Here is a 71,183-nt window from a genome sequence, read left to right as displayed (position 1 = left end):
AATGGCATTATCCATCAAACATCATGTGCCTATACCCCTCAACAAAATGGTGTAGTAGAACGGAAGAACCATCATCTTCTGGAGGTAGCACGTAGTTTACTGTATACCATGAAAGACCCATACTTTTATTGGTTGTATGCCATCCTTACCGAATGATGTCTTATAATATAGGCTACCATCTTTCGTTCTTGGTCATAAATCCCCATACTCCTTTTATTACCACATGATGATCCTTTTTTCGTTTCCCTTAAAAGTCTTCGGGTGTACATGCTTTGTTCATATTACCTCCCCACAACACAGTAAACGTGATCCAAAATCTGTCAAATGTATCTTCTTAGGATACTCTCGCACACAGAAGGGTTATATTTGCTATAATCCCACTCTCTGAAGGTTACTTGTGTCCTAGGATGTACCTTTTTTTGAAGATTCTTCATACTACTCTGACAATGCTCCTCCAGGTCTATCTTCAGTATCAACCTGGCCTCGATTGGTTATGCCCTGTGCCACAGAAATTGTTCAACCCCCAGACACACTAGCTGACACCACACCTGCAGAGTTTATGGATCCCACCGAGGTAAGTCCATCTTCTCCTATTGTCTTTAACCCACAATATGATACTCGTCCCATTGCCTTAAGAAAAGAACCCAGAACGTGCACTAGGCCATCTACTTCTCACCCCATATCTAATTTTGTGTCTCACCATCGTTTATCCCCTTCATGTTGTCAATTTATTTCATCTATCTCCTCCATATTAGTCTCACAGTCCTATTACGAGGCTCTGAAACATCTAGGGTGGAAGGTGGCAATGGACTAAGAAATGCAGGCACTCTATGAAAATCAGGAATGGGCTCTAGTTCCTCTTCCATCAGATAAGAAACCTATTAGTTGTAAGTTGGTTTTTACTGTGAAACATAATCCAGATGGGTCCATTGCTCTCCTTAAGGCTTGCCCTGTTGTTAAGGGCTATACACAGTGTTATGGGATCAATTATGAGGAAACATTCTCTCTAGTGGCCAAAATAACTCAGTATGTATTTTATTTTCTCTTTCTGCTAATTCTTCCTAATAGGTCTATCAGCTTGATGTGAAAAATGTTTTTCTCAATGGGGATATCAAGGAAGAAATTTATATGCAACAACCACTTGGATTTGTGGTTGAGGGGGAGTCAATATGTCAATTGAAGAAATCCCTCTATGGTCTGAAACAGTCTCCTCGTGCATGGTTTGATAAATTTAACCAAGCACTCATACATGCCGGATTTCACAGATGTTGTGTAGATCACTCCATATTTATTAAAGACACACCTAAAGGCAAAGTGATTTTGGCAGTATATGTTGATGATATTGTCTTAACCGGTAATGATCCCAAGGGCATTCAGGAAACCAAGGAAAAGATACGTGCAGAATTCAAGACAAAAGATCTTGAACTACTTAAAAATATTTTCTAGGTATTGAAGTACTACGGTCCAAAGATGGGATTTTACTATCTCAAAGGAAGTATGTCCTTGATCTACTAGGAGACGGAAATTATGGGGTGTAGACCAGCAAAAACTCCTATGGATTCAAATACAAAATTGTCTACAGGTACTAGAGAAGATGTGGATATTGGAAAATATCAAAGACTTATGGGAAAACTCATTTATCTTTGTGTAACAAGGCCAGATATATCATATGCAGTAAGTGTGGTAAGTCAATACATGCACAAACCACAACTCAGTCACTGGCAAGCACTAGAAAGAATATTGCATTATTTGAAAGGAGCTCCAGGAAGAGGGCTTCTCTATAAGAACCATGGTCACTTCAACATAGAAGAATTCTCAGATGCAGATTGGGTCAGATCCTTGGATGACAGAAAATCTACTTTGGGATATTGTACAATGGTTGGAGGGAACTTAGTTACATGGAGAAGCAAGAAGTAGAATCTAGTTGCAAGGTCCAGTGCAGAAGCAGAATACAGGGTCATGGCAGACACAGTTAGTGAGCTTCTATAGATCAGATCCATTCTCATTAAATTGGGATTCTATAAAGAAACTCTTATGGATCTACATTGTGATAAGTAGGCAACAATATATGTCACATAAAATCCAGTCTTCCATGAGAAAACAAAGCACATTGAAGTAAATTGCCATTTCATACGAGAAAAATTCCAAACCAACATATTATCTCTCAAAATATATCTTCACAAAGCCAGGTTGCAGACATTCTCCCCAAACCAGTCACTCATAAGATCTTGTCCACCATCTATAGCAAGCTAGGCGTTTACGATATTTTCTCACCCCCCACTTGAGGGGGAGTGTTACAAAGTGGGACCTACCATGGTTGTAAGAGTTGGTGGGACCACCATGAGAACGTGAGATGGCGTGATGGGTCATCGCATGAGCTGGCAGGAGTTGGAAGATTTGAAGATCAAGTAGGACCCACAATGATTACCACGAGCTAGTATCTTTATCACATGAGTTGGAAGATAAAGTGGGACCCATCATGATAACCACGAGCTGGCATCCTTATCATATGATCACATGCCTCATAGAAGAGTTCTAGTTTGAGTTATATTAGTCTTCTAATTATGTTGAGTTATTTAATTATGATAGACTTATCTTTAAGAGTTATAGTTTGGGTGTAATTAGGAGAATGGTAGTTTAATTGTATTTGGATTTTACTACTTTCCACTACTATAAATAGAGGTGCTTGTACTCAAATTAAAATAAGAAAGTTAAGTAGTTCTCCATTTCTCATCTCGTGAAGTCTTCCTCTCTAGCCTAAACTCTTCTTTCTTTTTTCTCTTCTCTCCTCTCTACTTGAGAGCTCTCTCTCTCTCATTCTTTTTCTTTCTCCCTCTCTCATCTTGCTCGAGATTTTAGTAAAGGGGTTCTAAATTCAACAAGGAAGAAAGAGAGAAGGAAAGGAGAGGCAAGAAGAGACTAGGGGATGAGTTGACAGAGGAAGATGATTAAAGATTGGAGTGAACTCGTGAATGAGTCTCCTCCCCTCTCTTTCTTATTTATATAAGTGAGACAAGGATGCTCTACAATATATGAAAGGAAAAAAATACTTAATCTCTAACTTAATTTCACCTTATGCAACCAACTCTCATAATCATAGAGAATACCCTTTATTCTTCTTCGACACTCCCCCTAGCTTACAACATGTATCTATGAGTGGTCCTACAATAATGGCCTTCATAAAGATATCAACTAATTGACTCTTGGAAGGTACATATTGCATGAATATAATCCTAGCTTGATGGTTTTCTCCAATGACATGGCAGTCTATCTCAATATGCTTGGTTCTTTCATGGAATATCGGATTTGTTGTAATGATGATAGTTGCCTGATTATCACACTGAAGTTGAATGGGCTTGATTGTCTTGAACATAAGTTCAGTCATGAAGGATCTTAGCCATAATAATTCGCTCACTACAAGTGCTATAGCACGGTATTCATCTTCAACATTTGATTAGACCACAACATTCTATTTCTTACTTCTCCAGGTGACTAAATAGCCCCTAACCATTGTACAATTATTGGAAGTGGAATTTCTATCATTAGGGGAGCCTGCCCAGTCTATATTAGCAAAGCCTTCAATATCAATGTGCCCATGATATTTTTACAATAATCCTTGACATGGATTCTACTTTAAGTGCTAGAGAATTCTTTTCAGTGCTACCCAATGAGGTTGTTGTCGTTGTTGTATATATTGGCTGATAACACTTAATGAATATGATATATCCGGTCCTGTGACTATGGGATAAATCAATTTTCCAACAAACCATTGGAAGCAATCAACATCAACATCATTGTCAGTTCCAACACATAGCTTGACATTATATCCCATTGGTGTATCAGTTGGTTTACATCCGAGCATTCCAGTTTCCTTTAGGAGATCAAATACATACTTCCTTTGTGATAGAATGATGTCATGTCTAGATTGAAGAACTTCAATGCTGAGGAAGTATTTGAAAGTTCAAGATCTTTTGTTTGAAGTTCCTTATTTAGGTCCTTCTTAACTTGTTGAATACCTCTATAATCATTGCCGGTAATAGCAATCATCAACATAGACAACCATAAGAATGTTTCCTTCAGTAGTAGTTTTTGTAAAAATAAAGTGATCACTCTAATACCTTTTGAACCAAAGCCGGTTAACCACGGTAGTGAATTACCAAACCAAGCTCGAGGGGATTGCTTTAGCCCATAGATTGCCTTGTGTAATCAACATATTGTATCCCCCTCAACCACATCACTGAGTGTTTGACTCATCTAGACCTCTTTAGAGAGTTCACTATTTAAGAAGGCATTCTTCACATCTAATTAATGTAAATCCCACTGCCACTGAGGTTACAAAGGAACAAAGAAAAAAAAGGTTAGACATCCCCAATGTAATGGAAAAGAAGAAAGGCCAAAAGCACCACTAATTCTTGATTATATTAGATTTTGAGATCCTCCGGGGGATTTTGAAGGAATTAATTTGGAAGGTTGAGAGGCATGGGGCCTCTAATGCCATGAGTTAAATCAAGATTTTATGAACTCTAGACAATGGATAACCACTAGGGTAGCAAAAACAATCCACATGGTAATGAGGAAAATGAAGAATAAAAAGAAGTAAATGAGAAAACAAAAGAAAAAGAAGAAGAATGAGCTCAAGTAGGAGAGAAGGAAGATGACGAAGATAGAGAGGATGACCAAGATAGAGAGGATGGCTCAGAGTTTAATCCTCCCATGAGTAGCCCTTAGGTGGATGATGAGGACATGATGCCTAGAGATGAGTTAGAAGGTAGAAAACATGAGAAACAAATTGAAAAAGGAGTTGGACCAGAAGTTGAACAAGAGAAGGAAGGAGGAGTTGGACTAGAAGTTGAGCAAGAGAAGGAATGCGGAGTTGGAAGAGAGTGAGAAAGGTGGGGCAACAGATGAAGTGATTGAAATAGAAAGAGACAAATACGAAAGGTTAGAGATTGAATCATAAAAGGATTAGAGGAAGAAATTGGAAAGGTATATGAAGTAGGAGAAGGATTTGTTGCAAGAAGCATGGAAGAGAATGAAACTGGAAAAGAAATTGAAAATAAAAGTGAGAAAGAAAATAGAGAGAAAGTAGAAATGGAAAAGGAGAAATCACAAGATCAAGTCGTAGACATGGATATAGTGTTAAATTTATGGAAAATAAAAATACTTCACTAACTTGTTGGAATATGAGTGCAATGAGGGTTTAGTGAATGCTTGTTGGACATGTGGGTCTTCTACTTGGATGTGCGGGTTTTCCTTAGTGTGGGCTTGAGCCTATTAGGAATTAGATGCCCTAATTCCAAACTAGCGAGAGCAATAATAATAAATGTGGAAGAAGGGAAAAAACAAACACGAAATAGCACAACAAGATTTATACAGGTTTGCCTCAAGGTGAGACTATGTCCTATCTTCTGCCATTGTAGTAATCCACTATGAAGATGAAATACTTTACAAGAGAAATCGCACACTTACAAGTGTTTCTCTCTAACCTCTCGAGATGCTCCTCAGTATAAGATGATAAAACCCTAATAGCGGCACCCTTCAATTATAAAGAGAAAATTAGGGCAACCGCATTACAAGAGTAGGGCATTAATTAGGCTCCACAAATTAACATAGCCCATTTTTCAACAGATCTCAGGGCAATTAAATGTATCTTTTTGGGCTACTCTCGTACTCAGAAAGAATATCTATGTTACAGTCCTTCTCTCAAGAAGATACTTGTTTCTAGTGATGTAACATTCTTTGAAGAACAACCCTTTTATTCATCCACCAATTTTCCACTTGGTTTCTCCATAGCCAATGTGTTTCCTAAGCTTATTGTGTTGCTTGATGACTCAACAGTTCATGGTCGTGATGATGTGCCTGCTTTGCTCGATATTACACCTGTGGAGCCTCCAAACCCCTCTAAGGTAAGTTCTCCTTCCCGACCTCCTATTTTTGGTCTTCTATTTGATACTCAGTCAATTGCTCTTGAGAAGGAGCCTAGGGCATGTACACGACCATCTAACTCTCACCCCATTGCTAATTTTTTATCCACCCATCAGTTATACCCATCTTGCTGTCAGTTTCTTGCCTCTATTTATTCTGTTGCTATTCTTTAGTCATATTATGAGGCCCTATAGCATCCAGGATGGAAAGTAGTCATGGATGAAGAAATGGCAATCGTTTATGAGAATCAAACGTGGTGACTTGTTCCTATATTATTTGGAAAAAAGTCGATGGGTTATAAATGGGTATTCACTATCAAAGATAATCTGGATGGCTTTGTGGCCTGACTTAAAGCCCAACTTGTGGCTAAAGGCTATACTCAGTGTTATAGGATTGATTATGAGGAAATTTTTTCTCTCGTTTCCAAGCTCAAATTGATACGTTTTTTATTATCTCTTGTTGCTAACTCTCGATGACCTGTTTTTAGCTAGATGTGAAGAATGTCTTCCTCGATGACAATATTAAGGAGGAAATTTATATGCAGCAACCACATAGATATGTGGTTGAGGGGAAGATGGTATGCCGCCTAAAAAATTCCTTATATGGTCTAAAGCAATCTTTGCAAGCATTGTTTAACAAGTTTAGTCAAGTTATGCGTCGATTCAGGTTCACTAGGTGATCTATGGACCATTCCGTATTTGTCAAGCATACTGAGAAAGGTGTGGTACTACTTGATGTGTTTTCGTGGATGACATTATTTTGACAGGGAGTCAAACACAAGATATGCAATGAATTCAAGACAAAAGACTAGGGACTCCTGAAGTACTTCCTTGGTATTGAGGTTCTTTAGTCCAGACATGGTATTATCTTATCACAGAGAAAAAATGTACTTGACTTGCTTAAAGAAATAAGAATGGTGGGATGTCGTCCTACTGACACTCTTATGGAGACAAATACAAAATTATGTGTTGGCTCGAAATAATTAGTTGATGTTAGCAAGGACCAGAGGCTAGTTGGGAAGCTTATTTACCTCATTGTGACCAAACCAAATATTTATTTTGTAGTTATTGTGGCCATTCAGTATATGCATAAACTTTGGATGTCTCATTGGTAGGTGTTGGAGAGGATTCTCAGGTAATTGAAAAAAGGCACCGGGACAAGGACTTCTATATATGTGTCATAGTCATTTAAATGTTGAAAGTTTTGTCAATGAGGATTGGGTTGTATCACTTGATGATAGAAAATCTACTTCATGATATTGTGCTCTAGTTGGAGGCAATCTTGTTACATGAAGGAGTAGAAATCAAAATGTAGTTTCGGGATCCAGTGCAGAACTAGAATATAGAGCCATGACACATATGATAAGTGAGTTTCTATGGATTAAATCTCTTCCGGCAGAGTTGGGATTCCACAAAAAAGACTTGATGGAACTCCATTGTGGCAATCAAGCTGCAATTCACATTGCCTCCAACCTAGTTTTTCATGAGAGAACTAAGCATATCGAGGTGGACTAGCACTTCATGAGAGAAAAGTTGCAAGTAGGAGTTATACGTCTTAAACATGTCTCAACTCATAGACAACTTATTGATATATTCACAAAGTCAGTTAACTCCAAGGTTCTCTCCACTGCATGTACCAAGTTGGGGATATATGATGTCTTTTCACCACTAACTAGAGGGGAAGTGTTAGAAGATATAGGCAAATTTGGGTTTGATGTAATTATCTTGTGATCTTTGTCCCTTATTCTCTCCTCTTTTCTCATTTACTTAAAAGTTTCTCTTCTCTTCTCTTTAGTTTTCTTCTTCTCCTCTCTCTACTCGAGAGTTCTCTCTTCCCTCGTCTCTTTTTAGCTTCTCTCCCCTTGCTTGAATTATTATTCATAGGGTCCTAAATTTAATATTAATTTTTTTTCCATTTTCTTCGTATATCCAAGAGAAATTTCATTCTCTCCCATTTTCTTTTTTATTTTCCATAAATATGTAAACAAAAGAAAATAAACTTCTTTTCTTTTTATGTTCTTGTTCTCTCCACTTCATCCTAAGGTTTCTTTCGGCGAAGTGCAATGCCACCATGGATGCCGTATTTATCACATGCCTTCGCCTTGAGACATCATGGCACCGACCAAAGGAAGCGTAATGCAGGGGTCCACCATCCGTTGCCAACAAATGAAACCCAATCACCTACTCTCACTCTATAATTAATTTTAGATCATGATGAAAAAAAGTGGATTCGGAACCGCTTTCTTTGAACCTTAGAAAGAAATGCACGGCAGATTCATGTGCCAAAAAGTCGTGGCGTATATTATCACCTTCTTAATGGGCCCGGCCCGTCAGCAAACTGTAAATATAGTCGGAAATGATTTTTTTCCTGGATTATAACAAGCGCCCACCTTCCTTCTCTCCATTTTCGCCATGGCCAACGTGCAAACGCCGCCGCAGAGGATCTACCCGTCCGCACCTCATCCCACGCCCATTGCTACCGCCAAAGGTAAACGCACGGCGGTCGTCGACGATGAGATGTTCTCGGATTACCTCTCCAAACATCTAAGCGTCCCTGATCTCTCCCTCCCGAAGATAAGACGGCCGAGACCCACCCCCCACTTATCTCGCCGAAATCTTTCCGCCGTTGATCTCTTGTCTCTTTCATCCTCGCACCATATAGAAGACGTTGCCCGTATAATTCGGGCAGCGATCGCAGGTGTTGGAGCGTTTCAGATTGTCAACCATGGTCTATCGCCAGACTTGATTGGGTTGGCGCGCGCGATGGATCAGGAGTTCCACCGGAACAGCCTTGGTTTGTGTCACAACAGTGGGCTGCCTGAACGCTGTTCTGGGCACACAGAAGAGAACCGTTATCGGTACCAGCTGCGGAGGCGGAAAATAGGGGCGGAGACTGAACGAATTCCCTTGAGGTGCTTTGTCCATTCCAGTTTTCCTGGTCTTCTTGTCTAAGTAATGAAATTACTAAGATACTGGGGTCATCGGTGCTTGTCATGCCGAACCGCCTGATCCTGATCATCCTCTCCGCTTACCGCTGTCATACCGTGTTCAGTGTTTGCAACCGGATAATTAAATACAGGATTATATGGCATAAATGCTTGTAGGATATTATGGAACTGTTCACAGTAGGATTGTTTTTTAGGTCCGAGCTCATGAACAGCTAACTTATGAATTTTTTCTACTGCTTCAAAATTTCAGTGACAAAATGGAATCTGTCTACCTCGAATTGGAGAAAATTGCCCGAGCTTTAAGCCTGGTTTTCAAGAAGATATATACCGGAAGAAGACATGAGAAGAGAATGACGGAGATAGAACCGGTTCTGTGGCTACGCAGATACAAAAACCAGTGCGTCGATGAAGAAGAAGAAGAAGAAGAGAATCCGCACGAAGATCAAAACCAGAATTATGCTTTCACTCTCCATCTCATCCTAGGCAGTTCGGAATTGCATTTTCCATCCCATAACGGCGTCGATAGTTTCAGCACAAAACCCGGATCCCTTGTTGTCACCGCAGGCAATCAGCTACAGGTAATTCCAAAGTTCCTACTGCCTAGTTTCACCTTCTCTCCTGTTTGGCAAATTTACCCTAAACATCTGCACTGGAAAGTCCAAGAAAAGAATGAACAAAACCATTAATTATGCAGTTCCTTGTCGTGGAATCAGGAATGGATCGAAGGTGAATTGATCAGAACTTCCATAGGGGAACCGTTTGTCTATCCAGGTACAGATGGGAGCCCTTGCTTGTCATTAGAATTGGTCTGGTCGCTTTCATCTCTTAGTCAAGAACCTGCCCGACTCAGTACAACAATATCGATATTCGATCAGATCCTGTTCGTTCTTGCCATCGCCCTCGCATACGATTTACTTAAAATTTATCTTCAAAAACCATAAAAAGAATGGCAGATTCGTATAATTCTACTGCAAGTGCTTGGAGAAGTGTGGTGGTGAATGGATTTGTTACGTGATTGTAATTCAGTTTTGCGTTATTTACAGAGGTTGTTTGCTGTTTTCATACTTGATGTAAATTGTTGGTATACATGACTACATGTATAGAAGATTTTGAAGCCCAAAAAAATGTTAAATTTTTTGAAGAGTTCTGTCTGTAATGGGATATGTACCCAAGTGTGTGATTCATGGTATAGTAATATGAGCATTCATCAGCATTTGCTACTTAAAATTAGTAATAAAAATTTAACATCTTACAAAATGATTTCAACCTTACTGAAAATGAATGTACATACTTAGTCGAAAAAATATTTCAATTTTCTCTCATATTTTTCATTAACACCGTCGGCTTAAATAGCCATTTTACAGACTATACATGGAAGAATTGCGAGTGATTACGGGGATTACAGAGTTTAAAAAATTTTGGGATTTATGGAATATTTACAGGATTTCTTCTTAAGGTAAGAAATTTTAAAGGAAATCTCAACATTCCCCCTCAAGTTGGTGCATAGATATCACTCATGCCCAACTTGTCAAGACAATTGTTAGAGGCTTGGTAAGACACTGCCTTGGTCAACACATCGACAAGTTGATCCTATGACCGAACATGAGGGACTTCAATGATTCTCGCTTCTAATTTTTCCTTAATAAAGTGTTTATCAACTTCAACATGTTTAGTTCTATCATGCTGGACTAGGTTGTGGGCAATATCACATGCTGCCTTACTGTCACAATATAATTTCATAGGTCTTGTCTGTTCAATATGTAGTTCTTGTATCAGATTTTTTATCCATAATAATTCACATATTGCCTTTACTATTCCCCTGTATTCGGCTTCAGCTGACGATCTAGCATCGACCTCTTGTTTCTTACTTCTCCAAGTGACCAAATTTCCACCTACAAATGTAAAGTATCCATATGTAGATCGTCGATCCTCTATTCACCCAGCCCAATCAGCATCTGTATAACCTTCAATTTTTAAGTCGCCTCCTTTTTTAAATAAAATTCCTTTCCTTGGAGATGATTTCAAGTAGCGCTGGATACGGTTGACAACATTCATATGTTCTTCACTTGGAGAGTGCATAAATTGACTAACCACACTTAGTACATAAGCTAAATCTGGTCTGGTATGTGCAAGATACATTAACCTCCCGACTATTCTCTGATAACGTTCCTTGTTAGCAGGAACTTGATTTGAATGTGTTCCCAGTTTTAGATTTTCTTCCATGGGAGTACTAACTGGACTACAAGTTGTCATACTAGTTTTCTTCAACAAGTCCAAAGCATATTTTCGTTGTCATACTATTTTCGTTGAGATAGAAAAATTCATTCCTTTGATCTTGACACTTCAATATCAAGAAAATATTTTAAGTAACTAAGATCTTTCATTTCAAACTCTCTGGTAAGATGACTTTGCAATGCCTTCTTTTCCTCTGGATCATTCCCAGTTACTATCATATCATCAAATTACTATCATATCATCAATATATACAATAAGAGCAACGATTGTCTCCTTGTTAGATTTCAGGAAGATAGTGTGATCTAAGTTGTTTTGCTTGTATTTGATAGATTTCATAAAATTTGTGAACCTTCCAAACCACGCCCTCAGGGACTGCTTCAAACCATATAGGGATTTTCTCAGTTTACATACTAGTTTGCATACTTTAGTTTGCATAATACATCTAGGAGGTAATTCCATATATACTTCTTCTTGGAGATCTCCGTGTAAAAATGCATTTTTAACATCAAATTGATATAAGGGCCAGTCAAGATTCACAGCCAGAGATAGTAGAATCCGAACAATATTGATTTTGGCCATTGGTGCAAATGTCTCCATGTAATCGATCCCATAGGTTTTGAGTATATCCTTTGGCAACAAGCCTTGCTTTGAACCTTACAATACTGCCATCAGTTTTATATTTGATAGTAAATACCCATCTGCATCCAACTGGTTTCTTTCGTATAGGTAGATCAACCACTTCCCATGTTGAATTATTTTGGAGGGACCTCATTTATTTATTTATAATTTCTTTTCACTTAGGATCTTTTAAGGCTTCCTGCACACTATTAGGAATAGATATAACAGATAATTGATTCACAAATACTTCATTTTCCTTTGACAATCTATGATAAGACACAAAATTATGCGTGGGATATTGAGATTTAGAGGTGAGAAGATATTCATAATTGACTCTAGGTTTTCCTCTTGTGGTTCGATGAGGTAGCACTCTTAGTTGAGTTTCGGAACTTACCTGAGGCTCAGACATGGCCTCGGACTCAGAAAGCAATTGATCCACTGGTATACTATGAAGGGGGAAGATGTCGGCTAAGACTTTGATTCCATCACTTCCATCTGGTCTTGTCTGTCTCCATCCTGTGAATCATGCTCATTTGTATCATTTTGATGTTTACTGTTGTAATCTGAATACTCACCACTTGTAGTATCCAAAGTGTCCAAATGATGATTAAGGGTCTTCAATTCAATCCTGTTCTCCCCCTGTATTGAAGACTCGAGAGTAGAATAATACATGTTATCTTCGTGAAATACCACATCAAGAGTGACATACAATTTGCGAGAGGGAGGATGATAACAACAATAACCTTTCTTATGTTGAACATTACCAACAAAAACACACTTGAGAACTCGAGGTTCCAATTTATTTCTCAATGGCTTATGGAGGTGAACAAAGGCTACACACCCAAAAACTCTAGGTGGCAGATTCGGCACAGCACGTGAACTTATGGTTTTATGAAGAACACTCAAGGGAGTTTGAAATTGTAACACACTCGAGGGTATTCAATTGATAAGATAAGCTATAGTTGTGATGAATTCACCCCAGTAACTAGCCGACATATGAGCTTCAAACAAGGAAGCACGAACAACCTCAAGAAGGTGGCAGTTCTTTCGCTCTGCAACCCCATTTTGTTGAGGGGTGTACAAACAAGTAGTTTGATGAGTAATACTATGAACATCTAGATATTCTTTCAAACTTTGATTCACAAATTCTTCACCATTGTCACATCGAAGAGTTTGTATTGTAAAATGATACTGAGTGACTATCATTATGTGAAATTGTTTGAACAACGAACTAACTTCACTTTTTGACTTCATTAAGCAAATCCAAGTCATACGGGTGTGATCATCAATAAAATAAACAAACCACCATTTATCAGTAAGAGAGGATATACTTGTTGAACCCCATACATCAGAGTGAATAATCATAAAGGGTGTTGGACTCCTATTCATGCTTATTTGGAATGGAACACGATGACTTTTCGCCAATTCATATACATCGTAAACCCTAAACCCTAAACTTAAAATCTTAAACAGATAATTTTTCAAAGAATTTAGGAAACAATTTCTTTAAATAACCAAAGGACGAGTGACCCAACTGTTTATGCCATAACCAAATTTCAGAATCTATAGATTTATTCTTCATGGAGAATGCTTGGGCTAACTGATGAGAACTCTCTGATTGCAGATCAAGGCAATAGAGTTTCCCCCTTCTAGTACCATAACCAATTGTCTTCTGAGTTCAAATGTCCTTAAAAACACAAATGTTAGGCCAAAAAATCACAATACAATGCAGAGTACGAGTTATTTGAGCAACTGATAATAGATTATGATTGAGGGTTGGAACAACTAATACAGAATCAAGACTCAGATTTTTAGTGAGGGTGGTGGAACCTTCTCCAGGTGATAGGGAGTATCATTAGTTGTATATATGATATATTCTTTAGATGGTTTCATACTTTTAAAATGATGATTATCAAAGGTCATATGATGAGTAGCACCAAAATCAATTATCCATTCACTATTTTTACTAGGAGCAGAAGTATTAAGAACCTTACTAGATGTAGCAATTAAAACTGATGCGTCCTTAGTTGTGTGAGAGGTGGAAGGTTCTGCTACTGCAACAGAAGCATGAATATTTGGTTTGGAGTTTTGTTTGCGAGGCACTTTGGTAGGATCCCACCATTCTGGATACCCGATAAGTTCATAACATTGTGACTTTGTGTGCCCAGTCTCACCATAGTGAATAAAAATGTGCTTTGGTTTTGTTGTTCCAACCTCATAGCTAGGATTCTGAGATCCTGATGTTCGATTTTGATCATTGGTAGGACCAATTGGTCGAGTTGTTTTAGGCCTTGCTCGACATGCTACCATTGCAGATGACTCAACACGATCAACTTCACTATTTAAAGTGGTTCTGCGAACAGAGTCATGACGTACGTAAGCATAGGCTTCTTCAAGATCCAATATCGGGTCTTTTCTGAGAATTTCGCAACGAATTTGTTCGAATTTTTCATCCAATCTGTTTAAGAAAATGTGAACACACAATCTTTCAACGAATTTTCTATAAACGATAACATCATTAGGATCTTTCATTATAATCCTGTCACGTTGATCAAGTTCTTGAAAATTTTCCACAAGATCACCATAATACGTTGGCAGAGGCCGACCAGTCTCTTTGGTGGAGAAAACTCTCTGATTCAATGAAAATAATTGTGATTCATCTGACCCATCATAGAAAACTTTTGCCAGAACATTCCATATTTCACGTGTGGTGCGCAGCCGAATATAGCGCTTCATAATATTTGGTGACATAGAGGTTAGCAACCACCCCTTAACCTTTTGATTTTCAGCATACCACTTCGCATAGGAGGCATCCGTTTTTTGTGGGAGTGGTGTTTTTTCCATAATATATTTGAGCTTCTCACGTCCTGCAATTTGCATCTCCATGATCTGGGACCATACATCGTAGTTTACTTCTGTAAGAATGACATTGGTTATAAAACCAGAGTTTTCAGATTGCACATGAATAATCAGTGTTGATTCCTTCGACATGATGAAAGAAGATCTACGGTGATCAGAATAAAAAATCACCCAAAAATATTGGTTTGGTCCGATTACTGGTCTGGTCCATTTTCTGTTCATTGGGTCGACCACGTTTGGGTTTCTGTTTCCGATCTGGTCTGGTCATTGAACTGATCTGGTTCACTTTCTCTTGCTGGGTTGATCTTGGTCCGGTTCGAAACCAGGTCGCTCGACAAAAATAATAACAACCACAGGACTTAAGTTCAAGCAAACAAAAATTCATGTACCTCATCTTCTTCATCGAGACGGTGCATCTCTTCGTCTTCGCCGGTGTCGATTGGGTTGGTGGTTTGCTGGAAGGCCGAGCAGTGGTTCAGCTACCGTCGTCAGTGATGTCCAGAAGGTACGCCGGAGTAGGTTCATCTTCATCGAGACGCACGCTGGTGAGGCTCTTCGTTGTCGGTCGGCGACACTTTTTGATGGAAGGCCGAGTGTGGCTCGGTTGTGGTTGTCGTTAGCCGATGGAACTTTCGAACAACGTTGTTCAAGGCGAAACAGAACAAACTTGCTCTGGTTTCTCCGGTGACTAAAATTACGGGACAGAGTTTTCGCTATATTCTTCGGTGACGAGAAGGAGAAGGAGAAGGATTCTCCTGCTCCGATACTAGGTAAAAAAAATACTTCAATTTTCTCTCACATTTTTCATTAACACTGTCAGCTTAAATAACCATTTTACAAACTATACATGGTAGAATTGCGAGTGATTATGGGCTTGAAGTATTTGTAAACACCCACCCCCACCCCCGCTACACACACACACAACATTGTTAATTATGAAAATGTCAAGCGACATTAAGTCTAGTCACATAGAATTAATGACATCAATAATTATAATTAATCATGGAGATATAATAATTTAACCCCACTGGATAATTGTTATATTTAAGTGATTAATTAGGATAAGATAGTTGCCCACAAGCCTAGAAAATTCTTTTAGAGAAAGTTATGGTCCCATTATAAAAAAATATGAATCAGTTATGTGTTATGATCTAAGCCCACAGGAAGGATTAATGAGATGTTGATTTATTTGTTTGAATTAATTTATATGAGTAAATATTCAATATTTGGCGTCATTGCATGTTTTAGTAAGCATTATTATATTTTGCAGTTGTTCAAACTTTATCTATTCCGAATTTTGATTCCTCCAATATTGTTTCTCTAAATGGTGATGATTATGCTGATTGGAAGGAGAAAATCTTCCTTGCATTAGGGTGCACTGACCTTAATTTGGCACTTCAAGTGAATAACCCCCAAGGCCCATGGAATCAAACACCCAAGTTGAGAAAACATCGTATGATCTTTGGGAGCCATCCAATCGCTTGAGTTTGATGTTTAGCAGGTCTCACAGTTAGAAAAGTGTCCATGGATCAATCCTTGATTGTGCTAAAGAGAAAGAATATCTCCAAGCTATTCAAGATCATTTTGAGACTTCTGACAAGGCATTGGTAAACATACTGATGACGGAAATGTGTTCCATGAAATTTAATAATACCAAAGGTGTGCATGAGCACATCATACAAATGCGATACATAGTTTCTAGACTAAAACATTGGAGTAATTTCTGGTTCACTTTATCCTTGACTCGTTCTCATCTGAATATGGACCCTCAAAGATACACACATAAGGAAAAAAATAGTCAATTAATGAACTTTTGACTATGTGTGTACAAGAAGAAGGGAAGTCGAATCAAGAGAGGATTGAAAGTGCACATTTGACGACTATGACAAAAAATCATTTTAGAAATGGAAGAAAAACTTTTCTTAATCAAGTTAGTAAGGGTGCTGTCAAATGCTCCTTTTGCAAGAAGAAATGATATGTAAAGAAGACAGATCCCAAATTCAAGCAATGACTTGAAAAGAAAGGTAATTTCCAATCTTTAGTGTGTTTTGAATCTAATATGGTTCATGTTTCTTATAACACTTGGTGAATTGGTTCTTGTACTACCCTCCATGTTGCCAACACTATAAAGGGTTTCTTAAACCAAAAAAAAAAAAATCAACAAAAATGAATGTTCCATCGATTCTAGAAAAAAGATGCATTTGCATGTAGAGGTGGTTGAGACTTATAGACTTGTCCTTAGTTTTGATTTTATTTTAGACCTTGAAAGACTTTTTATGTTTCATCTTTTTCAACAAAATTCATGTGGTGAAGCTTGAAGGATTTAAATCGTATTAAAGGTCAAAATGTATAGAGGATTTTTAAAGTTGGTGTTGTTAATAATGGCATATTTATTACGATAGGATATACAAAAAATTTTAACTTTTTGTTTTTATAATTCTATTTTGAATACGATATTTACTTCAACGTGTTATATTTGATTATGTAAAATTTATTTTAAAATATTTATATACATTTCAATGGCCTCTTAGAAGATGATATTGGCAAAGAAAATAATAAATTGTGTGTATTTAATTTTTTTTTATGTTATTTTATACTTACATATATAATCATTCTATTTTATCAAATATAACTAAATAAAATATTCTTAAAAGAAGAAGAAAAAAATGAAGACGAGGAAACAATAAAAAACAAGCATACCTTTGGATAACAAGTGTCAATCATGTAGGAAAAAAAACACACTATCGCCACTTGAGAAATCCCACTGATTGCACCGGTGAACCCAGTCCGCTCACCTCGGAGCCCGTTCGGGTGTACAGTAGACACACCACCCCGCCGGTGTTTAAAGTTCGCTTTTATCAGCCGATGAGCCGTGCGTAACAAAAAACACGACCTTATCATCCAACATGTGCCGATGGCGTCTCAAGATCCGTATCAGATAAACCGATTTGGCTTTCAACCGGTGGCTGTCCAAAATCACTCGCTCTCGCACTCCGGCCTAGGAATTTATTCACTGCTGAGTGCTGACAGATCAAGAGGCGTTTCGGCCGCTTCAGGTTTTTGGTCTCTCTCTAATCTCCTTTTTTTTTTCTTTCTGTTGAAACCTTGTAACTCATCTTCTTTAACAAACTGATGGTGTGCCCCACTTTGATACTAATGGGCTAAACATCCGTTTGCACATGTGCCTAGCTGAGAAAAAGAATATTAAGCCTCTTTGTAGAACCTGAACCTGAACCTGGGGAAGATAGCCATTCCGTTTGATCTTTCGTGACCGTGGTGTTGTTTTTTTGGTGTTTTCTCTGGTTAGGTTCAGGTGCGGAAAAGGTTGAATGACAAAGGTTTTCAAATGAACCTGTGAGAGAAATTGCAGCATGTCCAAGAAGTTGGTTTTTGTCTACAGCTCGAGGCATTAATATTTTAGATATTGACTTTGATGAGTGATTTGGAGATACCCAGTTGGCTGCAGAGGCTGCCTCTGGCACCTGAATATCACCCTACTGAAACCGAATTTGCTGACCCGATTGCATACATATCCAAAATTGAAAAGGAAGCATGCTCTTTTGGTATTTGCAAGGTGGTCCCGCCATTGCCCAAACCTTCAAAAAAATATGTTTTGTCAAACATAAATATGTCACTATTAAAATGCCCAGATTTCAGGTCCAACTCAGACACGTGCAGTATTTCTATACCTTCTCAAATAGGTTCAGGTGATAAAGGAAATGATGGAATGATTCGGGCTGTGTTCACCACGAGACATCAAGAGCTTGGTCATAGCTCAAAAAGACCTAGAGGGCCCATGTTGGCTAGGCAACCAGATGTTTATAAGCAAGTCTGGCAAAGTGGGGAGTTTTATACATTAGATCAGTTTGAATCAAAATCAAAAGCTTTTGCACGAAGTCTGATGAGTAGCATGAAGGAAGTGTCTCCATTAACTGTGGAGGCTCAGTTTTGGAAGGCTGCTTCTGATAAACCTATTTATATTGAGTATGCAAATGATTTGCCAGGCTCAGGTTTTGGTGAGCCTGAAGAACCATCTCAATATTTCCTTAAGCAAAAGAGAAAGCGGAAATCCAATGGGGAAAGTGTTACTTATGAAAAAGATAAGTTGGAAAATGTTGAAGAATCTCAAGCTAAGACTGAAGAAGTTTCTTCCTCTAAGGCCTTCTGTATTGTTGATAGAGAAGGTACTTCAGGTTGGAAGCTTTCAAATAGCCCTTGGAATTTGCAAGTAATTGCAAGATCTGCAGGTTCACTTACTCGCTTTATGCCTGATGAAGTACCTGGAGTTACCTCTCCCATGGTTTATATTGGAATGTTGTTTAGTTGGTTTGCTTGGCATGTGGAAGACCATGAGCTTCATAGTTTGAATTTCCTCCATATGGGTTCTCCGAAGACTTGGTATGGAGTTCCTGGTGATTTTGCTTTTGCATTGGAAGAAGTCATTAGACTGCACGGTTATGGTGGAAATCTTGATCGATTAGGTAAGTTCCTATAATTTCTCATGTACATAGGATTCTGGAATGCTTTTGCATTTATATCTTTAATTTGATTTAGTTCTATTCTTAACAACACATTGCCAGCTGCTCTCACTCTCCTGGGTGAGAAAACAACTTTGATGTCACCTGAGATCATTGTTGCGTCAGGAATTCCTTGTTGCAGGTAAGCTTACTTGCAGACTTTACTTGTTAACTATCAGCATTTCAGGCCTTTCAACCTTTGAGAGTGCCACTATCATACTGAACTAGAATTTGGAGTTTTATGCTAAATGAAATAATTGCCATGAAATAATATGCTTCAAGGAGACATAATTAAACATGAAAATAATCAGTATTGCATTGTAATTATTGTGATTCTGTTTTTTTTCAGGTTGGTACAAAATCCTGGTGAATTTGTTGTGACATTTCCAAGGGCATATCATGTAGGGTTCAGCCATGGTAATAGTCTTGTATATATTTTCTATCTTTTAGTTCTCTCCTTTTGTTAACATAGTTGCTATAATTGTATGAATGGCTTTGAAAGTTTGCATGTTTTGAATTCCTTCCATTTTCTAAACTTTCTTCGATGTTTATTGGATCTTTTGGTTCAAAGATCAAACTTTGAAGAACTACAGAACTGTTCCTGTCCTTATTTTTGTGTTTTTTTTTTTTTTTTGGCCCATCTTTATGTTTACAGGGTTTAATTGTGGGGAGGCTGCTAATTTTGCCACTCCAAAGTGGCTTAAAGTAGCAAAGGAGGCTGCAGTACGTAGAGCTGCAATGAATTATTTGCCGATGCTGTCCCATCAGCAACTTCTGTACTTGCTGTCGGTGTCCTTTGTTTCAAGGTTAGCTAATCTTATACACTTTCTTTTTTGATTTTTAGGTATAATACCTATGGCCAAAAGTCAACGTGCAATTATTTTGCTGATTGGAAGACATGCCCTTAATATACTTTTTTATTTAGTTCTATATTTTTTTCTTTTTGAGAATGAGATGATTTTATTGAAGACCCAAGGCCAAAGGGAGCACGAAACAATGTCTATAATGGAGGCTAACATTCTAAATGGTGTAATTGTGAATGCACCTTGCAAATACCCTCGTTGTACCTTCCAGTTGAGCTGTTTAAAGTATGTGTCTACTATTCCAACTTTGTTCTAGAGGTAACTGTACTAATAACAGAATTCTCCAGTTGGAGACTGTTTTTTAGGTTGTGTATGGACATGTCTAGAAAAACAATTGTAGACACCTCAACTCGTTGATCTATGTCACCATGCTGCATGATTGTCAATTATGTATCATCCAACTGTTTACTAGTGTGCAAATGTTTACACTAGAATATTTTCTTTCTTTTCTCATTAATCAATGTAGTTATCACATAAAGTTTTGGTTCTTATTTTGGTCCGGAGATGTAATGGAGGTTGTTCAAGTGACTCCAAAGATTCAAAAGTTTTGCAATGTTATTTATGTGGAAGAGTAGCCAATTCTTGGTTTTTTAAATTTACATCTTTTTCTTTTTTCTTTTTACTTAGTTCCTCGTTTTTTTTGTCCATATATATTTGAACACACATTTTTGGTGTCCATGCCTATATGAAATGGGCACCTAATTATCATCTTGTTCTCCAGTTTGAATCTGCTGGAAATTCTTTTAATGCCAGAATACCTAAAGCCTTACTTCCAGGCATACGAAGTTCTCGCCTCAGTGATCGTAAGAAAGAAGAAAAAGAAAATATTGTAAAGAAAGCATTTCTAGATGATATTGTAAGAGAAAATTGTCTGTTAAATGTTTTCCTTGAAAAGAAGGTGGTTGAAGGTGCGGTGCTCTGGGACCCTGAAATGCTGCCTTCCGCAAGTACTGGTTCATCAGGTTTATTGGTTGACAAAAAAGAGAAAATTGATGGTCAATTAACTCCTTCAGTTAATACAGAGAACTATGGGGTTGTGGATGGAGTCAATTGTCCAAGTTCCCACTTGGAGCAATTGAAGAATGTATATTATAATGAGGATGATTTGCCATGTGGCTTGCATATGGACTCAGGGGCACTGGCTTGTGTGGCTTGTGGACTTCTTGGATTTCCATTTATGTCTGTAGTTCAACCTTCAGATGAAGCTCTAGAAGACATGTTGTCTAGAGAGGGTGAAGTACGCAGAGAACAAATGAAGAGCAATATTTATTCTAATGAGACACTCAAGGCTGCCGATTCAGGTGCTATATCTTGAACCTCTTTTTTTTAATTTTCAATTTTTTTTAGCTCAGTCAAACCATGAATTACTAGCAGCATAAAGTCATCCTTAGTTTTGGAATCTCCAAAGCACTCAGTATGTTGTTTCTTGTAGCTATACATTTCTAATTCTATTGTGCATACAGTAACCATGAGCCATCCTAATCTTCTTGGCCTTTTTATGATTTTGACAGAAATTATATGTACAAAACTTGAGACTTGTTCGGGATGTTTTCCCACTCTACTGATTGAAACAAACTTGCAACTTTTTTGCATGACATCTGATGTTATATCAAAGATTTCTAGCAGTAGTAAATAAAAATTGTGAAGTTGGGTCCAAGGCCCCTCCCAAAATGACTAGCCAACTTAGGAAACCTCTTTCCCAACTAATAAACTCAAGATCTTTGTACTCACTAATTCATGTGGGACTTTTTCTTATCACTCCCCCTCACGTGTAGGCCCTCTTTTGTGGCTCTACAAGTGGATAATTTTAAGTGTATGCCCTCTTTTGTGGCTCTACAAGTGGATAATTTTAGGTGTATGCCCCATTGTCTATGTGATAGGGTTTTTAGAATGAGGTCTTTGCTCAAGTCTCACCATGGATGTTGAGTATGGTGTTCATGTGTAATCAACATTCAAAAAAAAAAATCTTTCCTAGTGTTGCTGCAAATGGGGTTCAATATGCTCACCTGTATGACTATCCTCATCTGTTAATGTTGATTTTTCATTTGTCACCATTAGCAACTTGATCCACAAACAGGGCCTGAAAGTGCATAGCTCATGTTGTCATTGGTTTCCTATGCTTACTAATTTGAGGTGCTGATTTATGTGTCTGATCATAGATTCAAAGATTACATGTTCATTTCACATCAGGTTCTCACCATCCCTATATCCAAGAAGAAAAGATTTAATGGTCAGAGGGAAAAGTTCCTTATTTTCATTCTCAGTTTTAAAATAAAGAATAGCTTATATGTTAAGTTCAGATCTTGACAAAGTGATTACCTTTTACCTTTGGGTGCTTCCAGAAAAATAAATGTATTTTTTACAGCAGTGCATCTTGCTGCTTTCTATTCAATGTGTATCACTGCCATTGACTTTAGCTGCATATGTGGAAAGTTGGGGAGTGCCTCAGAATGATTTTTCCTGCTGTCATTTGTGGGCCTCATTTGAGTGATGATAAGGCACAAGAACCTCTTATTGTATCTTTTGATGTTAAAAGACCTCCAATTGCAGTCATATCTTTTTATTCCTCTATAACTGATCTACTGATACAACGATCTAATTCTAGATGGATTTCAATTTCTTGAAACAGGAGCTGCACATGAGGACCGAACAGATAACTGCTATCAGAATGCCGAAATGACTATTCTGACAATTGACAAGAATATGGTCTTAACTAATACTAATGAGTGTCAGAATTTGACAGTAGGTGATGTAGATTTTCACAATTTAAATGGGATTGACATCTGTAGTCACTCTTTTTCTGGTTCGGAGGCATGTCTTCGTGGCACAGAGGGGTGTCTTAAACCTCTCAGGAATAATAGGTTCAAGAAGGTTAGAAAGCCATGGAATACAAGTAGTAGGATTTTAAAGCCACGGATCTTCTGCCTGGAGCATGCACTTGAGGTTGAGAAACTGTTGGACAGCAAGGGTGGTGCAAATATTTTAATTATTTGCCATTCAGGTAAAAGGTGGCGTTTTAATCACAATGTTTATACTACATCATGTGTATTATGGTTACACGCTTTTCACATTTCTTGTTTTAGCTTTACATTCATTTTTGAAACTTCTACTCAGCTGTTCCTTTTCCTCTACTGTTTGGAGGTGCCTTTTATACCTCAATTTTTCCCCCACTTCATATTTCTGATTCTTGTGGAATAATCATGTGGTAATCTTTAAAAAATTTAATGTAAAGTGTGGAAGTGCATGAATACCTGCTTGGGTTGCACTACATAAATATCATTGTGTTGGAAAGTTTTTGAAGTGGTGAGAACCTGCAATCTCTTCTTACCTGTATACTCTTGGAATTGCCATTTCATCTGCTCATTAGGCTTTCACAAACATTTGGAGTCTTCCCTATCTTTCCCTGTTTGAGAACCCTATTGCCTTTTCAACCAGACTGTCCAGAGTCTCTCTTACTTCTTCAAAGAAAAAAAGTAAATAAAAGTGGAAGCATATTTTTGCTGACAATTTTTGTACTAAAAATTCTGGTGTATTAAGTCAAAAGATGTTTTTTTTAGAAGAAAAAATTTCTTGCTTCCAAATTGAAAGTGGAAGAGTTAAAAGTCTGTCCACCTGGGCCCTTAGTTTTCTGCAGTGATCATCAATGTGGTTATTAGACAACCAAGATGCTCAAATAATGACTGTATTTAGAGTATGAGATGATTTAAGTTGTTTTGGTCAGTGCAAGAATGCTAATATGTAGTTGACGAGATACTTAGTATAGGACAGTTAATGTTTATGTAGTTCCTTTTGATGTTGAAGCCAATCATAATCCTATAAAACCAAAGATGAGTGAAAGACGGAGAAGAGCGGAAGACAGGAAAGAGGAAAGGGAAGAAGACAAGCGTTAAAAGAGAGGACTTGGAATAGGAATTGTGAGTCCCTAAGTTGGGTCAACTTAGGAGAAAATGGGTTTCCACTCCTTATAGAATGTGTAATGAGAGTAATGATAAGATTCCCCCTTAGGTCTACATGCATAGAGAAAAAATATATTAAAACAATACAAATTTCACCCGTCCTATGAAGCTAGACTTTCTCACACTCCCCCTTCAACTGGAGAATATGCATCATATTTTTTTTAATGAAGCGATAATTTATTAGAAATAGAAAAAAAACAAAACAACCAGAAATTAGAGGAGCTCTCCCCCTACAACATGGGATTGGAGGGAGGCTCCATTTTTAGCAAGAGAATCAGCAAATATGTTTGCTGATCTCGGGGTGTGAGTGCAATAACATTGAAGGGGGGAAATAAGTTAAAATTTTTTTGTGAAGAGCACTCCAATGACACCAAAGAGGGACTGAGGCAGTAGAACACCAGTTGATGACAACCAACGAGTCACCTTCGATAATGAGGGGTCCACTGGGATGATGTCGGAAGAGGAGGCCTTGATAAAGAGCAAAGACCTTAGCTTCAGTGGAGTCAGCAATCCCCATTGGTCCCGAGTAAGCGAGGAGGGATTGACCATCAACGTCACAGATGATACTGTTGAAACCAGCAATGCCTGGGCTCCCTCGGGTGTTGCCATCAAAATTTAGCTTAAGGAATCAGGAGGGAGGAGGGGACTAGGCTTTGTTGATGGGTGGACGTTGATGGCAGGTCATATTAGCAATAATCGACGAATTGAGACGAAGGGGGGAGTTTGTAGATCTGAATTATTTTTTTGTATGAAGCCAAGCTGAAACATGACCAATAATCTTGCTGACTACCATCTCAGGACAGCAGGCCTTGAAGTTGAATCACCTATTGTTACATTCTTTCCAGATGGCCCAAGGAATATGGCCAACAACTGAGGAGATCAGAATTTTACCCTAGAATGGGAAGATGGGATCTTGAAGCGATCTTAAGGGTAGTGAGGAAGTTGCTGGGCAGACATAATTGAAGTCCGATGTGGTTGAAGATGTCGGACCAAACAAACCAGGCGAAATGGCAGTGGAGGAGGAGATGGTTGGTCGTCTCCTTGATTGCATTGCAAAAAGCAAAAAGTACACAGTAGGGAAGGGGAGGTGTTACCCCGTTTGTGAAGGTTGGAGGCTGAAAATTTTGTCCTTGACGACACACCAGAGGAAGAATTTTGCCTTGAGAGAGGCAACCAACTTCCAGATGCAGCAAATGTCAAAAGGACCCGTCGAGGGGGGGGGGGGGGGGGGGGGGGGTGCGCGCAACCATTGATGAGATGGTAGGTGGAAGAAACAGAGAAAACGCCATCTCGTTCGAGGTGCCACAAGATCTTATCCTTTGCATTTGGACATATATTAATGTTCTGAAGTAGCTTGAGAAGGGAGGAGGCCAAGGTGGCTTCCACATAGTTGAGATCTCGGCGAAGGAACAGATTCCAATCATCAGGTGGGGACCAGGATGAGGCAACAATAGCACTGGGCTGATAGTTGATTGGCAGGAGGGAGGCAAATGAGTTGCAGAGAGGACTAGAATCACACCACCAATCGATCTAGAAATTCAGTTTCTCACCATTTCCGACAAAGAAATGGATTTCTTTCTCAAAGAGGCCAAGGAGAGGGAAAAAAGTTCGCCAAAGGGGGGAGAGGTTTAGACATTTTCCCCTAGCAATCCATCAGGAAGAGGTCCAATTAAATTTGGTCGCAATCATCGGCCTCCAAATGGCAGTAGGAACAACATTGAATTTCCATAGCCATTTTAAAATGAAGGCTTTGTCGATGCCATGGGTTAACCAAATGCCGTGACCACCTCTGTCTTTGGGTTTACAAATATTACTCCATTTGATCAGGTGGTATTTGAAGGCAGTCTCAACACCTTTCCAAAGGAAGTTCTGCTTGAGCCCATCAATTTTCCAGCAAATTGCCATTGGGCAGTGAAGGAAGGATAAGAAGTAATTGGGAATTATAGCGAGGCAAGAGTTGATGAGAATAAGTCTCCTAGCTTTGGACAAGAGACGGCCACACCACGAAGCAAGCCTTCGCCCAAGACGTTCAAGCACAAGGTCCCAAAGATGGCTATGAGGTCTACCCTCAAAGAAAGGAAGACTCAAATAAGAAGTGGACAAAGAGCTGATTCCGCAGTTCAAATAGGAGGTCATGTCCTGGAGCAGCATTGAGTCAATTTGGTATCCGATGAGGGAGCTTTTCTTCCAATTGATTTTCTGGCCGGAGGTTATCTCTAAGATGTTCAGCAATGCCTTGAGATGTTTGATTTGATCCATTGTGCCGACACTGAATATCATTGTGTTGTCGACAAAAAAGAGATGTTAAAAGTTGGCTGGTAGGCAACAGGTTCAAGCCAGTGGAGTTGATGGGCTGTGTGAATTAGAGTTGGTAAGAAAAATACAATGAGGCCTTTACCAGGGTTTCCTATCATAACTAAGGCCTCAACTTTAACCTTCTTAGTAATTTCACTCTTACAATCATTCAAATTAGGCCCATATTGTGATCCTGAGACTTCCCACTCATCTTGAAATTCCTAATGTGGAGGACATGAGTATTGAGTAGGTTTTGTGAAGTTGGGTCCAAGGTCTATCCCAAAATAACTAGCCAACTTAGGAAGTCTTTTTTCCAACTAATAAACTCAAGATCTGTGTACTCACTAATCCATGTGGGACTATTCCTTAATCGTCCCCCTCACGTGTAGACCCTTTTTTTTGTGGCTGTACAAGTGGATAATTTAGGTGTAGGCCCTCTTTTGTGGCTCTACAAGTGGATAATTTAGGTGTATGCCCTCTTTTGTAGCTATACAAGTGGATAATTTTAGGTTTAGGCCCTCTTTTGTAGCTCTACAAGTGGATAATTTAGGTGTAAGCTCTCTTTTGTGGCTCTACAAGTAGATAATTTTAGGTGTAGACCTTCTTTTGTTGCTCTACAAGTGGATAATTTAGGTGTAGGCCCTCTTTTGTGCAAGTGGATAATTTTAGGTGTAGGCCCTCTTTTGTTGCTCTACAAGTGGATAATTTAGGTGTAGGCCCTCTTTTGTGACTTTACAAGTGGATAATTTAGGTGTAGGTCCTCTTTTGTGGCTCTACAAGTGGATAATTTTAGGTGTTGACCCTCTTTTGTGGCTTTACAAGTGGACAATTTAGGTTTAAGCCCTCTTTTATGGCTCTACAAGTGGATAATTTAAGTATAAGCCCACATATGAATACCTGTTCTAATACCATATTAAGTCGGGTCCAAGGCCCATCTCAAAATGACTAGCCAACTTAGGAAGCCTCTTTCCCAACTTATAAATTCAAAATCTTTGTACTCACTAATCCATGTGAGACTATTCCTTAACAGGTTTCTAGGGACATTTCCTTGAGCTGGTCCCCTCTAACTTGTGTAACAATTACACTAGTATTACATGACTCATGGCGATTTGGCTGACCATTTCCCCTGTTATTCTGCCTTTGTCGAGACATGTAGTACTCTTTATGCTTGTAAGATGCTTTTGAGTCAACCTATAAAATTGGCATTGATGCTCACTAATAGTTTCACCATTTGTATAATCTAACCACTACAAGAGGACATACATAGGGCAATTAGAGAGAGATATAGGGAAGTCTAAAATAATGTTCCAACAAGGCTCTAATACCAAAATAGATGTAGGACAGGAAGCACTTTAGGTTCTAGGGTTCTAACAGGTGCTGAATTAGGTCATAACGAAGCTGACTAAATAAATCAGAAAATAGGGTATATTAATTGCATGCTAACACCATAAGAAAAATAACTTAAACCATGAAAATATACCAAAGTCACTACAAACATGCATAACATGCACTAACTAAAGGAGAAATACCTTAGGGATGAAAGTCATTTACAAATCTGAGAGGATAAAGGAAATAAAGCTCAAAATGGGCTCAAGATAGGGTAGGAAACGATAAAGATGCAATTTTTCAGATCTGTCCTACTTTGATTTAGGCAATATAAGCAAGATTTTTGAACTCAGCAAATGGTCCTGAAATTGAAGAAAAAGTACTGAAATTTTATGAAAAGAGGATCAAAAGGGAAATAGCAATTTAGGGTTCCTTGCTGAAATAGAATTGGTATGAAAGTACAATGAGAGAAGATTTTTTTAAAAGCAAAAATGAGAGAAACAAAAAAGAAAGAGAAAAAGGAGGCATCACACCTTATTTTGGAATTCACTTCCAGGAGAGAGAGAGAGCGTCACATCCAAGCAACATAATTCTGGAATTTCCTTCATAAGTGCCAATACAGGACTTTGGATGCTTTAAATAACGACAAACCCAAAAATTTAACGGCCTAAATTAAAACATCTTATTGTATGAAACTAAGGGCCAAGTTTAAACCTAAAAGAACCTTAATGGAACCAATACTAAAAAGTCCCTCTAAACTGAAACACTGAAAATTGTAAATAAAACCATTTAATTCTTATAGGCCAAGACAAAGCCCAACTAAAACATGACCAACTGAAAATAATACAACTAAAACCCAATCTACGAACTAACAAAAAAATCTTGGGCTCCTCATTGAGCCAAATAGCTACATATCTATTCTTCTTCTTTGAACTTGCTTGGAACTTTCCCATCAATTAGTTAAGGTGATTGACTTTTATTCTTCTTTGCTTTTGGTTGTTTGAGCAATCAATTTATTTGGAGGCATTCATGCATATTTTTAATTGATGCAGATTTCCCAAAAATAAAGGAACAAGCACTGTTCATTGCTGAAGAGGTTGGTGTTCATCTACAATTTTTGGATGGAGCATTGAATCTCGCGTCTAAAGAGGATCTTAACTTGATTAACATTGCAATTGATGTTGATGAACACGAAGAATGTGGAGAAGATTGGACCTCAAAACTAGGTCTGAATCTCAAGTACTGTGTCAAGATTCGGAAGCTATCTCCCTCAAGGTATGAGCAGCACAGACTGGCATTAGGTGGGTTATTTTCTGAACAGATGCCTTCTCTGAATATGCCTAGCCTCAAATGGATCTCCAGAAAATCTCGAACACATAATAAGGTACGAAATCCTAGTAATCTGAATTCATGTGGTAGAAAGAGTGATTTAGTTGTGAAGAACTTAGGTAATGAAGCTAAGAATTTCGAAAGTTCTATTGGCAAACCTTCACCTGAAGTGTTAGGTAGTAAGCCCCGCAGCCGTGGCCGACCTAGAAAACGCCTACCTGGAGAAGAGGGTTGTGGAGATATCACTGCATCAGGTGAGGGAGAAAGCTTAACTAGTAATGTAAATGAGAAAGCTGATACTGGTTCAGTTATCTTGGCTTTACCTACCGTGGCTGTCTCAAACTCTGGAATATCGGAAAAATCAGAACCAGAAGATCAGCCATTCACTTATATAATAGATGTGGTGGGTAAGACTGGCAAGTCTGTGGACTCTTCCTACCCAAAAATATTAGACGAGATCAAGGCTGAGGGTAGTGACACTTTGAATATGGATGGAGACTATCCACTCAGCAGTGAAGCAGACAAGGACAATCAACCTTCTACTGTTGGCCCTCGATCATCTTCTACTGTTGTACCTTCAGCTGAACTTTCTGGAACTTCTTTTGAAATCCTTGGTGCAGAAGAAATCACTACTAGTAATGAAGTTTGTTATTCTGAAATGCCAGGTCCACCCAGTTTCTCACCTGGAGTTTCTCAAAGTGAAAGTGGACCTCTACATTCTGAAGGGAAAAAAAAGGGACTTGAAGTTTGTGGTTCTGCACAATTTTTAGATACCAGTCATCCTGGTTCCTCTTCTGATGCTTCTGTAAGTCACCAAGATTCGCAAGTACCAGTGGAAATTTATCATGAAGTTTGGAAGTTTGAAAAATTAGCAGCTGGTTTTCCACCTGTTACAAGCATGGAAAGTTGTGAACAAGTTAAGGCCGATGTTGCTGATGAAGTAGATCTGCCAGCTTCAGCAGATTCAGTTAGAATGCCTTTTATTGCAAGCTTAACTGCTGAAGTTTCTGAAAAGCAGGCCAATCAGATTTTATGTGAACCAAGAAGAGTGGAGGAAGCTCAAAATTCGAGAAATCTGGAAGGTCAACTTGCTGTTACTGGGACAAGTGGTTTGAAAATGCAGAAAGGGCTTCTTGCTGGGCAGGAAAGAAACATTGCAAGTAAAATTCATTCACAAGGGGTTCCAGTGACTGCTGCTCCTATCTTCCTCGTGTACTCAAAAAAGCGAAAAAGAGAATCAGGCAAGAAATCTAAGGATCTGGTTAACTTTAATGATTCTCCTTTGTCAAAAAATGTTGACTGTAATAGTTTTACAAGGGGCCCATGTGAGGGCTTGAGACCAAGAACAGGGGCCACAGTGGCTAGTAATATACAAAGTTGCAGAACAATGGATACGAAGGTGCAAAAGAAGTCCCAGAAACAAATTGGTGTAGCTGCTTCGAGGGTAAAATCCAAGGCTAGTGAAGAATCTTATCAGTGTGATATAGAAGGATGTCACATGAGTTTCTTAACAAAGGTTGAACTAAATCTCCACAAGTGTAACCGATGCACTTACAAAGGATGTGGGAAGCGGTTCAGTTCTCACAAGTATGCTGTGCACCATCGGAAGGTTCACACTGATGACAGGCCGCTGAAGTGCCCATGGAAGGAGTGTAACATGTCATTCAAGTGGTCTTGGGCTCGAACTGAGCATATACGCGTTCATACGGGTGAGCGACCATATCAGTGTAAGTTTGAGGGCTGTAGTCTTACTTTTAGATTTGTTTCAGACTTCAGCCGCCACCGAAGAAAAACTGGACACTCATATTGAATAGCTACACTGCTGTAACATTTTAAGGATGTTAATTTTATTGTGGGAAGAAGGGGGCAATTAGTTGCAATGACAGTTTCCTTTTTCCGGGCATGCAAGTTGCAAGAAACCATAGTTGGATTAGCAGTAGATATCTGACTTCAGTGTAATCGATGTGTTTTTTCTCCATGGATTTTTTATCGGTTCTCCTTCAGGACATTCTGTTGTTCCCCAAACTTAATCAAATGGATTATTTCATTTATTGAGAAAATGAGTTTCTTTCATTCCTCAAACACTTAACCAGTTTTCTGTACATGCCCATTGAAAAATTTGGTACCATAGTCTTAAATCTGCTGCCTGTGGACGCAAGCAGGAGGCAAGAGTCCTCCATGAGTTGCTTCCTGCCTTTCTCCTGCTTGTGTATGGTGAGAATAAGACCTTCTGAGGCCAGAATTCCTGAAATTGAAAAATTGACATTCAGAACCTTTGAAAAAGCCATGGTTTTTGGTGGATCAGGTTGGGAGTGACTAATCTTTTCTATTCTGCTCAGATTGCCTTGACATTTGTCATTGGACTTGCCAGTGCCAATCCAATGAAGGTTTTCAGGTGTTTGTGTTGGTTCCTGAGTTTGAAACAGGGGTTTCTCTTTGGTTCTGTGAATGAATTTTGAATGAATCCAACTAAAGTGACTGATAAAAGTTCTGTTAAGGGTTTTCACTTTTTCTGTTTTTTAATACATGGTCTGGGAGTATAGTTTAGAGCAGGAAATAAAATTTGATGACATGAGAAATGTCTCATGAATGATATCCGACCCATAAACGGTAAAGACTTAGTAAAATTTGGGATCTCTGATTGCATTCTTAAATTTGCTGAATCAACTGGCATGGAAAGCACATTGTTCCCAAGCCTTGATCTAGTAAATCATCTCAAACTTCTTGAAAACTTGATTAGTGCTATTCAGAGCAGATTTCTTCAGAGTCTTCACTATAATAAAACTAAAACAATTGGCACATTCAAGGTAACAATGTTTCTACCTTTTCAATCTTTGAACTTCCACCATAATTCTCATCCCTTTTAGAGGTCCAAGCTCTGGTCCAAACTAAGTGTGCACAAAGGAAAATAATTGTAAACACAAGTAAACGTAAAGTAAATACACACCACAACAACATAAGATTTTATTTTTATTGATGTTCCCTTCTTTGTATTCAATGCCTAATAACTTGTGTTTGGGAAATTTTACTAATATGACTATCTTTTATATCACATGTATGCTCAATTATATGATTACAAGCAATCACCCTTGAGATTGAGTTAGATTTTATCTCTAGATTTAAGGCTGTAGATCAACCTTTCAAATAAAAAAAATTACAAGAAAAGAGAAAAGCTTATACCCTTTAATTTTTGGGGAGACAACCTTGTCCTTCGAATTTGACCAAGCCTCCAGCTTCGGTGCACAATGTGAAATGAGTTAGAAGCTTGACTAATTGATTGCAAGGAGCAGGATTTGAGAAAAGAGGAATGAATTTGTAAAAAAAGGTTTTTTCTTTCTCAAAAATTGAATTAAAAAAGAAATTTGAAGATTGAGAATATTGAATGTAGTGGGTATACCAATAAATGCTCATTAAATTCTGAAAACAATATTTGGTGGGGTATTTATAAGTTCCCCAAGCCAATCTAGTTGTTTTTTGCCCGTCTACAAAAAGTGACTTTATATTGATCGATCAATCAATCGAGTGTAATAACTATTTTTTTCTTCAAAAAAATACTTATAGATTGATGGTATGATTGATCAATATTTTTTTGTGTCTAACAAGTTAAGTTGATCGATCAATGTGTAGAGAATGATTGATCAATAAGAATCCCTACTTCCAGTGAATTGCAAGTATGATAATTCAAGGGTATTTCTATGATCAATCATGCTTTATGTCCTTGATTGGCAATCTTTTGTATGATCGATAAATGTTAAGTGGTTGATAGATCAATCTTCATAATTTTGTATTTCTTGGACATCATTGATCGATCAATCCATAGGGAATGATCGATCATGCGTTATAACACAGTTTGGCCATATTTTGGTTGATTGATCAATTACCCTTGATTGATCAATCAAGCTTTATATTTTTGGCATGTGCATGTTCTAGTTCATCGATCATTGGTATATGATGATTGATCAATTCAATGTGTTAATTTCAGGATTCCATGGTGTCTATATCTTCAAGTATGTAGTAGTGTAAGACAGAAGAAAGAAGGAGAAGAGAAGAGAAGAGAACAAGAAGAAGGAAGAGAAGGAGAGAAAGAGAGGAGGATGATTGAGTTGGAGAGAAGGAAGAAAATGAGGGGATGTTGGGAAGTGTGAAGAGGATTAAGGTTATGAGCTTACCCTAATCCCTCTCCAATAAGTATTATTTATAGAGTTCAAAAAATCAAAAGTACCAGTATGCCCTTCACCCTAATAGGTGAGGATAAAACCCAAAAGACCTTAGAATTTAATATTAATGTCACCCAAGTTCACTTATATCTACTAACACAATACTAGATTACTAGGTGTATTTTTAAAGCATGATTAAAATTGATCGTAAGTGGTTCTAACATGTTTAAAAGATATGTATGCATGATTATAACATGTAGATTATGCAATTTTGTCATAAGGCTCCAAAAACTTCATTGTACCTCAAGTTTGAAGGTTTGGGGCAACTCTCTTACATAGACTGAGTTTTTGTGATTTCCCAAGACTTCCTAAACTCTAATCTTTAAATCTTTTCATTTTTTTAGGGTGCTTCTTCGAGATCACTTTGACATGGTTGTGTAGCTTGAGGTCTTTTAAAAACTTTTGTCGGTTCTTTACATCGCTTGAAGGATTGTATCTAAAATATTAGAATTGCTAATATTAGATCAATTAAGTTTTGTTATCATCAAAACCAAGATGGGAGTTAATGGTTGATCAATAATCTCCCCGTTTTTTATGATGACAAAACCTAATTTAGAAAAACTAAATATTAAAAACATCCCTATAAGTAGTTGGTCAGAAAAATTTTCAATTTAGGGAAATAGCTTCCCCTTAATTTATGCACATCAAATTTTCAAATTTTAGTTTTGGTTTTGTGTCGTGAGTATTTCCTCCCCCCTTTTTGTCATAGTCCAAAAGATGTTGCAATTGAAAAGATAGAAAAAAGAATGGCTCAATGGTCTTTCGTTAAATCATTCTATGGAGATGTACAAAAAGAGAATGATATAAGCTCTATTAACTTAGAATTTTACATAAAAGATATTTTGCCTTTTCTTTAAGCCAAATGTATGCTCAAATACACGATTACTAGCAAACCCTTGAGATTGAGGTAGATTCTAGCTCTAACAAGCTCTTCAATCTAGACTCAAGGTGCTAGATGAGCCCATCAAATGAAATCAAATATTACAAAAAAAAATGAAAACCTTACACCCTTTTGAAGTTTGGAGAGAGAACCTTCTCCTTCGAAATGTCCAAGCCTCCAATTTTGATACAAACTTTTAAATGATTTGGAGTTTGTTTAAGATGAATGCAAGGAGTGGATTTGAGAGGAATGATGGAGATATGCAAAAACTACCTTGTCTCTCTTAAAAATAAACTCAATATGGGATTTCAAGATAGAAAGTCGATCAAGATAAACTCAATAGGGAAACTAGGAATATGTTTCGACAAGTATGATCTTGAAAAATAAACTTAAAAAGATGAAAAACTTACAAAGCATGGGGTGCAAGCCCTAGTTGTTCAATACAAGTATGATCTATCAATATAAGGATGTTGATTGATCATGTTTTGTATCCCCATATGGTATTGTTATGCCTGATCGATCATTCCTACAATGTATGATCGATCATGCTTTGAAAATTATGTATGTCTAGACAAGTATGATGGATCAGTCCAATAGTGGATGATCGATCAAGGTTTATAGCACAATCAGGTGCATTTCTGGTTGATCGATCAATGTATATGTATTGATTGATCATGCTTTGTAGCAGTGCACATTCTGGTTGATCAATTATTGGCAAGTATTAATCGATCAATCCAATGCCATTTTTTAGAGTTGACATTCGTAGCATGAGAGATGTAATTCCTATTTGATTCTAACATATTTTAAGGAAGGATATACATGCATGAAATATGTTGAAGATGCAAATGACCTAAGGCTCAAAAAATTTTAAATTGTACCTCAATTTTGTAGTATTGGGGTTGTTTTCTTTACATGTATACAGTCTTACGATTTTCTAAATAACTTGGACTTTAATCTTCTGTTTTTCATTTCTTTTCTTGTGGGTGCATCGTCAAGATGACTTGACACGCAATTGAAGTTTGTAGTCTTGATTTGACTATACTAGTTCTTTTACGTAGACCTTGGTTTTTGTATATCTTGAAGCATAGGCATCTAAAATACTCAATTTGTAATTTGTTAGATCAAATAAGTTTTTTTATCATCAAAATATGGATGAGAGTCAACACTTAGTCAACAACATTAATCCTAGTCGAAAGACAAAACTCTATACACTAATCAAAACGGTCTAAGTTTGAAGAAAATTTTGCTCAATTTCAAAGGCAAACAAGCTAAATTTTAGGGGACAACAAAGAGCCTACTTACTATTTTAAGGATAGGTAAAAAAATGACTTAGGTAAAAAAGAAGAAGATTTGACTTAGGTTATATGTTGGGCACACTCATATTCTTTGCCGGTAGTGGACCTATAGGCATTGTTTTGAAGTGATAAAAAAAATGATAAATTGAAGAAACACTAGATGTTCAATAACCTACTTTTGTGAAAATATGACTAATTACTCAACTGAAAAATTTACTAACAATAAACAGAACTACTTATCAAGGAGAGGGACTTGACAAAAATAAAACAAGAAGATTGATCAACAAAAGCAACCAATTAATTAACTAGAAAATAGGATCATATGAAATTGACCAGAAAATTGATTATGACCAGAACTAGACCACACATATCGATAATGAGAAAATGTCATCTAATGCTCCATAAAAGGGTCATGAAACGTAATTAAGAATGTTGATCAAACTTGATTAAGCTCACCAAAAAAAAAAAAAATTCTAAAAAAAAATCACAATGTATTTCCAAAATTCAATCACTCAGATTTGGTGGTGCTGCTTTTCTAATTCATGTGGTGATGATTTTCTAGAGAAGAAAATAAACTATAGATTGGAACTAGTTAAAGACATTGGGTCTCCATTTATAATAGAGAGAAAATATAAAATATGAGTTAAATTAAACTACTCATATCGTAGTTATACCCAAAGTACAACTCTTAAAAGATATGTCCTAAAGCAATCAACAACTTTAATAAAGTTGGAGTATGATAATTCTAAAATTCTTCCTTGGCTGCAGCTTCTTCGCATGAGACTCCTTTCTATGAGAGTCATGCAACACTTTTTCATATTTATTCTTTAGCACTCCCCTTCAAGCTGGAGTTTTGTAACTACAACTTACAATAAAAAAAATCTTGGTCCTCAATCTTATTTTTTCTTAAAAAAATTTTCTTCCGTGCAAATTCTTCATCATCTACTCTCCCCCCTATATGGAGTAATAGTTTGGTCAACAATAACTTCTTTAGTTCAAAATAATTTTCAGCCAACACCACCATATTCTTCTACTTCTCCCCCTCCAGCTAGGGAGCAAAAGCACATAGAGCCCCAACTTGGGTGAAAGAAAAAAAAATACATGCATCTCCCTCCAATTAATAAACCACCTCCAAACCAATTAGATAAGAAAATAAGAGAAGAAAATGAGAAAAACCTATATGTAAGGTAAAACAAAAAAAAATTAAGTAGAGGAATATGGTGGTGTTGGCTGAGAAAATTCTTGATCTGGTTCTCCCCTCTAGATATTCTGGTCTCTTAAAGTTTACCACAACATGTGGAATAGAATACCTATTTCTTGTACTTTTTATTCTACTTCTATCCCTCAAGTTGGGGATAAAAATGACATAAAAACTCAGCTTGGACAAAGCAAATATGGGAGAAGAAGAATCACTTCTAGTCCAACAACAAAACTCCATATACCAATGAAAAAATGTCAATCTGAAAAAAAAAAACTCTACTCAATTTCAAAGTAAAAAAAAAAAAAACTTAATTTTATGGCACAAAAAAAAAAGACTACGCACAATTTAAGGGTAGCTCTGGAAAAATCATCACTTGGGTAAATAAAACACTTGACTCATATTAGATGTTGGGTACACTTTTGTTCTTTATAGCTAGTGGATCTACAAGGTTTGCTCAGAAGAGATACAAAATAATGATTTTTTTTTAAAAAAAATACTAGAGGTTCTACATGAACTCAAGGGTGTCAGTAAAAAAATAGCAACCTCATTCTTTAGATGGAAGGAGGTACATAATACAATATTTATACTCCCAAATAACGAAGAGCTCATCAAATCAATAGATTAATGAGAGTAGCCAGTCTTGACACAAAAAGGGATAAAAAAACATAGAAGACTAGAAAAATGACTCATATTGGTAAAGACCTACACTAAAGTTTGAAAACAGATAGAAAACTTGGGCAAAAAACAGGGAAAAAAAAAGACTTATAATTTGGATTTTCGCATGTTGCAAGCTACCAATATAACCTTTGATTCTTGTAATATTGATATCTCGCTTAGCAAACATGAAATGAGAAATGTTTTTTTTTTTTTTTGGGTTAGAAAATAGACTCACTCACATATCTTTCTTTTGATATATAGTTCTGTATAAATTCTTATTCTATATGGTATAAAACACGTAAACAAATTAATCTTTTTTTTTTTGGGTTAGAAAATAGACTCACTCACATATCTTTCTTTTGATATATAGTTATGTATAAATTCTTATTCTATATGGTATAAAACATGTAAACAAATTAATCTTTTTTTTTTGTCACATGAAACCTTTTTGCTACTTGATATTTGTTGTTTCCTATGCCACTTTCTCTTTCTAGAAAACTCTTGTTGATAAAATTATTTTTAAGTTGGAAACTAGAATCATAGATATTTTCAAAAACTATATATAATTGGTAATATAGAAAGTGTGGTATGAATGTACGAACTCTAAGATTGTGTTTGGAACATAGAAAGTGGAGAGAAAAGAAAAGGAAGAGAAGAGAAAGAGAATGAGAAAGAGAAAAGAAAAGAGTAGAGATTTGTTTTCTCTTGTTTGGATGCCCATGGAAAATGGGGAAGAAGATGGAAGAGAAATATAGTTTCTCTTTTTTGGATAAACATGGAAAATAAAAAATAAAAGAAAATTATTAATATTTTAAAATCTTGATGATTAAATTTTTTTCTCAAATTTTTATTTTTTTATTTTCTCCCCATATTCCATAATTTTGTGAGAGAAAATTTATTAACTAACTAAGAACGTGATTTTCTCTCTTATTTTCTATTATTTCAATAATTCTTTGCTGCCAAACAACAAAAAATATCTTTCTCTCCCCTTTAATTTTCTTTTCTTTTCTTTCTTGTGAGTTTCAAACAAGCTCTAAGGAGAAATGGGTTTTGAGAAAGAAAAAGACTAAAGAGAAATGAAAACTAAACTAAACTAATAGATATGACAAATAAAAAGAGGAACACATTGTTTTTATGGGTTGACCCACAAAACCTACTCTGAGACCATGTTGAATTTCTGGAAAAGAAATTTATTGATTGTTATCAATTGAGTATATTGGTCTTTATTTATAATACATAAAATCTGAGTTAAATTAAACTACTCATATCCTTAAAAGATAAATCCTAGAATATTTAAACAACTCTAACAAAGTGAAAGTCTGATAATACTAAAATTCCTCTTTGGTTACAACTTATTCCCATGAGAGTCTATGTAAGACTTTCATATATATATATATATATAAGCATCAAAGGAAGAAATTTTATTCTATTTATTTAATATTGAAGCAGAAAGCTACAAAAGGTTCTAAAATTCCGAATATAACTTATACTTAGTAATGATCACAACATATTAACAAAAATACCGTAAAGAAATGGGACCTCGAGCTGGGGTCATCTGCATCGCTAGTATTCAGACCTCAGAGAGGGCGCGTGTGACGTCCAGAGGCCTTTCCACAGAGGCGGGCGTTCTTGGGGATGGGATACTCGTCTCTTATGGACTCAACAGGGGAGTAGACACGGAGATAGAATTGCTGACCAAGGTACTGCCGTGCCCAAAACTCGGACCTCAGGTTCCACATTCCTACGTTGTCCAGTGCCAGATAGATAGCTGTCCACGATTTTGGGTACACCTGCAACCGTGTAACATATACTATTCAACATTAGATGCACTTAGAAAATAGTGTCACTAAGTCATTCTATCTCACCTGGGTTGTGCAACGGCTCACTGCATCTCTAAGATTGTAAGATTTTCTACTGGCAGTCTTCCATGTCCCTCCGTCCATCCTGCAACGCGTTAAAAAAACCCAAAATCAATATAGACTAGAATTAGTTATCCCCTGAGCTTTTTAAATCAATTCTATCAATTTTAAATGCAGAGGATCGAGTGACCATATCAAATTACCCGACAACGAAGAAAGAATAACCATCAAGGTGCCAGCTCTGGACAAGATCTTCATCATTTTGAAACACAATCTCAATGAAGGCCCTAAAATCAGCACCCATGACCGAAGTGTCTTTGTAAATCCCGCCGCCTGTGGGTCGGTCGGAGATGCTCCCCACGCGGAACACTCCCCCTATCTTGAAGTAGTCCGCAAGTTTCAACGGCGTATCAGCGGGGACGAAGGAGACACTGTTTACGGCATACCGTTGCTTTCCGTTAACTAGACCAGCCGAGTTGCCGACCACGATGGTCCTGCTAGTGTTGATCAAGCCATAGTGGTAGGACCCCTGGGGGTTCGGCCTCGGCCCACTTGCTGTCAAGTTGGTCCTGATAGAACGAGCCTGGTTGATTGACCAGTCAATCTGGATGGTTGGCCCACCAGGGGGTGGCCGGGAGACTCGGCCGACCGAGTTGCTGTAGTGGAGAATCCCGGTGGTCGTCAGAACCCGGTTGGTAAAACGGGTTGACACCACGATGTAGTAGTCCAGACCAGGCTGGTCCATGGTGACAAGAACAGAGTATGACTGACCCAGATGGACGTCCAGAGAAGAGTAGGTGTTTTGGACGGTGTGGGTACCCTCCACCTCAACTAGCTTCATCTTGTGGTTTTGGAACCGGATGTTGAGCGAATTCTGCAACCCGACATTTGATATCCGGAACCGGTAAGTCTTTCCTGTTGACAGCAAAAAGATATATTCAAATCATGTTAATTACATTTAAAACGTTAAAAACACAAAATCTACCTTGCTCCACGGTGAAGTATGCGCCATTTGGACCCCGACCATTGATGAGAATGCCATCAGGGAAGGGAAGCTTCTTGCCACGGTCTAGCTTGGCTCTCAGGCTCTGGGAGGACGTTGGATTTCATAAGTTCATCGCTCAGGTTACATAAACTAAAAAAAATAATTGACCACAGGGCCTTCGCTTCAAATTTATCGGTAAAATTGGCAACTATGAGTTAGTGAATGATGATAGATCACAGAAAGCCACAGAGGCAGGGTTTGGCTTGCGAGCGAGATCCGGGTCCATGTGACGGGCCACAGAAGCCACTCAGCACCGCTTTTTCTCTCCCACGTTCCACCTCTTCAGTCAAACACTCACGCTCTCTCCCCCTCTTGTCGGTGATCCGTGTACCCGACAAACTAACATGATCTCAACTTACTTTTTCCGACGACTCTTACTCGTTCTCACCCACTTTCCTTCACGATAAACGACGAATGGGCATAAATGAATTTCAAATATGCCAATGACTGTCTTTTTAGCTTTTGGCCTTTTCCCTTTTTTTTTTTTTTTTATTTTATTATACTGTGTTTGTAAGCATTTGGCTAAAGCAAAAAGTAAACAAAAACCAACCAAAATGGGCATGGTTTCCACATGATCTGCATAAGAGTCTCAGGTGCTAAGATATGATAAATGTAGGGAGATGGGTTTGTACGTACTGTGTGATTGGCCTTGTACCAGTCTCCAATGAGGACGGTGAAATCTCCGGCGGGATCCGGGAATGGGACAGGGATCCTCGGTCTGCTGAGGATTCGGATTCCACCAAAGCCACCGGCGGCCTTGTGAAAGGCCAGCGACGGGAAATAGAAGAAGCTTCCAATTTGATCCTTCACTTGGAGAATGTAAGTGAAGTTTTTTCCTGGAGGGATCGGGCATGTCGTCCCGTAAACTCCATCCTCCCATGAGTTCCTCCTCTGCTGGACCCCGCTCCTGTTTTATGAAAAAAAAAAAAAAAAATCAGAAAATGGGTGAGTTATTAAGTTAAAACTACACATGGGATAACGGTTTCTGATCATGTCCAAGCCAAAAGGGCAAAAAGGGTCCGGGACCGATCTAAAGACGTGACTCTATTTAATGGGCAACACGGCTTTGGCCCAGCGTTGAGAGATTGGGTGAATCTATGCCGACCAGAAATGGGCAATTCGTGAGATGGTTAAGTTCGTGTAAGCAATGCAATTAGGCAATTATTACAAAGAATGTTTGAAATTCATTAATGGGTTACCCACCAAGTAGGTGAAAAGGAAAGCGTCCAAATCATGAAACATATTATGACGATGTCTTCGTCAACAAGATTCAAGACAGCTGCATTGAGTTGTATTCCAATACAACTAATCTCGACCTCCATTAACCACTTCTAGAATTGGGAAAATGAAAATACGAAATCTCTAAAAATGATAAGTTTCTTTTTTATCTCAAAATCGTGAATAGAAAATGAATTTTTTTCCAAAACAACAAGACGCGTGACAATTAGTCTCTCATCTACATCTCTCTTTCGTTTCTCTATGTAATTAAAACTAAACTTGGTTTTGTAGTTCAATTGTGGCAAATCCATGATGAGTGTATAAAGACCAGGTGCCTTGTAGAGGTTGATAAGGAGGGCAATGAATGTACTATCTTCACGCCTTTCGAAAACCAATTGAGAACAGAGTTTTGAACAAGCAAAGAATCGCGTCCAGCAAAGTTTTTCTTCTTTTAAATGCAAAAGCGGAAGGCTAGAAACGAAACGATAAATAAACTAGAGATAGTAAATCACACGAAAAAAACAAACAGCCAAATGTTTTTAATCCGAGTACTCGAACCACGTCAGTAGTTCAAGTAATGGAGAGACGAAATTAAAAGAAAAATGGTTAAAAGTTTAAAACGGCCACAGAATGACGCCGGATCGGACGAGCCGATCCGATGGGACACGTTCTCATTTATCTCACTAGGCAAGCAAGTGACCCCAACCAAAACTCAAGAAAATCAAAGATCTTATGAGAGATCACAGGAGAAGACGCACCATGAGATGAGAAAAGGCTCAGGCAAGCTATTGAAAACGTTGATGATGAGATTGTCATTGGTGGAGGAATGGATATCAGGCCCCGGGAATTGGCTATTGATCAGTATTCCCTGCAAGAAAAGCCGCCATCACATCTTCTTGCTTGTTCAACCTCAAAGAACCAACTACATTCACATTCGCTACATTATATATACACCGATCTTAAAGAAAAATCACAAAATCAACCGCTCATTACCTGCTGCTTTGCACCGAGCGGATAAATATCACCGTAAGTGACATTCCAAGTGAAGAACCTGTAAGGATCCTCGGCAGTAACAATCGCCGCGAAGAAGATCAAAGAAAGAAAGGCCACTACCTTCAGCAGCATTTTTTTTTCTAAATAAGACCGGAAAGAGGAGGACGAAGAAGAGTTCGGCCACGGATTCGTCCCTTATTTTTCTTCTTCCCTTCGGACAACGTGGAGAGTGCGGTGCAGAGTAGAGAGAAGCTCACAGAGAGAGAAATGGTGGGGGGAAAGAGATTTATGGGGATGATTGGCGCCAGTTAGGCCGAATAAGGAGGCCAAGCCCGTGTAGGGCCCAGTTCACGCCGTCTGTCTTCACATGGGATTTGGTTGCGGTTTTTTTTTTTCTTTTAATGCCTAAAGCAAGGACATGTTCGTACTTTCGCATGAGAAACTCCAGCGAGGGCGCATTGCGGGATCCGGGCCCCAGTCGATCTGGTTACACGTGTCACACGGAAACGGATTGTTGGATTTGACAGGTGGGAATGGGAGCACTATCGATTAAAATTGTGATTTTGTATTTGGGCGCCCAATTGTAACGCGGTTTTGTTGGGTTGAACGTAGACCATGAAAAAACACAAGGAGTTAAGTGGGTGTCTAAGGGTATGGAAATAAAATAAAATAAAATAAAAAAAATTTTTAATTATTATTATTTTAAAAAATAGTTAGTGAAAATAAGATAATGATTAAAAAAATTTTACTAACTATTTATAGGATAATAATAATCAAATTCTTATTTTCTTTTCTTTTTCATAGGTTCTTAAGGTTAAGACTGAAGAAAATTGGACGTTCTTTCAACTTTGTGTTCATTAATCATGGCGGACTTTAAATAGAAAAAAAGGGGAAGGAGGGAACATTACTTTTTGCATGGTTGGGTCATGTTCTTTGTTTTTAAAGTTATTCCTACAGTTTGAATTTTACGTGGTTTTTTAGGGTTAGTTTTACCAATGGTTTGTGCTTCTAGTTAATGGGACCTAGCTCTCCATGTGAATAGGTAATTAAATCCTCTACATGTGATCAAAGGAGACTACTATTGCTAGTACATGCATATGCATGAGATAGACATATCTAGTGACAAGAATTACTTATTTAATGAACCTTTCGAACATTTTTTTAATGCTCAAAATAGTAATGAGCTAAAGAATTAGACATGTTTTTTAAATAAATTAATGGGACGCGGTCAGGTGCAACATAGGTGGCACACTCATATATGGAAGCGACACAGTCGACATAGGTGAATTCCTATGCCGTACAACCAAAATAGACTGTATTGGTGACGATACCAAAATGATGTGGAGGGGTGCACACCACCTTGGTAACTGTTGTTGATAGTGTGCACCCCTCCCACCTGCGTGTGCCTAGGTTGCCATGGTAGTGTGCTCCCCCCGCCCGCAGCGGCCAAGGCAGACACATGTGCAGGTAGTAGCTGGTAGCTGGCTGGCTGTTTGGTTTGAAATTTGAGTTTGGGGCTTTACTCAAACAGATACTCATAGTATTGTTTGGAAGTTTTAAACAGATACTCATAGTATTGTTTGGAGGTTTTAGGCATGTGTGATAATGCCACTTTTGAATTTGAATAATTTGGAGATTTACCTTGCTTAGGTGGCAAATTCTCTTAGGCTAGGGTTTAAATAAGGGATAAGATAAGCTTATCTCTATTTTTTTATTAATAGTTTCTGTAAATCACTTGTAAACATATCATTTTTCATGCAAAGTATTCCCACTTACACTCAAAGTTGTGTTTCTCTTCCTTTTGGTTTTATTTCTTCATAAACAGAATGCTGACTAAGCTAGGCCACATGTTGAGGGACTAGGAATGATTACTCACTCAATCTAGCAGTGTGACAACTAGTATCAGAGCAAGTTCAATTAAGAGGAAAACTGAAATCCATCAACCATGGCATGCTCAAAATAGTAATCACTATTTTACTCTAATTATTTTAATTTTTTTATGATGTGATGATTGTCTCCTCTTTAAAAGAGAACAAACAATAAGGTTAATTATAAAAATTTTAAAAAAAATCTTGAATATTTTTGACTAAATAACTTATTTCTTCATAAATAGGAGGCTGGCTAGTCTACTTTTCGTATGGAGTAAGCTAGGCCACATGTTAAGGGACTAGGAGTAACTACTCACTCAATCTAGCAGTGTGATAATTGGTACTAAAGAAAATTCTGTTTAGAGGAAAACTGAAAGCCATTCAACCATGGCATGCTCATAACCAACCTTGGAAATTCAATCGCACAAAGGTAAGAAGAAAATTTCGGAAACTTAATTTCATTTTTACTTCTTTTTAATCATGCTTGAGAAGGTGGAGTGCCAATACTCGAGTAGGAAGGAAAAGATTCAAGAAGTGGCGAACTTTAGATAACATAGCCTTGAAGTAGTTCAACGGCTAGAGGATGACGCTCATGATGTTGTTATAGTGCTAAAAGCGTATACTTACGACAACATAGATGAGATGTGAACGAAGTTGGAAGATATGTGAAGGAGAATGATGACTCTTGAACGAGCCATTCTAAATGGAGAAAAGGTTCCTACATAAATGAAGATGAATGTTTGAGAGCGTAAACTGTACGAGGGCCTACAAGATTTGAAAGTGTTCGAGAACTTCTTATGGCAACTGGAATAGTACTTTAAACTTCAAATCTCACAAAATAGGAAGTAAAAGTTAGTATCACTTCTATGTTTCTCTTTGATGATACTATTTTTTGGTGAAGAAGAATTGGTGATACCAAGAACGGGGAAGAGTTGGTTCCCACTTTGGAAGATTTCAAACTTGAGTTGAATGACCATTTATTTTTGGAAGTGTCGATTACTTAGCTAGAAAGGAGTTGCGTGCATTAAGACAAAATGGGACAATCTGTGAGTACATTCAGTCTTTTACTTATTTAATATTAAGTATTTCTAATATTACCAACGAGAATTAGTTACTGTCTTTTTTGTGGGATTTCGTTCTTGGGTTGAGCAAGAGTAGGGGCATCATGATGTGAAGACGCTTGCAACCGTCTTAGCCACAATAGAGCAGCCAACAAATTTTGAAAGAAAATATGATCAAAATGTCATCAAGTCCACCGATAGAAATGGGAACAAAGAGAATCATAAGAATAAGTCTTCTCGGAGGCAGAATTTAGAGAGAAACTAATGGAGCCATTAAAAAGGAAAAAAATTAATAAAACCACTCAAAAAGAGGTAATTCTAATAATCGAAAGATTACTTGTTTTCTTTGTGGGAGAGATCACTTGCTAAAAGATTATACAAAGAAAAAGAAGCTAGTAAATGCTATCAAAGGGGAGGAGGAAGAGATTGGGCAGTCAAGTGATGAACAACAAATTGATGAATATTGAGTTGGTTCATTTATGTTGGTCAATTCAATCCATGTACAAGTTCAGAAGTCAGTAAGATCTAAACAAGTAATTGATTTATCTTGACATGTTGCTAAATGCAGGCAACGCGGAGGTTCTTGTTGACACAGGAGTAACCCATAACTCATCTCAAAGGAGGAAATGAGACGATTGTACTAACGGTAGGAAATGGATGATAGTTGAATAAAGGATGTCAATTTTGAAGCTAAAATTGTGCTTGGGGTTGTCAAGCATGTTTGGGTCATCGTTGGAAAGGGGGTAGGCCTTCTCAATTTTTGTAGCTCCTATAGATGATTTTAAGGTAATCATTGGGATGGATTTCCTTTGTAAAACCAAGGCACTTGTAATGCCCTATATGGGAATGGTAGAGATTACAGATGAAAATGGACCTTGTGTAATTTCTGATATAGGGGATTATGTAAAGGGGAAAGCGGCTATGATTCCAACCCTCCAGCTTAAGAAGGTCTCAAGCATGGAGAATCCACTCTTCTTATTTCTTTGGGAAGTCCAATTAATGGGTTGAAGATCAATCCATGCCAGTTGAAGAGAAGAAAGTCCAAAAAGAGTGTAACGTACTTTATGCCAGAAGAGTTGCCAAAGGCTTTGCCTCAATGGAGGGAGGTTGAAGACGTGATCAAGTGCGATCTATGTGCCAAAATACCAACATTGGCTCAATTCCGTGTTAATCCGAAAGAGTATAGGAAGCAACTCAAGGAGGAGCAAATGGACCGGTTTTCCAACTTTGGTAAATTGGTGTTAGTGTCGAATGAGTATGTAGCGGAGAAGGCAACTACAGTGGGACAATAGCCTCTTGTTTCACTTGATGTATTTTTAAGGATGTTTAAGAGTAGCCCAATTGACTTGCGTTTTACCAAACGATAAAAGGAGCACATTGATTTGGTAAGTGTTTCTTCTCAACCTATAAGAAGGGACTAGGAATAATTGCTTACTAAAAAAATCCACCCCATGGCAAGAATGTGGCGAGACAAGGAGGGGTTGAAAAACAACCTGGTCACAAGATGGCATAGGGATGGATTGGTAAAGAGGGTTTGGACTTTCTAAACCTGCCCTAAACCTATCCGTTGCCATCCCTAGTCGGAATTATTGAATTGTATCAGCTTGTCTTACTCTTAAAATATTTTTTTTAAAAAAAATAATAAAATATAATATCAAATATATATCATATTGGCAGTTCAAAATCCAAGACATATTCTCGCAACCAATTATTTCATATCTAACAAATAAAATATTTTAGTGGTGAATCTTAGCATTTATTAACTAAAGCAATGAAATTCTATGAGCACAGGCAACCAAGTTCTTGAAATGAGAAGGATTCGTGACGAGGAAATGGACGCCTTCCAATGATTGTGTCTTCAAGACGGTGATTTTAAAATAAAGCAAATGATCACCGCTTAACATGGACAGACAGACTGGTGGAAGCTTTCAGATAGCTTCGCCTTCATCGCCTTCCTTCCTGTTTCATCCAGATCTTTACTATGAAATAATCACCAGGAAAATTACTTAAAAATTTAAGATGATGAGAAATGGCTGGGTAATGGTTGACGATTTTGAGTTACCTGTTGCAGCTTGGGGATCAGATCTCTCTCAGTCTTGACTAATGTTGATGGGTGAAGAAGGAAGATGGAGAGGCCATGTTAAATTTTTCTCTCATTTATCGATTACTAAATATAATGAAAACTGAACAAAAGTTTTTACTCTATTAAGTATTCAAATAATTTTACCCTCCATTACTTATTAAATGGAATAGAAATGGATAAATGTTATTCTCTATTTGATTATATGTAAAATTAATTTAGTATATTTTTATTTGAGTGAAATGTTTATTTTTTTAGATAAAACATGATTCAAGTGTATTTTTTATAACATTATTAAATATTTTATTATATATTAAAATGACTTTACTCTTGGGATTCCAAGTAAATGGTAATGCATGATCCGACGGCTGAGATAGCTGTTTTGCATCTTTCGCACCAAATGGTTTTTTTTATTGGATCAACTGTGTGTATGTCAATATGAAAAATTGTCCTTGTGTAATGGTAACGTGTATCCTAAAAAACCATATTAGTCTTGGTTTTCAGTTTTACAAAATTAAAATTTAAATCATATTAGTGAATTAATAGGAAATTGTTTAGAAAATTAATAAGATTTTTAATATTTATTATTACAATTTTTAAGGAAATGATAAAAATCATGTTTTATGTATCAGTGAATCAGCTCATATTTGGATTCGAGCAATACAAGATGCAAGATCAACTTGATTAAACCTTTTGTGGTGCATTAACTCAAACTCGAATTTGTTAGACTATCTTAATTTGAGTTATGAGGTAGGTTATGTGAGTTGATTAAGGCGAAATATCTTAACTAAATCAATCCAAATTTGAGGGTTCCGATTTTGGTTTAATGAAATCCGACCCTGCCTTGCTATCTCTTTCCACCTTGCAACTATGATTAGTTAACTTTTCAAAACTATCCTCACCTGACTAACTTACTCATATAATATAACTTTTATTCTCATACCTATGAAAAATACACACACGTTAAACCTTGAGAGAGCCTTTCCTCGAGTGTTTGTTAGGTGAAGATGAGAGGAAGAGAGAGAAATTCACCTGAGAGAAGAGAGGAAGGAAGAATGAAGACTTATGAGAATTGTTGAGTGGATTATGGCTTGAATGCCACTCCCTCTAACATGGTTTTTTAATAATCTCTAATAAAAGAATAATATTAAAAATATACACCTCAGAAGAAAGGATAAAAACGAAATAATAAAAAGTATTATAACAAAAATTGCTTTTGTGAAAACATTAATGACTTGATTCTTTGAAGGAATATACTCAACACTCATAATTTTGGCTTGAAGCTTCTCTCGAAAAAAATAATAATCTATTTTAATATGCTAGCTTGAAGCATCTCTCGAATAAAATAATAATCTATTTCAATATGCTAGCTTGAAGCTTCTCTCGAATAAAACAATAATCTACTTTAATATGCTTTGTTTTTTTCCATAGAAAACTGGGTTAGAAACAGTCAAAAATAATACTTTAATTTCAGTCATATTTTCTCACTCACATCATCGACTTAAATAGCAGTTTTACAGAATATACATGGAAGAATTATGAGTGATTAACGGGATTACACAATCACCAGATTTACAGAATATTTACATGATTTCTCCTTAAGGGAAGAAATCTCAGAGTAAATCTTAACACTCCCCCTCAAGTTGGTGCATAGATATCACTCATGCCCAACTTGTCAAGACATTTGTTCAAAGCTCGGTAAGACACTGCCTTGGTTAGCACATCAGCAAGTTCATCCTCAGATCGAACATGAGGGACTTCAATGATTCTTGCTTCTAACTTTTCTTTAATAAAGTGTCTATCAACTTCAACCCAGTTCTATCATGCAGGCATAGATATCACTCATGCCCAACTTGTCAAGACATTTGTTCAAAACTCGATAAGACACTGCCTTGGTTAGCACATCGGCAAGCTGATCCTTTGATCGAACATGAGGGACTTCAATGATTCTTGCTTCTAACTTTTCTTTAATAAAGTGTCTATTAACTTCAACCCAGTTCTATCATGCAGGACTGGGTTGTGGGCAATATCACATGATGCCTTATTGTCACAGTATAATTTCGTAGGACTTGTCTGCTCAATATGTAGTTCTTATATTAAATTTTTTATCCATAATAATTCACATATTGCTTTGGCCATTCCCCTGTATTCGGCTTCAATTAACAATCTAGCCACCACCTCATGTTTCTTACTTTTCCAAGTGACCAAATTTCCACCTACAAATGTAAAGTATCAAGATGTAGATCGTCGATCCTCTATTGACCCAGCCCGATCGGCATCAGTATAACCTTCAATTTTAAAGTCACCTCCCTTTTTAAATAAAATTCCTTTCCTTAGAGATGATTTCAAGTAGCGCAGGATACGGTTGATGGCATTCATATGTTCTTCACTTGGAGAGTGCATAAATTGACTAACCACACTTAGTACATAAGCTAAGTCTGGTCTGGTATGTGCAAGATACATTAACTTCCCAACTAGTCTCTGATAACGCTCCTTGTTAGCAGGGACTTGATCTGAATGTGTTCCCAGTTTCAAATTTTCTTCCATAGGAATACTGACTGGACTACATGTTGTCAAACCAGTTTCCTTCAATAAATTCAAAGCATATTTTCGTTGAGATAGAAAAATTCCTTCCTTTGATCTTGACACTTCAATAGAAAGAAAATATTTTAAGTAGTCAAAATCTTTCATTTCAAATTCTCTAGCAAGATGACTTTTGCAATGATTTCTTTTCTTCTGGATCATTCCTCGTTACTATCATATCATCAACATACACGATAAGAGTTGTGATGGCCTCCTTGTTATATTTCAGGAAGAGAGTATGATCTGACTCGCTTTGCTTGTATCTGATAGATTTCATAAAATTTGTGAACCTTCCAAACTACGCCCTCGGAGACAGCTTCAAACCATATAGGGATTTTCTCAGTTCACATACTTGTTTGTATCATTTGTTTTGCATAATACATGCAAGAGGTAATTCCATATATACTTCTTCTTGGAGATCTCCGTGCAAAAATGCATTTTTAACATCAAACTGATATAAGGGCAAGTCAAGATTCACAACCAGAGATAGTAGAATCTGAACAATGTTGACTTTGGCCACTGGTGCGAATGTCTCCATATAATCGATCCTATAGGTTTGAGTATATCCTTTGGAGACAAGTCTTGCTTTGAACCTTTTAATGGTATTATTGGCTTTATATTTAATGGTAAATACCCACCTGCATCCAATTGGTGTCTTTCCTACAGGTAGGTCAACCACTTCCTATGTTGAATTCTTTAGGAGGGACCTCATTTCTTCATTCATGGCTTCTTTCCACTTAGGATCTTTCAAGGCTTCCTAAACACAATTAGGAATAGATATAGCAGATAATTGATTCACAAATACTTAATTTGCCATTGGCAATCTATGATAAAACAATATATTATGCATGGGATATTGAGATTTAGAGGTGAGAAGAGGTTCATAATTGACTATAGGTTTTCCTCTTGTGGTTCAATGAGGTAACACTCTTAGTTGAGTTTCGGAACTTACCTAAGGCTCAGACATGGACTCGGACTCAGAAGGCAATTGATCCATTGGTACATTATGAAGGGGGGAAGATGTCGGCTGAGACTCTGCTTGCAACACTTCCATTTGGTCTTGTCTGTCCCTATCCTGTGAAGATGTCAGCTGAGACTTTGGTTGCATCACTTCCATTTGGTCTTGTCTGTCTCCATCCTGTGAATCATGCTCATTTTGTATCATTTTGATGTTCACTGCTGTAATCTGAATATTTACCACTTGTAGTATCCAAGATATCCAAATGATGATTAAAGGTCTTCAATTCAATCCTGTTCTCCCTCTGGATTGAAGACTCGGGAGTAGAATAATACATGTTATATTCGTGAAATACCACATCAAGAGTGACTTACAATTTGTGAGAGGGAGGATGATAACAACGATAATATTTCTGATGTAGAGCATAACCAACAAAAACACACTTGAGAGCTCGGGGTTCCAATTTATTTCTCAATGGCTTATGTGTAAGGACTAGGGACACCACCTATCTCCACATTGGTATGATATTGTCCGCTTTGGGCCTAAGCCCTCATGGATTTGCTATTGGGGTTTACCCCCAAAAGGCCTCATACCAATGGAGATAATGTCCATACTTAAATATCCAAGATCCTCCCCACTTCTAGCCAATGTGGGACTTTGGTCGTATACCCAACAATCCTCCCATCGAACAAAGGACCATCGAGCATCCCCTCAAACAATCATTTATCCGTCCACTCTCTACTAACCCAGATTCTCTACTCCAATGCGTTGGAAGCACATGCCTTACATGGAGTACCACCTGTCTCGAGAGCATGGTCTATCCAGATCAACTCCTCTTCACCATGTTGGGACTAGGACACGTCTATGAAGAATCTGGAGCACACTTAGAGCACATCCACGAATCCCTTTGCGATCTAATTTGAGGCCTACCACCTTCATTCGGCATTCAGAGGATTCATCTACCATGGCTAACTCCGGGGCATAGCTCTAATACCATTTTGTAAGGACTAGGGACACCACCTATCTCCACATTGGTATGATATTGTCCACTTTAGGCCTAAGCCCTCATGGATTTGCTCTTGGGTTTTACCCCCAAATGGCATCATACCAATGGAGATAGTGTTCACACTTAAATATCCAAGACCCTCCCCACTTCTAACCAATGTGGGACTTTGGTCGTATACCCAACATTATGGAGGTGAATAAAGGCTACACACCTAACAACTCTAGGTGGCAGATTCGGCACAGCAGGTGAACTTATGGTTTTATGAAAAACACTCAAGGGAGTCCGAAATTGTAACACACTCGAGGGTATTCGATTGATAAGGTAAGCTACAATTGTGATGGTTTCACCCCAATAACTAGCCGAAATATGAGCTTCAAACAAGGAAGCACGAACAACCTCAAGAAGGTGGCAGTTCTTTCGCTCTGCAACCCCATTTTGCTAAGGGGTGTATGAACAAGTAGTTTGATGAGTAATACCATGATCGTCAAGATATTCTTTTAAACTTTGATTCACAAATTCTCCACCATTGTCACTTCAAAGAGTTTGTTTTGTAGAATGATACTGAGTGACTATCATTCTATGAAATTGTTTGAACAATGAACTAACTTCACTTTTTGACTTCATTAAACAAATCCAAGTCATACAGGTGTAATCATCAATAAAAGAAACAAACCACCGTTTATCACTAAGAGATACTATATTTGTTGGACCCCACACATCAGAGTGAATAATCATAAAGGGTGTTGGATCCTAGTCATGATTATTTGGAATGGAACACGATGACTTTTCGCCAATTCACATACCTCACACTTAAAATCTAAAACAGATAATCTAGCAAATAGTTTTGGAAACAGTTTCTTTAAATAACCAAAAGATGAGTGACCTAACCTTTTATGCTATAACCAAATCTCACTTTCTGTAGATTTATTCACGGAGAATGCTTGAGCTAACTGATGAGAACTCTCTGGCTTCAGATCAAGGTAATAGAGTTTCCCCTTTCTAGTACCATAACAAATTGTCTTCCGAGTTCAAATGTCCTTAAACACACAATGGTTAGGCCAAAAAATCACAATGCAATGTAAAGTGCGAGTTATTTGAGTCACTAATAATAAATTATGATTGAGGGTTGGAACAATTAATACAGAATCAAGGCTTAGATTTTCAGTGAGGGTGATGGAACCTTCTCCAATAACGTGAGAGGGAGTATCATTTGTTGTAGATACGGTATGTTGTTCAGATAGTTTCATAATTACAACATGATGATTGTTAAATGTCATATAATCAGTAACACCAGAATCAATTATCCATTCACTATTTCTACTAGGAGTGGAAGTATTAAAAACATTACCGGCTATAGCAGAGTGAAGGTTTATGCTACTGCAACAGAAGCATGATTATTTGGTTTAGTGTTCCGTTTGTAAGGCGTTTTAGTAGGATCCCACGATTCTGGATACCCAGTAAGTTTATAACATCTTGACTTTGTATGCCTAGTCTCACCACAATGAGTACAAATACGCTCTGGTTTTGATTCATTCGACATGATATAAGAAAATCGGTGATGATCACCCAAAAATATTGGTCCAGTCCGCTTTCTGTTCACTAGTTTAATCCGGTTTGGGTCTTTGATTTCGATTAGGTCCGAGAACAGATCCAGTCTGTTTTCCTATCTTGTTGACCCAGTTTGATCTCTAGTTTTGGTCAGGTCCGAGACTGGGTCGCTCGGCAGTAAAAAATAAAAAGGCAGAATAAAACCGGTACCTAAGTTAAGAAAAAATCAAAAATCACCTTGTCTTCCCCGCGCGTCTGAATTTTTTTTTTTCTCAACACTAGTGTCCGGCGAGGAGATCTTCCCGGTAGAGTTTCGTCTGGTGAGAAGACCTTCTCGGTAAGATTCTTTCTCGGTCTCTTCTTCTGTCTTTTTTTTCTTCGAACGTTGTCTAAGATGAGAGGGTTTGACAGGATTACGGCAGAACTTGTCTTCTCCGAAGATGGCAGGCGAATCGAAAAAAAAAGAGTTCTGGTACGGCGGGTCTCAATCGAAAGCTCTCCTTCGGTTTCACCGACGGCGGAAGGATTAATTGAAGACTCTATTCGGCGTGGATCGGCTTCCACTAGTTCGGCGTGTTTGAATCGGACACTCTCCTTCGGTTTCACCAGCGATTGAGATTAATACGGGATCGTCTTCGGCGACGAGAAGTGACTGAGATTCATACGAGACAAAGCTTTTGCTCTGTTCTTCGGTGACGGGAAGCTACGGGACAGAGTTGCTACTCTGAGATTAATACTGGACAAAGTTGCAGCTCTGTTCTTCAGCGACGGGAAGGAGAGGATTCTCATGTTCAGATACCAAGTCGAAATAATACTTTAATTTCAGTCATTTTTTCTCATTCACATCATCGACTTAAATAGCCGTTTTACAGAATATACATGGAAGAGTTATGAGTGATTAACTGGATTACATAATCACCGGATTTACAGAATATTTACATCATTTCTCTTTAAGGGAAGAAATCTCAGAGTAAATCTTAACAGAAACAATGTGCAAGTAGCTTGATTGCAATAATGAACATGCATAGGAGTGGTCATAAGAAACCCAAGTTCAGATAACAAAAATCTTATCCACAACATTTCACTCACTACATGTGTCTTTGCTCGATATTCAACTTCTACACTTGGCTTTGCAACTAAGGGGGGGTTAGTCAACTTGACACAAGTGATGAACTTCAGTCGCATTACTCAATTCATCTCCTAAGGTCGTTAGTGGAGCACCAAAATTCAAGTAATCTAGATGACTAAGATGATTTCGAAAATTATCTCCATGGCTTAAGCAACAGAATTTGGTTTGCGCACCATATTGCGAGTCATCAAGATGACTCTGGCGCCCTCGTCGATTTTTGTTTCGATCTCTCTCCTGCACCCTCGCTCTCTCAGTCTCCTCCTTCTCTCTTCTTCCTCCGAAATTTTTTTCTCCCTCTCTTGGCCTCCATCTCCCTTCTCCCTCTCGCCGCCGGTGCCCCTTCCGCCGCCGCCGCACCTAAACCTTCCCCCTACGCATTGCCTTCCTTGCCTCTCATCGCCGTTGTTGTCGACTCCCGTAGCGTTGCCCTCGCCTCGTCTTACCCAAGCTAGAGCAGCTGCTCTGAACCCTCTCCCGTCGTCGTCACCTCCTACCATCGCATGTTGTTGTTGTCAGATCAGCCGGCCACCGCTCTCGCCGGCGCGACACTAAACCCCCCGGATACCAGTTTGGATACCTATGTTGAGGGAGAAAATTATTTCCCCTCCTTGACACCCAGTCCCGCACAACGTGCGAACTCACATGTGAGTTTCACACATGCAATTTTAAAAAAAAAAAATGCAAATTCTATTCTCGGCCTGTCTTTCCCCTGGACGATGCAATTTTGTCCGCCCCAACCGCCTCTAGTACTGCATATCCTCCGGACGACGCAATAATACGTAAAAATATAGTGTGTTAAAGTTAGCATTTGATCAAATTTTCTTGTTTATTTATTTATTTTTTATAATTAATCATGTGCACAGTTAATTGGCTCACGTAATTATTGTATTAATGTACAATAAACTACGATCATTAAATAATATAATATCTAATTTAATTAATTAGTTTATTAATTTATTTTAATTATACATTAAATTACTTATTCGTGTTGTAATCATGTTTTTTTTACTTAATTTGGGGTTTAAGTATTATGTTTCAATTAAGTATACTATTATAAGTTGCTCATTTTCTTATTTTTGATATTTTTCTTATTTTGGGACACATATCGTCCAAACTAACACCAAGTATGAAATTGAATTTCATATAAATAAACAAAATGAATTTGAAACAAGAGATGAAGATGAACTTCAAATTTTATAAATTCAGTTTTTTACTCTTCCATGTAACAAGAGATTTCTTAAGATGTAGGAAGATTCTCTCTAATGCTTGCTTATGGGTTATATGTGCCTTGTGTATAACAATTTTGACTAGAATTAACTAAGTTATGAGGGAAGTACATAACATATAATAGATTGTAGCTGAAGAACCACTAGACACATAACATACAAAACAATCAAAGATTTAACAATAATCTCAACCATTAAACTGAACAAAAAAGTTGAAAGTTGACCACCTACCAAAACCACCACCTTCCACTAAAAGGAAGATAGCAATTATAAAAATTTCCAATGTTGTAAAAAGAGATATTTTCTCCTATTTCATCTCGTTTACTTCATAAAATTAGCAGATTTGTTTCCTATATAAGGTTTTCCCCTTACATCTTATTTTATTAACCTTTTTAGCAAACTATTAAGTGAAGAAATGTGATGGATGATAATGAATAATGTAGGGAAAGAAGATTTCCCCCTGATCAAACTCTGTTGAACTTGAACATGAAGAGATTTACAGTAGCCAGTCAACCCAAGATAACAACAATTTTGCAAATTCTCAACCATGGCTGAATTAACTGAAATTACTTCATCATGTTTCACCTTTTCTGGAATGGGTTTAGGGTACCAAACCCAAACCTTTCATCAAGCCAGTAAATTGTTGGCTTCAGCAATCCCAACTCCCTCATGGTAACGAGTTATATCGTTAATGGAGGTTCATCATTCATCACTTTCTCCCAGACGTTTGAACATTTAATCCCAACACTAGCATGGTTTCACTAACCAGTAAAATCATGGACGAGATGATGGCCTTCCAGTTGTCTCAGCTGTTGTTCCTGCTGCTGCTGCAGTTGCATGGTTTCTGCACTATGCCTCAGTCCTAATGTCAGTGACACCGCTCCAGGCCCTATAATCTCCATCCCACTTGGATAAGGCATGAAACCCATCCTTCCACTGTCAACAGAAGCTGATATTTGGCACTCTTCCATCTTTGATCGTTTTTCTGGGTGCCACTGATTTAAATTGGACTTGTTCTGGGAGATGTCAAGAGATTGTTTCTGGGCAATTGCAGCACCCACAGGCGCATTGGGTTGATTCATGCTTGGCCCTCCTGCCTTTTTTGCTGCAGCCTTCCCATCAGTCTTGACACTGTTGAGCTCCATTTCTGCTGATCCCTTGGTTTCAAGCATGTGTATTTCCTCCACCATGGGTTTCCACACTCTAACCCTAGCATTGATGAACCAGTTTGATACCTGCTCGGCAAGTAGAAAGACAGCAGAGATGAGAGATGGTTAAACATTATTCGTGTTCATTGGACACTCTTGAGCTTATAGAAGCTTTAAAGGTGCCCAGAATAGGAAAAAGTCTCCCCATGACAAACCAAGAGATTTCTGAGAAAATGAACAGATAGTTGAAGTGACAATGTTGATGCACCTGATTTCTAGAGAGACCCGTTTGAGCTGCTAGTGTATGCTTGTCAGTGTCAGTTGGGTACCTGCAGAATAGCAACCAAAAATTTTATATAAATTTGTGCAGGATTGAGCAACTGCAGCATGTTACAGAGAGAGAGAGAGAGAGAGAGAGAGAGAGAGAGGGAGATTTTACGGATGAAGGAAGTGCTCAAAGAGCCAAGCTCTGAGAACCGCTACTGCACGCTCGGGGAGGCCTCTTTGAGGCCTCCAGACAGGCTGCTGATGCTCCATGAAAGCTAGATTGTCGCTAACCTTGTGCTTTCGAAAGCTGTGTTCGAAAAATCTCAGCTTTTGCATGGCTATATCATCATTGTTGAGGGCAACAGATATTACCTCTTCCCCCAAGGCCTTACTTACATTCCTAATCTGCTCTGAAATTGCATGTTTCAGGGTTCGGAAGTGCTTGGACACTGACTTGAGAGCAAAGGAGATGTAAGGAGTTGCTGCACTGAGGCCAGCTACCGAATCAAAGGAGGATATCACCATTTGCATCTGCTGGTGGTACTGTTTGTATCTTCTCCCAACCTTCAGCAAAGAGAGTTTTTAATACATGAGCAAAATCACCATTAAATGTTAAACACAATATTTACACTTTACAAGAAGAAAATTAAGCGAAAATGTTATATACTGTCAAAAGAGAAATCAACATAAAAACAACAGAAATGTTCTTGACAGACGGTTCCACATGTAAAACCATTATCTAAGCTTTGAAACACTATTCCGTTCTGAATGGCCATTTGCAATCAGTTTAATCATGTTTAGCAGCTTTTCTTCTTATTTGGTTGAGAGAAGAGCATACTAAGTGAGAACAAAACAACCAAATATGGAACCGAAAGCACACTTAGTGAGCCGCTCTATTTTACCATCCCCTTAACAGTGCTGCTTTACAACAGAGTAAATATCCAGACCAGAACTTCGACAATGCATATTTACCACGCAGAGTATCCATAAGTAAATCAACAATAACCCACATACATCTTTTTTCTCACTTCCCAAATCAAAAGCTCACGGTATTGGTACCGACTTCCTCATTGGAATCCCTTTTAATGTTTAATACATAGTACTTGTTAAGGCACCTGCATACATTTGGAACCCAAATGCTTTAATCCATGTTCATAAGATATATAAGTACCAAACCTGTGACCAACATCAGTGTGAAGTTGGGTCCAAGACCCATCATAAAATGACTAACTAACTTAGAAAACCTATTTCCCAATTAACAAGTTTAAGATCTTTGTACTCACTAATCTATGTAGGACTATTCTTTAGTATTCCCCCTTACGTGTAAGCACCCTCTTTTATGTCTCTACAAGTGGATAATTTGGGTAAAGACCCACATATGAGTATATACTTTGATACCATGTTAAGTTAGATCCAAGGTTTATCCTAAAATGACTAGCCAACTTAGGAAACCTCTTTCCCAAATAATGAAGTTAAGATATTTGTACTCACTAATCTATGTGGGACTATTTCTTAACAATCAACACATCAAGCAATGTGACACTACCTCAATTAAGGCACCCCATATATGCTAGAATTTCTCATACGAAAGTTTTGCAAACAGGTAAAGAGGCATTCATTGTACAAAAGAACCTATAGAATCCTCCAAGCTTTTCTCTTGGAGCTCTCCGCACCTTCCAATCACCTGATATTTTTTAACCGAACCATCTCTCAAATATGAGAACGGTACTCTTTCAACCAACAGCTCCAGCTGCATGCAATCTAATACACGTTATACAACAACCTTAAGGGCATTAATAACTAGTTGAAAGCTTCTATTAGTACCAATTCAGCAACCTAAAACAATTTCTTTGTGCATCTAATCTTATATATTTTACTGGAATAGAAAGGCACAGTTTTAAGCAGTTGAAAGTAATATTTCAATTGCATGCACACTAATATTGACCATCCTTGGCCTCCAACCCTAAAAGCTTACTTAATTTCACCAAGTTAGGAAACTAGCCAGCTAATTTTATCTTTTATTTATCACACTTCACCACTCCATAAAAAAAAAAATTAATTTTAATTCACGTTATTAGATAGGCAAGACAACGGCAACGAATAGATCGATTGGCAATAGGGTTGGCATCAAGCCAAACTCAAACTTGCATATGTTAGAACTGGGTTTGCAAACAAGTACTACATTTAGATTCTTTACCTAAAGGATTAGTCAGCATGGTAAACATATGGCATAACTTAAGACTCATAACCCTATAGCCAAATGAAAAATAAAAAAATTATTCCTTAAACTGAGTAATATTCATAAATATAAGCAATATAATATAATATATATTATATTATATTATATTAACATGATATAATAGAATAGTACAAGATACTACAATCTCTATTTTATCATTCAATTTTTTTAAACAATTAAAAACAACTTGGATTATTATTAATGCAAATGAATTTCATAAAAAAAAAAAGATAATAAATGACTGGAAACTGAATATCTACAAACCTCTTCTTGCATGCTCTTGAGCTTTGCTTTCTTCCTCTGAAACTCAGGCCTGAAACCTTGGTAAACAGCATTACTACCTCCAACATCAGTGCAAGTTTCCGTTGAGCTGTAAAAAGGAGTAGAACCAGACCCACCTGAGGACCCACTTAACCCACCAACCTCATTATCGACATTAAAGACGTCACTGGAGGTGCTAGCTTCCCCGGAACCCCTCTCAGACGTTTCAGTTGCTTTGACGAGCTTCGACCCAGAAATGCAGCTGAGTTCATCCAAGAGTTGCCGAGCGGGCTTCAAGAACTTCGAGCTCTTCAAGATTGTGGCATATCCTGTGAAGGGTCCAAGCGGGCCTGCAGCCCGCCGGACATCCATCGAAGGAGTCACGACGCTCTGAATCGAGTTCCCAAAAAATTTCCGGCCACCAACAACATTTTTCGAATACAAGCCATAGGACCCGACATCATGAATACTCTTCGAGTCCTGAAAAGAATGGAAAATTCCGCCTCTTGACGAGGAAGCCTCGGATGCAGATCCAAACCTACCTTCAAGCTGGGTAGCATTCAGTTCGGAAGGTTGATGGGATGAGAGTGACAGCGAAAGTCCTTGAGCTGAATTATCAGTGCTCCCCATGGTTCCAAAACTTGCATCACTTCTGTTTGCAAGAAAGCCTCCTCCACCACTGTAACTGTTGTCCATGTTCCTGTTCTTCCATTGCCCTGCGTTACTGAGCCTCGAAGATGTAGGATGAGCAGTTCCGTAGCTGGGAAGAAGCACCAGCTCATTGCCTGCACCATTCCACGACCCATGACCGCATTCCCTAGCGTTGGGATGAAGCAAGGCAGGCATTTCGAATCCTTGGCTACCAACGCTAGTGGACGTGACAACTTCCTGAAGGGCATTCTGGTAAAAAGATGGGGAGCTGAAACAGATCTCCCCCAACTGCTTGTGTTCTTGATTTGAAAGCTCACTAGGTGGGTTGTTCAAGGAATCCTGAACATCCTGGTACCCACTCTGGCCTGGCTTCAAACAAGAAGCAGCTGCAAAGATACTATTTTCCTTAATATTTCCAGGAACTATGCTACCAACAACTAAAGGACTTTGATTGCAGACATTACTTGCTGACCCACTCGAATAATTCGTACTCCAATAATTCGACCCTTGCGCCTCACCAGCCTTGGAGGAATGGAGCTCCGACGGACTCCCAAAAGGGGCCGCCTCCGGCCTGACGGACCGATCCTGATGCGAGACCACCTCCTTGTGAGGCAGCAGAAGGTGGGCACTCGATGCGAAGTCGAGCACATCAGAGGACAACATCGCAATGGGATCGTGCAACAGATCGCAGTTTCGACTGTTCCGGACTTGAACAACATCCGGGCTCAGTAACGACTCTCGCGACTGATGGAGAAGATGACCCGGTAGCTCTTGAATATTGTTAGTTTGGTTTGAGTTTTGCTGGACCCTCAGTTTGTCTCGTCGGCTTTGCTGTGCAACATGGGATTCCGCCCCAAAACTGCTCATCCCAAGCATTGATTTCTTCAAGCCCGTGGCTGCGAACAAACATGCTTCTCCGTTAAACCTCTCTGACATGGGCTCTAATGATCACCACGTCAAATCTCACTAAGCAGCTTCATCTATATGTGAGTGTATGTGTGTGTCTATACTTACCTTCTTCCAAAAGAAGACAAGTAGCTAGCTGCTTCAACTTGTGGACGCTAGAGTGACATCTCTCAGATATTCGAGCACGAACCCTTTTTGCCACCACCACGCTCCTGTGAGTCCGTTTGAGCTACATGGCTGTGACGGGGAACAGACGATGAAAGCCAGCGAAGAAGGAACAATGCGAACAAAATACGTACATTAGAAGAAAAGACAAACCAAAACTGAAGATAACTAAATCGTATTTGAGGCACTGCACAATGTAAGAATATGACTGATAGCAGCAAAGAACTCACGCGATGCACTTCAGAACATAACAAAAGAAGGGAAAAAGGGAAAAAAAAAACAGAAAAGAGAAAAGAAAAGAAAAGAAATAAGCAAACAAGAAATGGAAATGAAGCCCTACTGTTGTTAGAGAAAGACCACCGGAAGAATGAAAGAAGAACGAAAATCGCAACCAGAAGGTAAATACGCTTACAGAAAATAAAGATGTTGTTGACTACACAAGAAGAATCAACAGCTCATTTTCCGGTGTTCCCTCTTCCTAGACTTTTAACTCAGTCACATAGGCTTCTAGCATTCCTCCCTAAGAAATTGGAAAAAGTTTTTCTTCCATGTTAGTGCAGCCCTTGAGGCCCTTAACAGTAGGAGGAGCTCTAAAGGTACCCATAAATCAACGACTGCAAGAATAAATTAAAAGGAAACTAATTAAAAATACGAGAACTAGGGATATAATACAAAAAAAAATTGAAATTCCGGCAAGAGAACAGCCATCGACACAGTTCCGTAAACCCAGAAAAGAAGCAACAAAAGAGAAAACGATGATTTTCAGGAAGAAACGGATCTTGCAATAAAATCAACAGTTTCCGACTCTTTTCACGAAAAAAATAGAACAAATAGAAAAAGGAGAAAAAACTTTCTGGTGAGAGAGATTCTGATCTACTCAACTGAAATCAAAACAAAGCCTATGAGAGTGCAGATCCTCCAGAAATGGGAACCAGAAATTATAGTGAAGGAAGCAGAAAACTAGCCTGATCTCGATCGGAAACCAAAACCCATAAATTCAAACCTTGTTACCTTCACAAATGAAACGAGTTGATCCTACAACTCTCGTCGCAAGGAAAACTCCCACACACAAACAGGAGGAATTCGACGCAGAAAAATCCCAAGTTCAGTCTCCGTTACATCGAACGGCGAAGAGCTCAGAGTCTCGCTGATGGAGAGTGGGCGCACAGAGCGTGGTTCCCTCTCCCTACACACAGAAGTTCTCTTGTAAAAGCAGGAATATCTTCCAAACCGGAACACGAAGAGAACAACCGCCCTTGCTTTTTCTTCAAATTTCAAAATTGCCACGACTGAATACGACTTGTTCCGGCCGCCTGAAGGAATAACTACCCACGCTGCTGCTTTAATTTACAAAGCCGAAGGATCTCCTGAACAGATAGTTTATGCCACGTGGCTGTACACGATTGACCATAAGCTACACTGAAGCTTTGTCACTGACAGATGCGGCACTGGAACTGAAATTTTCGAAAATACTACTGGAGTGAACGAGTCATCTTGCGGTCAAACTGTGAACCGGCTGACGTATGTACTGAGGTGACGAATTAAAGACTATAACATTAATTTGTCAGGAGAAAGAAATAACATAAGAAGCCCGTGAGACGCCGATTTCAAATAGTAATTTCAAGTGATTTTATCTTTTTTTTTTTACTAAGAAAGGAAGAATAAATTCTGAAAAAATATGGAAAAAATAAAAATAAAAATGAGTCACGTGTGGGAGAAACGAAGAAGTAAGAAAAAGACGCAGCGGGAATAGAGGCGTGACTGTAAGTATGAACTGCAAAAGCGCGGTCGTGTGAAGCATGACGTCAAGTGCCGGTTGTACGGAAGGCGGTCGGGAGGAGTCCGTCAGCCGTGGGCGTGAGCGGGAGCCGAAGCGCCAGTTGATCGTTTGCTTGGACGAGTGGGCTTACCCCAATACGAGGCACAGAAAAGACGCTGTTGTCTCCGACACCCACGTACAACATCCTTTCGACCTCCTCTTCTTCTTCTTTCTTCTTCTACTCCTAACTCCTCCAACCCTATCGTCTCAGCCTTCGTAGATAGCACGTCCGAGACGACAACCCCCCGGGTCTCCAAGTCGCCCAGAAATCGCTCCATTTCATAAACAAAAAGACTCGGTTCATTACAGCTGGACTCAGTTCGTCTCCGTGCTGTAAGACCCAGCGAGTCTGCGGAGACTCCAGAACGGACAAATCAGACGTGACAGATGATCCAAATAGATTGATTAACAACAAGTTGCATCCGCAGTCGCGGAGGGCGTTTTGGACTAGAGCACTTGAATTGAATCCCAGATACGATCCGGTACGAGATTTGATATACCAGTTTCAGTCTATCTACATCCATGGAATTAAACGAACAAATTCCAGAACCAGAGTGAAGGCATCTTCTTGTTGAGTGCGCACAGGACATGTCAAAGTGAAATTTTATAATTGGGGCCCAGATTCAGGACTCGAAACTAAAAGGGAAACATCAAACACAATTTGCACAATACCATGGTTCCCCCTAAGTGATGCAATCATGCATTCAGCCAAAAAGGTTCGACTAAAAGTTAAAGCGAAGAAGAAGCCCCACTAGTTCTAAAGGCGTTCAAGCACCTCTTGATGATGCTCAGTGTTCTGATCAACCGGCCAAGGCGACACCAACTCAACCTGTTAGCAATGCAACCACTAATGCCCACTAGAAGGAGGTGGGAGCAAAAAGTTCAACGAAGTGTTGTGCACGATGAAGTTGAGATCGAGATCAATAGACAACCTATGGAAGAGGTGATTGAAACCCCTTAGGCTCTTGTACAAGTAGTTCATTGGCGTGGTTCACTGGTAACCAGTAGAGGAAGAGGTTAACACTTGTTTGAAAGCCACCAAAGTGTGAGTAAGATATTCTATGAAGCTTATTGAAGCACAAACCAATATTTCTAATCTTGTAGCAGGCTCGCCATGTGATTTTTTCATAGAACCTATCCATTACTTTGTTCCTAAAAAGGGTGCCATTATTTGTCACTGTGTATCATGTCACACCATATCGCTAGATGAGATGCGTTCTCATGAAGTTAATGATTGTTTTGGCTTTGATTGCTCAAAAAAGTGTTGTTTTAACCCATTTGAAGAAATAGTCTATAGCTGCCAATATACATTGATTATTTCTTGATGAATTTGGAGTTATAGGACCTATAATGTGTTAGGGAAAAACGATCATAAAGAAACAAGTTATCATGCACAACACAATATTTTACGTGGTTCAGCAAATTGCCTACATCCACAGGAGCTTTAGAGGATTTCATTTCAAATCAGTTTGAGGATTACAGTACAATAAAGAGGTTTCTCTGTTACAGTAGCAGCGTCGTCCCACTGTCTCTCAGCTGCGACGACTCCCTGTTATCTCTACTAGTAACACCTGGAAAACCTCACTGTAGCAGTCTCTGCCTACAACCACTGTTGCCTCTACCTCTTCCTCTGTAGCAACTGCTACCTCTGCCTCTGCCTCTATAGCAACTGCTACCTCTGCCTCTACCTCTGTAGCAACTGCTGCCTCTGCCTCTGCCTGCAACAACTGGAAGGCCTCCCTACTGCATCTGCCTGCAGCCACTGGAAGGATTCCCAGCTGCAATGACTCCCACTGGAATCTGCCCTCTGACACCGATGAGTCCACGACTCTACCTCGGGCAACGGCGAGTCTACGACTCCAACCTCTGGCATCGGACGAGTCTATGACTCCAGCCTCAACGGCGAGTCTACGACTCCAGTCTCTGGCAACGGGCGAGTCTACGACTCCAGCCTCAATGGCGAGTCTACGACTCTAACCTCTGGCAACTGGGTGAGTCTACGACTCCAACCTCAACGGCAAGTCTACGACTCCAACCTCAATGGCAACGGACGAGTCTACGACTCCAGTCTCTGGCAACGGGCGAGTCTACGACTCCAGCCTCAACGGCGAGTCTACGACTCTAGCCTCAACGGCAACGGGCGAGTCTACGACTCTAGCCCCTGCCAATGGCGAGCCTCCACGGCTCTGCCCTGATCTAAGCATATCCTCTCTTTCGGCACCGGCGAGTCCCGGTGAGACCAAAGCTTACTGCTTTGTCTTCTTGGTAAGACCGAAGCTCACTGCTTCGTCTTCCTGCCAAGACCGAAGCTCTAGACTCGTCTTCCTGCGGAGACCCTCTCTTCCAGCGACGGCAACGACGTCGCACGGCAATGCTCACAACGCATGTACTGTATCTCACAGCAGCGTCTGGAACGGTGCCTCTGCTGTATCTCACAGCAATATCTGGAACGGCGCCTCTCTGCCTGCCACGGCAACACCGAGAGTCCCACTGTCTCTTGGTTTTCCGGCAACGGCATTGGAGTTCCGAGCTCCGGCGACGGCAACAGCGCCGAGCCCGAGCTCCTCCTCTGCTTCCGCTGCATCACTCTGAACGACGCTGGAGGTCTCTCAGTCCCGAGAGAGTCTCTGCTTCTTCTCACCAGAACAGCGTCGCCCAGCAGCTCTGGCAACGACGAGCCTCTGCGGCTCTCTCCTCTCCAGGGACGGCGAATCTCTACGGTTCCTCTCCTCTTCGGTGATGGCGAGCCTCTGTGGCTCGCCTCCTCTTTGTGGCAATGGCGACGCCTCTACGGCTCGCCTCTCTACTGCAACAGAATCGATGACGGCACTGGCGGCGTCAATGGTAATCCGAACCCCCTGTCTTCTGGTACCGAGAGTCCCAAGCTCCCACTGCTTTCCGGCAGTGGTGTCATCTGAGCTCCTCTCTCTAGCCAGTATTGGGGCTCCCACTCTCTGGCTCTCACTCTATCAGTCCCAACGGGAGAATAAATCACTTACCTCAACGCATCTCGCGTTTTGTAAGTCCCGAGCTCCGGCTACGGCAACAGCAACTCTGTTCTCTGCTTTGGCAACGAATACCGCTCGTCCCGACGAGCTCTCTCACTTCCTGGACCAAGCGTTTCTCATAGAGATCCTTCTCTGTGAATCCCGAGCCTCTCTCTGTCATCGGGGACGGCGAGACCTCTCTCCGCCGGGTCCGCTCTCTGCAGGGCTCTCTCTCTGGCACCAGCGACGCTCGTCCCAAGCTGCTCCTGGTCCGAGGGTCGCCTCTCAGCCCTCTGGAGCTTCCTCATTTCCGCCGAGCTCTTCTCTCCGAGAGCTCTGTCTCCCGGCGACAGGAGTTCCGATAGAACTCACCTACCACTGCAATGGTCGAGGCTCAGATGGTCTGTCAGCACCATCTCGGTAAATCCCGATGAGAGATCCCAATCTCCAACGGGAGGGAAACTCAAATTTCCCTTGCGTGTAGCACATGCGAAACACTGAGAGAGTATCAAGGGCCCACCTCTCTGGTGCTGGCCCCGATACTTCCTGACATAATGTCCGTTCTCCATGCTTCAAAAGACTACAAAACCATTGTTGGATGTAACGGTTTTGGTGGTTGATTTATGAAGTCGTCAAGGATTGGTAGGAAGAAGTGCTACATCCCTATTAGATTCTAGGGTTCAATCCATTATAGAGGCTAATGGTAAGAGAATAAGAGAGAAGGAGAAGAAGAGAAAGAATGAAGAAGTGTGTTGATTTTCAAGACTCCGTGGATTAGGTCATAGAGAAAAGAAGAGACGACGTATTGGGAAGAAAACAGCAGGAAGAAAGAGGTTATGACTTGTGTCCTAACCCTCCTCCTGAAGCTCAATTTATAAATAAATAAGATTATAATATTGTAATAATACCCATAAAACTTAAACTAATTACATCAATATCATCTTTATGAGATGACTCTTTATTTACCATCATGACATCATTGTACGTGCCTATGACCTTCACCTTGGTCTGTGGGTTTAAGCCCATCTTTCACCTCTCTTGGATGTGTGCATATTCCTTGGTCGTGTGGGTTTGGGCCTATCTTCCAACACTCTCCCTTAAGTTAGGGGTGAGAGAACATCATGAACGCTCAGCTTGCTGTAAATGGTGTATGGAATATTCCTGTATAAAATGATTGTCCATCATATCTTCCAACTCTCCCTCAAGTTGGTTGTCTCTTTGTTCTTTACCAAGAGACACAACTAGCATAATATAAGAGAGTAAAATCACTCATAGTCGTAAGACAAAGCTCCATACTCCAATCAAATGGTCGTAGTAAAAAATATTTTATGCTCAATTTCACAGGTGAAAAAAGTGGCCCTACTGGGGGGCATTGAGTCTAGCCACTTTCTCAAGGTAGCTCATAAAGCACCTCTTGGGTGAATAATAGTCTTGACTCACATTGGATGTTGGGCACACTCTTATCCTCTGTAGATAGTGGTTCTATAAGCAGTGTTCGAAAGTGTAGTAATAAACTCCCCCATCACTATGTCAATATAAGGCATTGACTCTCAAATGGTAGGAGTAAAACTTCCAAATAAAAGGGTAAAGGGAAATCACTGAAAGATAATATTTTGGGGCCGCCATGTTCTTTCTTCTTCATCAGAATAACCAATGCTGACAATAGTTAGCAACTGAGAAGTTTTCTTTAATAATAATGTCTCAATCTTAGAGACAGAATAGCAACAGGTGAAATGGGTATGGACCCAAATAACATGTATCAAATTATGAAAATCCTGAAAAATGGCCCATAAAATAATCTGTTGTGAGTCCATCAAAAGGTTGTGCACCAAATAATACGTTAACCATGGAATAAGTTGTCAATTAATTCAAGATAATATCACACCAAAGCCAAGGGACCGGGTCGAGCCAAGCCAAGGCAAGTAGTAGACCAATATAGTCGAGTCGTGAAAGAAATCACTATAGAACTCGGGACCCAGACCCTTATAACAGAGGCAATAAGCAAGTTGACCCGACCGAGCTAACCTGGACCGAGTTGGCTCGAGTTAACCCAAACGAGACAGAAGTAGTAAGCCACACTCGGGTCGTTGGTTTGTTGAGTTAACTCGGCAAGGTCTGGTCCAAGTTGGTAGAACCAGTGCTAGATTAAAATCACGCTAACTATCTTAGTAGATTTTAATCCAAAAATATTCCTTCATCTTCCTCGATTACTTCCGAATAGAGTGGGACAACAGCGCGAGATCTTGGATGACAATTAGGCCAAGCAGAGAGACATCATTGTGGCCACCGACTTAAGTGAAAATAATAAGCAGCGTATGAAACAAATCACCAGTAAATAGACGTCTTTCTCTTCCTGAAGCATCGTTGGTGATTGTCAAGCAGAGCGGGAGAGATGTAATACTTGTGAGAAATCAGTAGTAGTTTTTCCAGAAATAAATAGATCCAACAAGATTGGCCAGAGACAGCAAAAAATAAGCAAGAAATGACGACGAAACTTCCACTTTGGATGAAAAATAGACAACAGCAATGCCAGCGTACAATAGAAAAATTCTCATGCCAACAATCTTCTAGCAATCTTCACCTTGAATTTTTGAACATGATTGCGATTATTGGAATGAAGACGAGCCAGATACTGGGAATGATTGCTGGTGAATTGGAATGATACCAAGTTTGGAATGATCAGGATGTAAGACTTCAACACGAACTTCTAAACATCATGAAATTCATAAACTTAAACGGAAACATACCTCCTGTCATGGCGATCAATTACTGGAGATCGGAGCATCTCATCTATTTCAGATGCTTGTCAATGGCAACGTCCGGGCATACTCTACTAGACCCGACCATTTCTTAGACTCCTCTTTTCCATCAAGAGTTGTAATTGTTACCAGTTACAACCGACAACCACCATTTACCCAGGGAAACCACCCAGTGAATGGGTCAGTTATGGAAACTGACTTACATTCTCCCACTTGACCCATTCGCATACTTAATATGTATCATTGAATATTGATACATCTTCAAGAATGTTTGCCATGGATATAATATCCTTATACAGAAACAAAGAAGATTAAATTACATGAATCGTGACGGTAAGTCCTTTAGAGCAAGAATTACCTTTCACGTATTACAATGCAACTGTCTCCTTTGAATAAGAACCTTATGTGGCACATTTCTTTATGAATGAACTTCCAAATGCTCATTTAGGATCATCATACATTGTCATTTTCTAAATTTTATGTATACAACCAAATAAGTGAAGACAAAAAATAAACTTAATGGACTTTTTTTTTTCATTTACAAATTACAATACAAACATAAAGGGAATCTCAATTACATAAATTACATAATAAAATTGAGTCCCATATGTTCAACATGTCCCTTATAAGCAACGGGTGGTAGACCTTTTATCAACGGATCAATAATCATTAATCCAGTGCTGATGTATTCCACAACCACTTTTTTATTTTGCCATGTTCTCAAATAACTAAAAACTTTATGTCAATATGCTTACAACAACTTCTGCTCTTATTGTTCTTGGCTAAAACTCTCATGCAGAATTATCATAAAATATCCTTAATGGCATAGAAATTGTGTCAACAATTTCAAGCCTTGAAATAAAACTCCTCAACCATATAGCACATGATAACACTTCAAAATATGCTACAAACTCTACTTCTATGGTAGAAGTAGCAATCAAAGATTTTTTTGCACTTCTCCAATAAATGCCGCCGCCTCCAACTAATAAGAAGACATATTTTGATGTCGACTTTCTCGAATCAAGGCAACCAGCAAAATCAAAGTCTGAATATCCAATCACTTCTAGATGATCAGATCGTTTGTACATAAGCTTGTAGTCTTTAGTCCCCTTCAAGTATCGCATGACTTTCTTTGCAGCTTTCCAATGGTCCAAATCGGAATTACTTTGATATCTGCCCAACATTCCCACTGCATATGGTATGTCAAGTTTTGTGTAAACTTGAACATACATTAAACTACCAACTATGGAAACATATGGAATATTTTTCATTTGTTCCCTCTCTAAATTATTTCGTGGACCTTGTTCCAAATTTAATTTGTCACCTTTGACAATAGGTGCAACACCAGATGAACAATTATTCATACGATATCTTTCTAGATTTTGTTGATATAGGCTTTTTGAGAAAATCCTAATGTCCCTTGGGATCTGTCTCTATCAATCTTTGTGCCTATGACATAAAATGCTTCGCCCATATCTTTCATATCAAATTTCTTTGAGAGAAATCGTTTAATCTCATGAAGTAAACCTACATCACTTGAAGCAAGTAGAATATCATCTCCATATAAGACTAAGAAAATTATTTTGCTCCCACTGACTTTATGGTATATACATTGATCTATGATATTCCCCGTAAAACCAAATAAAGAAATAAAATCATAAAATTTTAAATACCATTGACGGGAGGTTTGTTTCAAGTTGGCGCATCCCGAGCCACCTTGCGCATTCCGATGCACGGTGCTAGAAGAGCGAACCGCCGAGTGACGCACGTAGAGAACACAGTCAATGCTCTAGCGCGCACACGACACGGTCGAGATTATCGCAGAATACAGAAAACAACGCTCCCAACCTGGCTCCGCTCTTCTGAGAACCTTCCTAATGCTGATGCTTACACTACTTGTGGGTTTTGCAGTGCTGACGAGGGCTTCTACCGCAGAGCATACGCATAGAGCGTTGCTCAATTTTCTCAACGAAAATGAAGCCATGATCAAAGAACATGGCTTTGATACCAAAATGTAAGACTTCAACATGAACTTCTAAACATCATGAAATTCCTAAACTTAAACGGAAACATACCTCCCATCACGGCGATCAATTTTTGGCAATCGAAGCATCTCGTCTATTTTATTGGCTCATCGATGGCAACATCCAGGCATACACTGCTAGACCAAACCCATTTCTTAAACTCCTCCTTTCTATCAATGGAAGAGAGGTTGTAACTGTTACCAGTTACAACCGATGACCAGCATCCACCCAGTGAATGGGTTCGTTATGGAAAGTGATTTATT

At 38.7% G+C, this 71,183-nt stretch overlaps 5 protein-coding genes across 6 annotated transcripts; 2 read left to right on the top strand and 3 right to left on the bottom strand.

Moving 5' to 3' along the window:
• The first annotated feature begins 8,320 nt into the window (after positions 1-8,320).
• On the top strand, positions 8,321-10,044 carry LOC137938686 (uncharacterized). Its single transcript, XM_068783678.1, has 3 exons — positions 8,321-8,836; positions 9,123-9,450; positions 9,586-10,044. The coding sequence occupies exons 1-3, from the start codon at positions 8,337-8,339 to the stop codon at positions 9,811-9,813; spliced, it is 1,056 nt and encodes a 351-aa protein (XP_068639779.1). The 5' UTR covers positions 8,321-8,336; the 3' UTR covers positions 9,814-10,044.
• A 7,359-nt stretch (positions 10,045-17,403) lies between these two features.
• LOC137938685 (lysine-specific demethylase ELF6-like) lies at positions 17,404-30,900 on the top strand. Of its 2 annotated transcripts, XM_068783676.1 has the most exons (8): positions 17,404-17,640; positions 17,892-19,065; positions 19,165-19,243; positions 19,451-19,518; positions 19,757-19,907; positions 20,718-21,265; positions 22,594-22,965; positions 28,594-30,900. In XM_068783676.1, the coding sequence occupies exons 2-8, from the start codon at positions 18,018-18,020 to the stop codon at positions 30,678-30,680; spliced, it is 4,353 nt and encodes a 1,450-aa protein (XP_068639777.1). In that variant the 5' UTR covers positions 17,404-17,640; positions 17,892-18,017; the 3' UTR covers positions 30,681-30,900. The 2 variants fall into 2 exon arrangements, with proteins under 2 accessions (XP_068639777.1, XP_068639778.1); XM_068783677.1 differs by lacking the exon at positions 22,594-22,965.
• A 7,632-nt stretch (positions 30,901-38,532) lies between these two features.
• On the bottom strand, positions 38,533-42,497 carry LOC137938157 (L-ascorbate oxidase homolog). Its single transcript, XM_068783147.1, has 7 exons — positions 42,236-42,497; positions 42,001-42,110; positions 40,661-40,931; positions 39,965-40,067; positions 39,183-39,894; positions 38,986-39,064; positions 38,533-38,910 (listed from the first exon to the last, which is right to left on the bottom strand). The coding sequence occupies exons 1-7, from the start codon at positions 42,365-42,367 to the stop codon at positions 38,698-38,700; spliced, it is 1,620 nt and encodes a 539-aa protein (XP_068639248.1). The 5' UTR covers positions 42,368-42,497; the 3' UTR covers positions 38,533-38,697.
• A 13,626-nt stretch (positions 42,498-56,123) lies between these two features.
• On the bottom strand, positions 56,124-62,506 carry LOC137939521 (BEL1-like homeodomain protein 8). Its single transcript, XM_068784806.1, has 6 exons — positions 62,343-62,506; positions 61,275-61,403; positions 59,613-61,156; positions 57,282-57,673; positions 57,111-57,171; positions 56,124-56,929 (listed from the first exon to the last, which is right to left on the bottom strand). Exons 3-6 carry the CDS (start codon positions 61,134-61,136, stop codon positions 56,456-56,458), a joined length of 2,451 nt encoding a protein of 816 aa, XP_068640907.1. The 5' UTR covers positions 61,137-61,156; positions 61,275-61,403; positions 62,343-62,506; the 3' UTR covers positions 56,124-56,455.
• A 7,181-nt stretch (positions 62,507-69,687) lies between these two features.
• On the bottom strand, positions 69,688-70,260 carry LOC137938209 (secreted RxLR effector protein 161-like). Its single transcript, XM_068783200.1, has one exon. It carries the CDS (start codon positions 70,258-70,260, stop codon positions 69,688-69,690), a length of 573 nt encoding a protein of 190 aa, XP_068639301.1.
• Between the last annotated feature and the right edge of the window lie 923 nt (positions 70,261-71,183).

Source organism: Aristolochia californica, unplaced genomic scaffold, assembly GCF_029961685.1.
Source record: "Aristolochia californica isolate CCGP_79_NKW_82.1479 unplaced genomic scaffold, dmAriCali1.0.hap1 SCAF_8, whole genome shotgun sequence".
Taxonomy (NCBI): Eukaryota; Viridiplantae; Streptophyta; class Magnoliopsida; order Piperales; family Aristolochiaceae; genus Aristolochia; species Aristolochia californica.
This window is presented reverse-complemented; position numbering and strand designations above follow the sequence as displayed.

What these genes read in the sequence shown, in the direction of transcription:
- LOC137938686 (XM_068783678.1), top strand. Translation starts at nt 8,337, where the DNA reads ATGGCCAACGTGCAAACGCCGCCGCAGAGGATCTACCCGTCCGCACCT. An exon ending in ACTGAACGAATTCCCTTGAG is followed by an intron (nt 8,837 to 9,122) that starts GTGCTTTGTCCA and finishes TCAAAATTTCAG; the next exon opens with TGACAAAATGGAATCTGTCT. An exon ending in CCGCAGGCAATCAGCTACAG is followed by an intron (nt 9,451 to 9,585) that starts GTAATTCCAAAG and finishes TCGTGGAATCAG; the next exon opens with GAATGGATCGAAGGTGAATT.
- LOC137938685 (XM_068783676.1), top strand. Translation starts at nt 18,018, where the DNA reads ATGAGTGATTTGGAGATACCCAGTTGGCTGCAGAGGCTGCCTCTGGCA. An exon ending in TGGAAATCTTGATCGATTAG is followed by an intron (nt 19,066 to 19,164) that starts GTAAGTTCCTAT and finishes ACACATTGCCAG; the next exon opens with CTGCTCTCACTCTCCTGGGT. An exon ending in ACTCAAGGCTGCCGATTCAG is followed by an intron (nt 21,266 to 22,593) that starts GTGCTATATCTT and finishes TTCTTGAAACAG; the next exon opens with GAGCTGCACATGAGGACCGA.
- LOC137938157 (XM_068783147.1), bottom strand. Translation starts at nt 42,367, where the DNA reads ATGCTGCTGAAGGTAGTGGCCTTTCTTTCTTTGATCTTCTTCGCGGCG. An exon ending in GGTACAAGGCCAATCACACA is followed by an intron (nt 40,068 to 40,660) that starts GTACGTACAAAC and finishes ACGTCCTCCCAG; the next exon opens with AGCCTGAGAGCCAAGCTAGA. An exon ending in ATACTTCACCGTGGAGCAAG is followed by an intron (nt 39,895 to 39,964) that starts GTAGATTTTGTG and finishes TGCTGTCAACAG; the next exon opens with GAAAGACTTACCGGTTCCGG.
- LOC137939521 (XM_068784806.1), bottom strand. Translation starts at nt 61,136, where the DNA reads ATGCTTGGGATGAGCAGTTTTGGGGCGGAATCCCATGTTGCACAGCAA. An exon ending in TTTGAGCACTTCCTTCATCC is followed by an intron (nt 57,172 to 57,281) that starts GTAAAATCTCCC and finishes GCTATTCTGCAG; the next exon opens with GTACCCAACTGACACTGACA. An exon ending in CGGGTCTCTCTAGAAATCAG is followed by an intron (nt 56,930 to 57,110) that starts GTGCATCAACAT and finishes CTTGCCGAGCAG; the next exon opens with GTATCAAACTGGTTCATCAA.
- LOC137938209 (XM_068783200.1), bottom strand. Translation starts at nt 70,260, where the DNA reads ATGAATAATTGTTCATCTGGTGTTGCACCTATTGTCAAAGGTGACAAA.